Genomic DNA, 72,089 nt, shown 5'->3' on the forward strand with positions numbered 1-72,089 from the left:
CATTGCATAATTCCTCTCTTGAAAAGAAAACCCTTTTAAGGATCCACTCCAAGGTTCATTATTTGTCTTGTGACGTACCAAAATCTGCTCAGTAGAAGATAAATGTGAGTGTTCAAGAGGAGGCCTTTGCTGGTTCTAAAAAAACACTTTTGTCTTAGAATCGAAGTAAATCTATTCACTGTCTCAAAATAGCACACCAAAGAGAATAGTATTTTTGTTTTTTTTTTGTTTTTTTTTAATGAATGTAACTCTAACAATGCAGCTAATATGAGGTACTATTTTAACAAGGGGTTAGCAAAGAAAATAATAAAATTGAAAGAAAATAACATGAAATTGAAATCCTATACAAACATAAGCTATAGAAAACAACTCGCTATGAGTTAAACTTTTGAAGAAATTAGTAAGAAACCAATGAAAATAGGAGCAACGCTTCCTAGAATCCACTGATGCAATCATCTGTGAGAAAATTTAATAATCATATGATATTTCACCTCTCATAAAATCACAAGGCCACACAAAGTGTGCTCATGCGAGACAAAAGGCTATGTAGACACAATTTGATAATCTCTTCTCAAGCTTGTTACGTCAGCAGAATTTGTAAATATGTAGAAAACACCAGAAGTAAAAGATCGCACAACCAAAAATAACACAATAAACCTTTGGCTCAATCACAATCTCATGAATAAAATCCACAAAAATATGACACATTCAGGCAAGAATGACTAGACTCCAAATGTGAGCCCCAAAAGCATAATTTTATTGCATAATAATGGTGCCCCTTGTTACATTTTACAATGGGGTATTTATAAGAAATCATCTCCTCAATTTGTATTGAGAGTGAGAGATATCTTCATGCAATAAAATGCTTTTAAAACATTAAAACAAACTAAATATATACAGACTATTAACTAATCTAGTGCTTAGAGGGACTTCATCCATATTTTATTCATTAATTATATGCATGACCTCTTTAAATATCAAAAACAAAGAAGAAATGAGAGAGAAAGTAGGAAGAAGCCATCAGTCAAAGTGGAAGTGCATGGAGGTACCAAAAATAAAAGTTGGACCTTCACTAGGCATGTGTCGAAGTTAACTTGCCATCAAAATGCACTCCCGATGCATGGAAAGTGCTATTTTTGGAACTACCAGTCAACTATTGGCACACCTTTGAATTGTAGAGCTATAGACCTACAGACCTATGGAGCTACATGAAAATGTGGAGCTGTGGACCTTGAGTGGGTCAAAAACTCAAAATTTTACCAAGGTCAAAATTGAAATTTTGTCATCTAGGTTTTGTTCATCTTCATCCCAAAGCTATGTTTGGATGTTTGCCCTTGAATTTCTCTATTATCTCAGTAGTTTTAGTTGCATTGGGAAGATCTAAAGCCTCATATTTATCCTTTACCTTCTGTCTACAGTTATCCACCTCAATTTGAGCCTCTGTAAAATCTCTAAGTTTGGTGTCCAACTCTAACAGTGCTTCTTCCATCCTGAAGGCATGTATAATATCTTCATCACTGGATGCTTCCTATAATGTCTTCTTGAAATTCTCCACTACTACCTTGACTAGCAATAGCTTCTCTCATTCTTCATCTTCAAAGATGTCCAAGCATGCATCACTATAAAACTTTTCTACTTCCAAAATTCACCCCTGGGCTTGGTCCTTAAGCCAATGGATCTCCTCATGCAATGTTTTCATTACTTTATTACCATTCACTATCTTCTCTATCCAATCATCTATCATGTCTAGCTCTTCTCAAGTATATACATTGATCAAAATGCAGTACCTTTGCCCTTTTATGGCATGTAGAGTTTGCAAATCTTTGCTCCATGTCTGTACCTCATCCATGATACTGAAGTCTTACCTCAAAATTTCCACTATCTTATCAATGTTCTCTTGTGTATCATGTAGTAACTTCAAATTCCTGATGATTGTGGTGATACCTTTATCTTCAAGACTTTCACAACATTCTAACAAGCTTTCAAAAATGGGTTGAGTAGTACACCTTCCCCTTCTCTAAGAATGGTATTTAGAGTCTACTCGGAGCACTCAAGATCAAGAGGATCAACAACTTCAGCTAAACATCCCTTTAGGATCTCAACTTGCCTTTGAAGAGTTCAGAGTTCAACTTCATCTTGCTCCATGTACCTAAGAACCTCTTTGACTCCCATACTCATCATTTGTCAGCCTAAATCCACTATAGGCTTTCCCATAACATCCTTCACTTCATAATCTTCAAGGCTAATGGCTTCTACATCTTTACCTTTAGGAGGGAGGGTCACTTGTGCAAATAAATCCTAGTTCTATATGGTAGTGATAAATGCAAATGGCGTTGCATCATGTGAAGGAGACTTGTGTTTGTTCAAGATCTCTAAAATATCACAAATATCATCCTTTGAAGCATGAAACTAATGCTTAGCACTTCTCATTATCTCCTTTTGGAACCATCTTAGGATATGTTATCCTATGAATCTAGCTCTTGATGACAAAGGGGGGTGTTCATCTACCTCCTTCCCTTTATCGCTCTTGCTTGGAGTCATCTCCTATTGTGAAGACTCTCCTTCTATAGCCTCAATATCCATAGATCTTGTAGCTTTCTCCTCAGCATCCTAGGAAGGCTGTTGTGCATAATCTACAATCTATCCCTCTTTTGATGCTTCATCAATAGCCCTCAACTTTGGTTGCTTTTGTAGTGATGGTTCCTTTTTAACTTGTTCTTTTTCTGAACTTGGAGGTGGGGGAGTTACTAAAACGTTATCTACCATTGTAATCTGTGGTGGAGATGGAGGAGTGAGATCAAGAACCTGTATTTCTGGTGGCATTTGCATCTAATCTTCTTATTGGAGTTCACCTCTAGAGGTGTCTCTGATCTTATCTCCAATCAACTCTATGCCCATGGGCATGAAATCAAAATCCATCATGGAGAAAACATCCTCACCTCCTACCCTTTTCTCATTCACCCACTATTGCACTTCATATTCTAAAGAAGAGAGTTCTAATGATTCTACTTGGGTGGATGGTAGGGTACTAGTGGAACTCTTTCTTCTTTCCAACTCTACAACTTTTGCTAAGTAAGTTATTCTTTATAGGGGTATCTATTCCTCCTCCTCTTCTGAATCTATTTCTTCCTCATCTTCTTCCTCCTTAAGAATAATTTTAGTAATAGATGGATTAGGTACTAATCTTTTGCTGATTCTTTGCCTTTTCTTCATCTTGATCTTGATCCTCTTATGTTTCTTTGAGATACAAGGAGAATGGGGCTCTTCTTGTATAAGAGGAATGGAAGCTTCTAGAATCTCTCCCTCTTCTAGTTGGCTTAGCACAATAGGAGCCAACTCAACTTCATCCTAGATTTGAGAGGCTCTAATACCTTAAGAATCTTATGAGCTCTTTTCATGCTACTGGGAAGACACATTTTCTACAACCTGTTCTATCTAAATCCTCTGAGGAGAGGTTCTCTTCCTCTTTCCCTTCCTTTCAAGAGGGTGATAATATCCCATTGGGTGATCAAGCTGGTAAATTTATCTTTGGCCTAATAGGAGACTGGAGCACAAAGATCAAAACTATGACTTTCCTTCCCTTAACCCTTTTTGGGTGAGCATGTGCATGGAAGATTACAGTATCAGGAATTGGATCAAGTGGAAAAGGTTTCTTGATCCAATCCTTTGTCATTCTAATGACATGTCTTACTCCATATTGATGTCATCTCCTTCCTCTTTGTCAAAATCTGCATTCAAAATGGTTCTTTCATTGACCTTATATGTATTGAACAAGGGATCTAATAATTCTTTAGAGTCTTGTAGCCTTATCTCATTAGGGATAGTCAAATGGAGAGCCTTTTTTACTAGATACAAATCCATCCTGCAATGGTCCTTGATGCGAACATCATAGTTATTTGCGGCATTCATCGAATGATCTTTAATGGCATCTTCATGATGGAAGTCCTTTCCTACTAGGCTTTCTAATTTACCCAAATTTTCAAAGTATGGCCAAGGAGGAATGTATTCTTCAAGAGGATAGTTCTCCCATTGTCACTTGAAGGTCAAAATGTCCTATTTCTACTTCACCTGATACAGCCCAATGACCGATGGCCATTCCCAGTAGGGTCTCCATTATCTTTTCATCCTCTCATAAGCTGACTCAATCTACTAAGAGATATCCAATAGGACCATCTTTTCACTTGGATATCATGGGAGCTTCTTAGGATTTATAAATGCACTACCTACCTAAATATATGTGAATATTTTGAACTGGATGAAGTAGGCTATGAAAGCTGTGATCTATGCCTTGGCTTCATTGGACAACCTCTACCCATAATCTCCCTCAAAGAATCAAATGTTCACAAAGATGGATGCATCATCTACAATTCTATACTCCTTACTCTGTGCTAAGAGCTTCTTCTTCAGCAACTAAATGGTAAACTATGTATGGCCAGGAATTGGGATTCTGTATATTGCCATTCCTATACAACTTGAGATAATTCATTGCCCTTGTTGCAAGTAGGTACATCATATAAGAAGTCATGTAGAATTTATTCTTATCCTTTACCATTCTCAACTACTTACATAGGTTTTCACTTAGTGTGGTGGCCCAATCCAGTGGTATCTTTGCATGCCTAATGGTCTCAATAAAGTTCACCATGAATGGGGTGAGATGACCCGCTACAGGTAAGCCCATTACTCTGCTTAGGAGAATGATAGAGTATCTAATGTCATCCTTCATATATCCCTGAGTCATATTCACTTTGTTGATTGTCTTTCCTCGAGGTGGCTTCTCAATGAAGTATAAGGAATGTATGATATCGATGGCCTCTTGATGATGCTCCTTGTACCATCTATTAGCTACTTCATAGGAGAGTCAGATGAACTAATCAGCTCTGGGAAGATGGAAGACTCTCTCGATGTTATTAGGTTGCAAATCTAAGATGACTTCTCCAACAACACTCTTGACTACCCTTTCATTAGGAACGAAGTGTCGAGATAGGGTCATGACCAATTTAGCTGATTGCACTGACACAAGATGTGACACTGTACTCACTAATTCGGATTGGATCAATACAGACACCAAGGTTGACCTTTGTGTTAGATTATTGCAAACTTTTAGGAAATTTTCCAAGTCCATTTTTTCAAGGTCAGTATCTTTGATCTCAACATAATCATCATGTAACCTTGACATTGGGGGTATGCCTTGGAACTTGAAAATAATTGGTTTCACTACTGCTCCAGATGTGGATGCCATTTGATTAGATTACCTGCACATCATGAGAAAAGAAAATGTCATTAGTCACTAGATAGCATAAAAGTAAAACATAAGTAAAAAAATGTCCCCCCTTGGGGATTTATTTATTTGTTTGAAAAAAAATTATTCCTTTTTTTATTTTTTTATTTTTATTTTTCAAAATTTTATAATTTTTTTTTTCTATTTTTTTTTTTTTAAATTTAAACCCTTATGCAAAAAAAAAGAAATTTTAAAAAAATGCAATGCTTGGGGGCACCGTTCGAACGTCACGCATGCATTGAGGGCACCACTACAGTGCATAGACGTAATGCTTGCACCCATATAGGGTGCCGCATAGGTCCCCTTTTGTGGATGCACCGTGCAAGTGCCCCTTGAGGACATTCTTGCGAGGGCACTACACAATCGCCCACAAAAAGGGTGCTACATGCGGTGCCTCCACATGAACATGCCATAAGGATAGCATGCACTTTCCCAAAAGGGGCACTGTGTGTGCTTGCACCACAATATAGACACGCCAAGGAGCAATGCGTGCACACCCAAAAGGGGTGTTGCATGCAAAAAAAGAAAAGGGGGGGAAGCTTACCTTTTCTCCCTCCTCCAAACACTTGAAAAATAAAAAATAAAGAGGGAGGGAGGGTTTTATAGCCCCTCCCTCCTCGTGCATAAAACACAATGTGTGCCATGACTTGGCACGCATGTGTGAGGGTGAGAGGAGGGGAAATATTTTATATTATTTTATTTTTATTTTTTTCAAAATTTGCATTTCAAATTTTTCTATTTTCCAATATTTTTGTGTTTTTTGACTTTTCTATTTTTTGGTTTTTTCAAAAAAAAAATTTTGTTTTTCTATTTTTTATTTTTCTCTATTTTTTTTGACCCTACAACTCAAACACTTAACTAAATTTTCCTCTCTTGACTCTCGAACTGTGAGTCTGGGAGTCAAAAAAAGTAGGGGGTCCCCATTCCTAGAGAGGAATGGGGCATGTGTTGTGGACACGACAACAAATAGTCTCAAAAAAAGAAAGAAATGACCAAGGCATTTCTTCATCAGCAAACATTCCTCCAACGTGTGTCAAACATGAACCAAGATTTGGATATCTTGAGCGTCTTTCAAATGAATCTTCAATCAAAATCTCATAACTTGAAACCTTCAAACTCAATGTGTGCATTTGTGTATTCATTCCCTTTGAAGTATCAGGATACGATCAATCAAAGTTTTTTGACAAGTTGAAACAATCTTCCACTCCTCCCAGCTCATTCATTCAAAATCTCCATGAAGGCTTTTATCAATCAATTACTTGACCAAATGAGAGAATCAGTCCAAGGGCTCTTGGCAAGATGTCATGTTCTTTTAAATTTTTGGCTTTTGAAAAATCACTCCATGTCATTCAAAATGTTACTTTTGATGGAACAATACTTTGAATACAAGATACCTTGTTTTAAGAATGTATCTTTTGCCATTTTTAGATCTTTAGAATCCTTCAGGCTTAACACCATATTTTGGCTTTCTTTTCTTTCTTTTTTTCTTTTTTTTTCTTTTTTTTCATTTTTGTATCCTAACTACACCTAGACTGTGTAGGCAGAACATCAGTGTCATTTCTTGGATTCAATTTCTTATGAACATCCCTTGAGTTCCTCTTTTAGAACTTTTAGAAAACTCTCATGCCAAATCATTGATTTTAGTAACCTTTCGAGGAGACCCCTCCTGTTTGAACTAGTTGAAATTTGGATCGTCTCTTGCCATCTTTGACTTCAAATCAACAACACCTAAAACAATCAAATCTTTTAAATTTGCAAAGTGTTGAGAACTTGGTGGTCTAGGCCTCTGATTTTTGAACTGAAAACCCCCTATTTCCACAAGAAATATCCATTGCTTGGTTGGTATAAGACACACAATAATTTAAATATCTTGACAAAGAAATACCTTTTCCTAAAATCAAAACTAAAAGGTGGTTAGTTAAATATTAAGAGAAAATCTCAAGTACACCTTACACCCCAGGACTGACACAACTTTGAAAAGACATACATGACTAAAAGAAAACACGCAACATGAAAGCAAACACACTTGCACAAATAAACACACTTGTAGGAATGAAAATCTAAGCTAAATGTAGAAATGAAATCTAACTAATTTTTTTTTGTTTTTTGTCTTTTAGATTTCAAAATAATACTTTAGAAACTACTCATTTATAGGCAAGGGAATAAATTCCCCCTGTGAGGAACTGAGCCTAAAAGTGTTCTCTCCTAGAATTTTTGTGATTTGATAATGGCTTATCCACAAGCATTGAAACCTGGTATGACTACCCAGCTTTTCTTTTACCTTGTCCCAAAGTAGAACAAGGTCAGAAATCTTGAATGATTTGATCGTGGCCCTCTTGTCAAACTATCTTTTCACAATAGCTTGATGTTTAGCCATGTGTTTTGATGCAGTTGTTCATTTTTCATCCATCTATAAAATATTCATCAATTTGATTTGTACTTTGTCAACATCTTTAACATACCCACTCATGAATTTCAAAATGGGAATTTTGAGGTTAAGTGTGAACACTGGTTATTACCTATAAGCAAGAAAATATGGAGAATTCCTTAAGAAATTTTTAACTCCCACTCAATCTATCCATAGGGTGTATTTCAATTATGTATGCCAATCCCTAGGATTCTCCTTCAACAATCATTTTATTACTATGATCAAGTTCTTGTTTGTAGATTCTACTACCCAATTTCCTTGTGGGTAGTAGTTTGAAGAGAATTTGATAATAACTTTGTTTTCAAATGCCCATTGGTTCAAGAATGAAAATGCAAATGCAGACCCATTATCACACACAAGGGCAAAAGGCATTCTAAATCTGGTAACAATGTATTCTTCCAGAAAGTCAGTCACCACCTTAGCAATGCAATTTCTGAATGTCTTTACCTCCATTCATTGTGTACAATAATCTGTAGCTATAAGGATGAATGCATGTCCAATTGATGAAGATGGATTGACTAGACCTATGAAATCTAGTCCCCACTTTGTGAAGGGGCACACCTCATACATCGATTGTAGTGGCATTATTGGGTACCTTTCTTTGTTAGCACTAGTTTGACATATATGGCAAGAATGCACATGCTCAAAAGTATCCTTGAATATTGAGGTCCAAAAATAACCCAATCTTAAAATCATGTGAGTTGTTGCTTCTACTAAACCATGTCCTATACCATACTTGTCATGGAAATGTTCCAAGACATCCTTAGCTTCTTCATGTCCTAAGAATTTTAGATAGATCCCTTTGTAGTTCCTTTTATACAACTTGTTATCAAGTAACATGTAAGACTCACATTTCATCTTAAGTCCCCTACGTTGTGAACTATTCATCCATTTGGGGCATTGGTCTTGTAAGAGATAATAAACAATGTCTTGGTACCACACATCTATCACCACTCCTTGGTTAATATCAACTTGTGATACAACCATCTTCTTTTGATCATCTTCATCTGTCTCATCATCAAACTTGAATTCCTTTTCATTTCCATCTCGGTTATCAGCTATCATTTTTGACAACCCTTGAGCTCTGACTAATCTCATAGATTGAATTCTTGAAGTATGGTCATCCACTTTCCTCTCCTTTCACTAATTTCATTATGCATCAAGAGCATCTTTATTTTTGGATAAGGTACAATTGAATACACTTTACTTCTAAGTATGTAGTGATGGAACTTCTTTACTGCCGTGATCAGCACAAAGGACTATTTATCAAGGTTTGAATATTTCAACTCTGCATTCTTCAAAGGAAAACTCATAAGCCCAATAGGTCTCACATCTTCCTTGTCTCTTTTTTGTGTTAGGATCCCTACATAAGAGTGTTCAGAAGCAAAGGAATAGATCTTGAAGGGTAATTCATAATTTGGACTCACCAAAACTCGGGCTATTGAAATGGCAACCTTGATATCTTCAAATGAATTCTTTATCTCATGTACCCATTTTGTCTTAGCCCCTTTCTTGAGTAAGCCATTAAGGGGATGAACTATCTCTGCAAATCCACTTATGAATTTTCACACAAAGTTTATCTTTCCAAATAAAGGCTTCAATTCCTTATAACTATGTGGAGGTGCTAACTTCAAAATAGACTCAACTCTATCCAAATCAATGGAGATTCCAGCCTCAAAAATAACATGTCTTAGGAGCTTTCCTCTAGTAATGCCAAATGAACATTTCATGGGATTGAGAGATATGACATATTTATGACATCTATTGAATACCTGCCTTAGATCAGCAATATGGGTACTTTGATCTTTTGAAAAGATAGTGAATTCATCCATGTAGATAACTATACACATGTTAATCAATCCTTTGAAAGCTTCATCCATTGCACATTGAAATGTAGCTCCTGTGTTAATTAGTCCAAAGGGCATCCTTCTGTAGGAAAAAGTTCCCCACTTCATTGTGAAAGTTGTCTTTAGCCTATCTTCTTCATCAACCATCACCTAATTATATCTTGAGTAACCATCCAAGAATGACATCATTTTTGAACCATTAACAATTTGCAATACCTCATCTAGTGAGGGTAGAGGATAGTTATCCTTATAAGATGCTAGATTCAAGTTACAAAAGTCAACACAAAGACAAATCTCTCTTGTCTTCTTCTGCATGGGAAACAAACTAGCCACCCATGTGGAATGGTAGATATGAAATATGATATTAGCATCCAGTAACTTCTTTACTTCTTTCATGATTAATGGTTCAATGAGAGGATTTACCGATCTTTGTCTTTGTCAGAATGGTTTTGCATCGAGTTTTAGTGGGATGTCATGTGTGATAATCTTAGGATCATAAGTCTTCAACTCTTCATAGCTCCAAAAAATGACATCCTTATACTTATTGAGTAATTTGAGCATGTCATCTCTTTCTTGTGAGTTGCACACTTTTCCTATCTGTACCATTCTTGGTTCTTCATTAGTACCCAAATTGTACAAATCACATTCTTTAATTCCCTTTTCTTGAGTTTCCCTTCTATTGAGTGTTGATTCATCATGATCAAAGATGCATTCAAGTTCAACCATCCCTTTTAGAATAGTGTTAGTTTTTTAATTCAAAACCCCATCTTCAGCTTCAAGTCCATCATCTTCAGGTCTGTCATCTAGTGTATCGTCAATTTCTTGTCCCTTAAAATGATGACTACACATGATAAACTCAAGTATATGTTAATCATCTTGAAAGACCTAAAATTTTGTTATATTATCAAGGATGGATGGAATAGCGACCAATTCTATTGAAAATATTTTCAACTTGGTTCATTCAACTGGTTGTAATACACTAGCCGAGATGGCAAGAGCATCTGCTACCATGTTCTTTCTTCTTAGAATGGACTTGATGTTTAAGGCCTCAAAGTCATCCAATGTGTCCCATACACTTTTCCTATAAGAAAGTAATCTTTTTTCATTGCAAGAATATATGGATTTTACTTGTCATATGACCAATTGGGAATCCCCTTTGATTTTAAGAGCTATGACTCCTTTCTTGAGTGCAAAGAGCAGTCCTTAGATTAATGTCTCATATTCTACACCATTGTTATTACATCTAAATTGCAATTGATATACAGCATAGAAAGACCTACCTTTTTGGTTGATTAATTTGATACCTACATTGGCTCCCATCTTCCACCTAGAACCATCAAAGTGGAGTGTCCAAATTTCATTTTCCTTGGGTTCTCTAACTTTATGCTTATTCATCCTTAACTTCTCTTTCACTTGAGCCTTGAATGATTGTTTCTTAGAAACCCATTGTAACTTTCCTTGTGTAGGACTTGATGAGTCCCCTTCATAACCTATAGATAGAGAAAATGTGTGTTTTTCTTATTTATCTTGAATTTCCCCTAGCAGCTCTTTGATTTCCTCAACTTTAGGTTCAAGATGAATGACTACTGAAGTCCATCCTTTACCTTTCATTTATCATCTTCTTCTTTGGACTTTGATCATTCCTAGAGGAGGAGAAGACAAATCTCCACCATCTAAAGAGGTATCACTATATGACACATTTAGATTTTCACTTTCTTCTTCAATCTTTTCAACAAGGTGGGATGATTTCAAACAATTTTGACTTTCTATGAGTTCATCTATTGAGGTCTTTTTATCCTTGTTTTCCATCATGTGGGTCAATACCTTCGTAACTACTTCTTTACATGATGAAGATTCAAATTTAGAGTGACTAACTTTGTGTAATCGAGAAAATCTTAGAAGGAGGAGGATGTTGGGGTTAGCTTCTTCTCCTAAACATTGTAAATTAGTCACCATACTATCTATGAACTAAGTCACAGTTTCACTTTTGGGTATCGGCACCTTAGGTTATTCATTCCAATCTTGAGGTGTATTTTTTGGAACCATATCCAATACCATCACTTTGTATGAACCCAAATCTGATTATAAGAATTCTATTTCATTTAGGGAATTTTAATCTATGATCATTTTTTTCAATTTGGGCTCAGCATCTATCTTGATTTGATTGTTCAATCCTTTCCATGGCAACCATAATTGAGTGAAGTCGGTAGAGAACCATCCTCTTAGACATTTTATCCATTCTTTTCTTAGAAGTAATCCATATGTCTTTGGGATTTCAACCACATGTATATCAATAATATCTTGAATGCGGGGGTCAACTATTAACTCTATCTGCACATCTTTCAATACACCAATGAATTTTACCTTTGTTTTATCCAATTGTATCACCACTCGGTTAGAGGGTTGAGGATTAACTCCTAGCTTTTGGGCTATTGATAATGGCATTACAAAGCTCCTGAATCAATAAGACAATTGTGAAGATTCTTCCCATATATCCTTATGATCAATAAAAATGGGGGTACCTCAACTTTATCTTTGAACATAGTGGACATCGCTTCTGCAGCATTTACTTGTTGCAGCACTATCTTTTGAGGGATAGCATTTGTATTGTGGGAAACCTTTGGATTATCTAATGTCTTCATGAGCAATTCTCTTTTTTGTGGAAAATTTTGTAACATGTCAAACATGGACATATTGGCTTTAGTTTTCTTCAAATCCTCTACTACATTGTACTTTTCAATAGACCAAGCGAGATTCTTCAGTATTGTTGGTATTCTCACTTGATTTTAATACTGTTGTCCTCCTTGGACTAGTCTTACTAGTGGCAGATTGTTATTTGCTCTTGGATCAGGTGGAGTTGGTTGAAAACTTAGAGGAATCCCATCCATTAAGGGATCCTTTCTATTTCTAAGATTGTATGTATTCCAATTGTCATTTTGAAAGGCAAACATCTCATCATGTTGAAGGTCTAGTTCTTGGCTAAACGGGAATGAGAATTCCTCTTCTTCTTTTTTGTTCCACTTTTGTATTCTATGTAGAACCATAAACTTCCAATAGCATACCATTAATTTGAATAGGATGAGGATTGTTGTTTACTTGTGAGTTTTGATTCACCTCCTGATTATCATTGTAGTACAAACCATCATTGCTAGGCACATTTTGGCTATTAGCATATTGAACATTGTTGTTATTGTTATCAGTAGGAATGCTTCCATTATTCAATCAAGTGTTCCATTGTTGGTTTTTCCTTTAGAAGCCATTGTTTTGATCAGGAGGATTGAAGTTCTTTCCTTTGCCATTATTTTTTCCCACATTATTGTTGTTACTATTATTGTTGAAGTTCCTATTGTAATTCTAACCAAAATTGTTGTTTTAGGGGCTAGCATTATTTCTTTGGAAGTGGTTATTTTGTCCTTATGACAACCTAAGACTAGTTAGCTCATTGTTCATCTGTGACATATTCTTCTTCATTTGACCAACTTTTGAAAGAAGATTATTATTTTCTTCCATAGGAACCATTGCTTTTTGTTCAAAGAAAGTTGTTTTTGGAGGCTCATACCCTGGATATGTTATCACTTGAGTTCATGGAGCATGTTGGTGTTTGAAACTACTAAACAAAAAAATGTCCAATACCAAAATGATAACACTCATATAACCTAAGGATCAACCAATTCCTATTATCAATTACATAAGTAAACCATTTGGATCCAACTTCGACAAAACCATTGGTGGTTTCCTACTCTTTAGGCTCTGCAAAACCAAGGTGGGTGTACCTAGGGATGATTCTAATGCAAACTGCTATGTAAAGATTCTTTTAGTTTCATTCTAATTCTCATCTATTACCCACTAACACATGAGTAGTTTACTTCATTTCTTTTAATGTTCTCAAACTTGTATGCATCCCTTATCAGTAGATCTGGTTGTCATTCTCCTTGAATTTACAAATATTCCTGACAATAGCAGCTACCTAAGACTCAAAGAATAGATATAAACAAGTATTGACCAGCATTTATAACTTTGAACAAAATTGAATGAAAAATTATTTTGATTTTATAATTGGTTTGATATGCAGAAGCAGAATTTATCCTTGTTCACTTCTGACTTATATGACCAGTGCCTTATCCATTGGGAAAAAATTTGACTATTGGTAGGAGATCTAATTCAATTAACTTGTAAATGAATTAATCAATTGTAATCACCCATTTCCATTCTTATGAAGTATCCTTTCATAAACTCATAAACCCTATTGATTCATTGAAGCATTTCTATAATTCCTTGAATTAAAAGCAAAAGTGATATCAACATACAACCCATCCAGATTGCATTTAGCCAAGTTAAACCTTATTTAAAATGACTTCAAAGTAGACAAACCCATAAAAAGGAGACAGAAATTGATGACACAAATATAGTGTAAATACCCCTTTGTATTATCCTTTCAAATGACTAATACAATGACCAATAGAATTCAAAGGAAAGCCCATTGAGAGAATATAGTCGGTCCAATAGTGTGTAGCTATTCTAAGTTTATTTTCTAGTTGTAGTTTTTGATGATATATTGAAATGACTTAAAATTGTACAAAATTTAGACCCTCACGTTGCCTTGAAAACTCATTTATATAGACATGAGTTGCAATAAACAAAGGGCAGATGTGATTGACAGGTGTCCTTTAAAAAGTTTTACATACACCTATCACAACTAGACAAAACTATGAATAACAGAAAGACTGCTACATCAAACATTCCTTTGTGGGTTCGCTTCTATTATTCCCTTTGGAAATACAAAAATATTATGATCAGATTTCTTTAATTTTTTGGTTCTTTAGGATAGTTGGCCATCCAATGTGATAGTGATGAGTCATCTCCTGCTACCTAAGGATCCTCTTTCTCTTTATCATCAGTAGCAGAAGTGGCTTCCACTTTTGTACTCTCTTCTTTATCATCATCCTCCACCTCATCACCTTCTTCTATTTATTCTATAGACATAGACTCTTCCTTCCACTTATTGTAGGTAGTGTCCTTCGGCCAGTCAAAATTTAGAACTTCTCTTTGTACAGTGACTAAATAATTTGCATTTTCCTCTTTATCAACAAAATCTTTTTTGATGGAGTTATAGAATATCTATACTTTTCCCAACTCCTCATTTGTCATTGCCCATAATAAATGGCCTGTTTCATTTATAACCTTATGTATTCTCTCACAGAAGGCTTCATCTAGCTCCCTCTTCCATTCTTCCTTTTCCTTTATTTTATCAACTGTCTTTAGAGCACAAGGGAATAAATCAAATTTTTCCACAAAATACTTGGAAAAACAATTAGTTAATCTTCTATAGAAAGAATCTTGCTTATCATCAAAACCTTGCAACTTATTTAATAAATCAAAAATTCCTTCTATCTAATTATATGTTAGCTGAATAATAGATATACATATAGTAGTGATATCTGAACTTCTCTCTGTCCACTTCTATACAATGGGTCTAATTATAGCTTCATTTTGCTTCAATTCATCCCTGATTGTTGAGATCCTTGCTAATTGATCAAAAAATGTGGGCCATTCTATCTTATCTATTAAATACATGATACCTTGCCTCAATTTTTCCTCATATTGATTATTAAGTTCTACATGCATTGCATATAACTTATTCTTCTCCTCTTCAAAATTATCTTCAATATAGAACTGAGGTCTTTATGGAGTATTAGGTATCTCAATAATTGGTGTTGATTTAAAAGGCTCAATAGGTGACCTTGAGGGGTATGTAATCCTAGGTTTACTAGTCTCTCCTAATTTTCTTTTCCAAAGAATCTTTTCCATTTGAGTTACTTTATTTTCTAATGATTGTATTTGCATACCCCTCTCTTCATATGCTTTCAACACTTCTTCAAATCTAGCATTGAGTTGGGAAAATTTATCTTCCTCTTGGCCAGACACTATGCTACCAAATTTTAGCATCTCTGATGCCATTCCAATTATTTGTTTACTACCTACCTCACCAGCCCTAAACATTGTCAATGCACCGATATGCTTTGTAGTGGGAATCTCATGCATTTTGGTATTTTCCCTTTTTTCCATGGACCATATAACAAGGGCTTGGTGGTCATCACTAAATTTTACTCCTCTATGAGCATGTAGTATTTCATTAGCAATTATCAATTGAACATCCCTCTATTTTCTTACTGAATCAAAAATAATGGCATTTGTTATATCCCATTTTGGTAGAAGGAGGACTCCTGACTGTCTAACTATTTGCATCCTGCCATTAGGAGTAAACTAGGCAAAATCATTCGAAAATTTAGATTTCACCTCTTCCTTAATATCTAAATCAGGTTTGTCTAGTTGTTATGCTTTTGTCTTCTCACAGGTTTTCTCAAAATTGCCCATGTTTAATCTCCACAAAAACTAAGCAAAAGCCCTAGACTTTACAAAATTATCATCATTAATAAACCTTTCAAAAGCTTGGGCAACTATCGGATCAATTTCCTTACCTTGGTAATCAGCAATGGTTAGGTCCAAGGAAGGTGTAAGAGGTTCTTGTGGCTCTCCAACATCCAAATTTGTAGAAGTAACAATCACATCCCCTTCTCCACCCATTTTTCTAAGTGCTCCATTAAAGATGCTTCATCATTGATCCAAATTGGGGACTATCTTAGGGAGTATTGTTCTACCTAAGAAGAAGAAGAAGATCCCTATTCTAATTTCTATCTTTTTGGAGAGCTAGCTGCAAATGGACTCCCTAGTCTTGGCCTCTAATCAAGGGGTGCTTGTTGCACACTTTGAACCATTATATAACCTTCCCTTCTCTACAAGGTATATTGGCTAGGAGCCACCACATTTCTATTGATTATCCTTCTTTGTACCTCTGCAACCTTTTCTGGATGTGTCTCAACATATATGGCTTTCTTCTCATTCATGGTTTGGATTATTATAGCAAAATTATTCATTAATGCTTGCATTTAGCTCTCCAGTATTTCTTATCTTTCAATGGGTCATACTGGGGGTCAAAAGCATTAATGAATTCTAAAGTCTTACTGAATACTATCCACTTTTCTTTCCTCAATTCTTGTTCTTGCAAAGTGAAAACATTTTTTATTATATCCTCTAGATAATAAACTTGTTGTACCATGCAAAAAGATTTCACCCTCTCTCTTAAGAGGTCATAGAATCCTTCAAGATCAATAAATCTGGCATGAGATTATGCCATGTTATATCCATCTAAAAACAAATTCAAGTGCTTCCACCCCTTCCTAACAAAAACAAAATCATACACTACAATAACAATTGGAAAGAAGGTACCCTTCTTAGATAATTCCCTCTCATCTATAGTGCCTATCTACCATAGGAGCTAAGCTATCCCTATCTTCAAGGGCACATGGAAAGGTAGAACATGAGGTTTTCCCAAAAAACCATATACTCTTATTACTGTTGAGACATTGTAAGGGATTATATGCCCCCAGTTATGACTAACCAATAGCCCTTTTCCATGATCCTTGGGTCTAACCAATTCTAGCAATGCTTGTGGAATTCTAGGGCTATCCCCTTTCAAAAGAAACTTAAGCTTTGATGCAAAGTATCTATCAAATCTTACATAATTGGCATCTGTAGCTTCTGAAGTCATATCTACACTCCATAGCTGCACTAGATTCCTCTCTCCATCCCTAGTTGTTTCCAGCTCCATACCCTTGGAGAAAAAGGTGAGTGCCTTTTACAAGCATACATTCATTAGCAATGAATACCAATAGAATGGTTTGTCCACTTTTCCCCGTGCTATCCCTACTAGACCATTGTGAATTTATTTCACAAGAAAAGTAGCAAAATCTAGAATAGTGCTCATCCCAAATTGAAGAGTTTGAGCCATGATAAGGACAATAGAGTCTGGGATTTGATCAGCTTCATCCATCTCAAAAATCTTGCAAAGAGAAAAATATAATGCTTGAGCTCTAAGGTTGAAATACCTTCTTAGCAATGGCTCTAGGGTACTAGCTATATTCATAGGCAAGGTGCCAATTTTAACAGCATGCTCCTGCAATGGCCATTTTCTTAGGTAAATTCTTTGTGCCTCATACCTTGCTTGAAGGTCATCTATGTCAATAGTTTTATGTACAGCATGGTTAGCATTGAGGTTGAAAACCTCACTAATTAATTCAGGGAAAACCCTAAAAAGATTCACTCTAGCGTGGTTTTTTACCCACCTTGTAATTGGATCATATTTCTTTTCCAGATCCATCAATAAATCACTATCAAAGAAAACTGTGGGGACTATTAATTTACCAATATCTAACTCCCATACATTACTCATAAGAGTATCTAGTTTTCACTTTGAAAACCATTTCTTAAACAACTCCAGACCCCCCATGAAAACTTGGGCATCTCTTACCTAATTAGCTCTATCATAAAAACCTTCTGCTACAACTACTCTCAGATGTTTTGGAATGAGTTCCCTCCCCTTAGTTATTTCATGTACCGATAAGGGGAATTGTTCAAGAAAATCATCATGCATAGAACATTTCAAATAATCTGTTTGCTCGATGAATTCTTTTTAGGGAGGCATTTTGAATAAAACCCTAGAAATTTTATAATAACAGATACTCAAATTTTTTAAAAGGTCACAAAGTACTTACTCATTAGAATTTGCACTTCTACACTGTGTGATTTTTTCTAAAATTTTAATGGATCGCTTAGCTAAAAATTTTGTGCCCTGGCTCTGAGAATTTTGTATGCCCTGATGTACTTTCTGCACTTTGGTGATTCATTAATGGTGAGATTGTGGGTTCTTTTCATACATTTAAATCACATGCATGAAAGCTAAATCATCTTTACTCTTAGTAACTGTTACCTCCAAATTGCAACCAAGTTTGAATCCTATCCGTAGATTTTCACCAGATCAGACAGCTCTAATTTAAAAAATAGCAAGCTTTATGGCTTTAAAAAATAAGGCTACATATCACAATAGTGCTTTCTCGCATTTCTTAAATTTCTTGCAACTTAGAATTGTGGGGAAGCATTGCTCATTGATCAAGATAAGATTCAAGATAAGATCAACAATCAAATCAATTCATATTTGAAGAAAGTCCAGTCATTTATACTGACCAATAGGAAACCCTTTTGGAGATTTGGGCTTCTGACAACTTCCATGCTAGCAGGTCCCATATTTTCTTCTGAGCGAGTAGGTGCTCAACGTCATCCTTTCCACATGTCAAGCTAGTGCATTCCCACTTTTCTTATCTAACAAGCATCTTCAAATTGTGGGCTTGCGCTAGTCATCAATCTTCAAAAGATCAATGGTGGTAATGTTCAAAATATGCAAACCTTACAAGATGGGAAAAGTGACATTACCATGGACATGTAGTGGCATGGCGCATTCCCACTTTATTTAAACTTCACTCAAGTTCATTATGCAAGAAAGTGCCCTTCATTGATCAAGACAGGATCAATAGTGTGAAAAAAATCCTACATTTTATGCTTGCACCATCCACTTGGGCCAATGAAATGAATGTTTTCAATCCACGTGCTCTAATTCACCTAACTATTGCATTAATTTCTAAAACTTTCCATGCCCACATCATAAGTGTTTCCAGCTAAGCATGAGTGGTAGACCACATGGCATGACCTAGTATTATTCTATAGTTTGGCCCCACTATGACACGCATCACAAAGGTGCATACCCACATTCCTTAAATCTCTAGCATCTTCATAATGTAGGATTGCACTAACCCTCGATCTTTGAAAGATCTATGACTAATGAGGCTTCACTTCCATTTGGCAGACAAAATTCTTTAGTGGCACATCTGGCAGTACACGTCAGTGATCATTTTACAATGTGGCACACTGCAACATACAGTTAAAATTTCTTGACCCCACCTTGCCACACATCCAAAAACTGCTTGCCCGCATTATTTATCTCTTGTGTAGCTTCAAATTGTGGGCATGTGCTAGCCTTTGATCCTTGACAAATCAAAATTTATAAAATCATGCATTTCAAATACCACACTGGCTGAAGTGACAAATAAAATATCTCCATTCATTCCAACTCATCTGACACTTGCCAGGGAAGACATCTCAACATCATCCTTGAGAATGGCAGGCCCATCTTGTTAGACTGTGCCACTTGTCCAATTTTTGCTTCCTTGCATTATTTATCTAATGAGCATCTCCTTCTTGTGAGAAAGTGCTAGCCCTTGATTCAAATGAAATCAATGGTTGACCCTTTTTGGTGATAAAGGCATATCTCTATTGGTAACTCAACCAATGATATTGTAGGAAATCCAGAACGTGCATGAAAAGTACTGAAAAACCTGCAAAAGTTTTTGACAACCAATGACTCCTTTTACAGTTCACTAGAATTTTAGAAAGGCAAGGGCTACATGTCACCAAGTCGCATGCCCACATTATTTAAAAACCTTGCATCTTGAAATTGTGGGCATGTGATACCCGTTGATCTGAACAAGATCAATGATTATAAAAATGGTGTCATCAGAGGTATTTCCTAATAGAATGATTAAGCAATTTGCAAGCCAAGCATATCCACATAAGGTTTAAACAAAATTATAATGAATTCATGCTTGTGCAAGCCCTTCCTTAGGTGAAAAGATATACCATTAAAAAAAATTTATGAAAATATTTTGAGGTTTTTTAAAATGAGGGCAATCTAAGGATTTTGAAAAAAACAAGGAACAAAATCCTAATTTTCAAGATTTTAAGACTCAAACAATTTTTCACTAAATTTTTTCATAATTTTTGCATTGTAAAAAATCAAACCAATAGTGGCTCTGTCTAGGGATGATAGAATACCTGAGTCTATGCAAGAATTCAGAATCTTTGGGAGAGTAGACCACATACTTGGTACAGGGATGACAACTTTTTCAGAGAGCATAGAATAGAACAAATAGAACAAGGAACAAAAAATCAAACTATATAGAGAGACTATTTATAGGGATTTACAAAATATACAGAATATACAGGAAAACCAAGAACCCTAAAACTACTATTCATGGAAAATAGATACTTTTAAGAAAAGTACCTCTTCAATAATTGTCCATGAACTGGCAATTCAAGAATATCTCTAGTTAAATCTTTCAAAAAAATATGAATCTTCTCCATTTTTACAACAAACGTTATAGGGGCCAAGCTAGATTGGGTAGAATTTACCATGATTTCCTTTATCTTTCAGTCTAGAATTCCACATTAGTACCATATCTCCTATTTCAAACTTTCTCTCAATGGCCTTTTTATCAAATAAGTGCTTCATCTTTGATTGGGGCTTAGCATTCTAAATAGAGGAGTCTCTTCTTGTCTCTTCTAACTATTTAATGTCATCCATTCTGAGTTGCATCTCATCAATGATATCATCTTCATATAGTTGAATGAATTTATACATCTCCCTTAGATTATTTTGGGGAAGTCTAGCCTATATACCATAAACCAAGTCAAATAGGGCACAACCAATGGCCTTTTTCACAATAACTCGGTCAGCCCACAGGGGTAATGGCAATTTTGAATCCCATGCCTTCTTGTTTTCCCCTAGAATCCTTTTGATAATCTTTAGTATACTCTTATTGCTTGATTCTGCCTAGCCATTCCCTTGAGAATGATAAGGTGAGGATGTATACTATGTAATGCAAAATTTTCTGCAAAACTCTTTATATTCATCAAATCTGAAACACATGGGATTATCAATTATTATCTTCTATGGAAAACCAAATCTAGTTATAATATTGTTTAAGATGAAATTGATCACCACTTTTCTTGTAGCATTCTTGCTAAGGATGGCTTCAACCCATTTGGTGAAGTAATCAGTTGCCACCAGAATCCAAGAATGTTTAACACTAGATTTTTTTGAGATTTCAACTATGAAATCAATTCCCCACTATTGAAATGATGCTTTTACTTCTATAGGTCTTAATGGTAAATTCCTATAAAATTTTAACTTTCCACTAAATATTTGACAAGTATCACAGGTCTTAACCAATTCATGAGCGTCCTTGAAAAGTGTTGGCCATTAAAAACAAGATCTAAGGATTTTGTGGGCTATGGTTTTAGCGATGTAATGACCTCCACACACACCTTCATGCATATCTTTTAAAATTTTCAGTACCTCAGTTTCATCTACACATTTCAAAAGTACCCCTTCCATGTCCCTCCACCATAATTGTCCTTGCACTATAATATATCTTATAGCGTGCAGCTTCAAAGATCTTTTTTTATTATCTGTTAATTTTGGTGGGGACCTCATATTCTACAAATAATAAATCACATCCTTGTACCAATCAGAGGTGTCCATATCATAGAGGTCTTCTCTGCAATTATCATCCAATTGATTAATTTGGTTTTCCTCTAGGTTTTCTTCTACCATCAACTTAGCCAAACCTTGACCTCTGACCAATTTCGTAATCTAGACGTCAATGTTGAATTCTTGTATTCTATTGATCCACCTACACCTCCTACCAAATACCTCTCATTGTGAGAAAATGTCTTTCACAGCAATAGTAGGGACAAAAGAAATAATGGTAACTCCCATCAAGTAACACCTAAAAGCTTTCATCCCTTTTACTAGTGCATAGGCCTTTTTTTTATTGATTTCATACTTAAATTCTACTACTTGCAAGGACTTGTTGAAGAATGCAATTAGTTACTCATAGCCTTCTTCATTTTTCTGTAATAGTATTGTAGCAATAGTGTGAAATGAAGCAAAAGAGAATATGTGCATTGGCTTATCATATTTAGGAGCTCTGAGAACAGGGGCATCTTTAATAGCTTGCTTGATTTTCTAAAATGCAATACTAGGTTCACTATCCCATTTTATCTCAGATCCTTTCTTCAACATTTTTTATATTGGTCTACTAATCTCTACAAAATTAGTCACAAACCTTCTGAGAAAATTAATTTGTCCAAAAAATCATTGAATTCCCTTAACACTTTTAGGCTTCTAAATCTTGTCTATTGCTTCTACCCTTTTAGGATCAATCCTTACTCCATGCTTACCAACTAAATGTCCCAACAACTTTCCTTCAATTACACCAAATTGACACTTTCTAGGATTTAAAGAGACACCATACTTGAGGGCTCTGATAAATACCTTTTTTAGGTGCATGCAATGATCATTTTCATCCTTGGAATAAGCAGTTAAATCATCTTGATATACAGCGAAGAATTTATTTATGATATCAGCAAAAGCTACATCCATGGCCCTTTGAAAAGTAGCCCCAACATAGGTAAGCCCAAATGGTATTCTGACATAAACATAAGTACCCCATGGAGTAGTAAAAGCAGTCTTAAACTATTCTGATTCTTTAACAACAACCTAATTGTAACTTGAAAACCCATCCATCATTGACATAAGCTCTAAACTAGTGACCCTTTGCAACATGGCTTCCATGTTTGGCAAACCATAATCATCCTTTAATGAATACATGTTAAGATTTCTAAAATCAACACACAACCTTATATCTCCATTTTTCTTCCTAACAAGGACTAAATTGGATACCCAAGATGAATTTCTAAAAGGTTTTTTGATCCCTGCATCTCTTAGCTTGACCAATTCCTCTTGCATTTTAGGAGCCAAGGTTGGATTTATTGGTCTCTATTTTTTCCTAAAGGGTTTAGCATCTAGTTTTAATGGAATCTCATGCTGAAAAAGATCTTTTCTATAGGCCTTTAAGTCATCATATGACCATGCAAACACATGTCTATACTTTCTTAATAAACTTATCAAGCCCTATCTTATCTTAGGAGACAACTTCTTCCCAATATACACCTTCTTAGGGCTTTCTTCAGTTCCCAAATTTATCTCCTCTAGATCCTTAGCATTGTATTCACTAGTATCCATTTGAGATCTATCATGATTATCAAAAGTAGTTTCTAGAACAACCAAACCTTTTGGTATCTTGTTTGTTTTCAATTGCACAACTTCTTGTCCAAAAATAGTATCTTTTCCATCTATGTTTTCTACATATGCTACACAATCAATTTCTTGCCCTAATAACATATACTCACAATTCAAAAACCTTAAAATATCTTTATCATCCTCAAATACTTAACAATTTTTGATATTTTCAGGAATAGAGGGTCTAACTTGGATTTCCACTTTAGATATACTAGAAAATGTAATGTCATCAAGCTTTATTGCTACATTTTCTAACAAATCTACCATCTTTTTGTTAGTCCTATCCTTCCAAGCTATTCCAAATGCATCAAAATATTCAATCATATCCCATACTGCATTTCTGTATTGTTTTAATCTTTTTTTTTTTGATACATAAACATTTCTCACTTGGGATATAACCAATTCTGAATCTCCTATAACATGTAAACACTTTATCCCATGCTTGTGAGCTAATCAAAGTCCTAATAATAGAGCCTCATATTCTGCTATATTATTAGTACAAGGGAAACTCAATGTAAAAGAGAACTTATATGTTATTCCTACAGGAGAAATCAATAAGATACCTACACCAAATCCTTCTTTGCAGCAGGCACCATCGAAGAACATAGTCCATAAATCACCCTTATCTATTTTTGCATCAGCTTCTATTTCCATCTGTGATTTATGTTTATCTTTCCTTAAGGTTAGGACCTCAACTCAGAATACATTTACATCTGTGTCCACAAATATTTATCATATTATCTTCTACATCTTCCTCTATCATGTATATACTTTTAGGCTTCCTATTGACTTTTATCAAATTCCCCTCAATATTAAAAGTAGCAAATGACAAATCACACTGTAGACTTCCACCCATAGCAGCACTCCACTTTCTTGATAACAGCATGCCATATTGAGGTGGAATGTCAACAACCAATACACTCATAGTAAGTTCTTTGTTAGGGTAGGTTGTTAATCTATATGGCAAAGATTTTATAGTACCTATGACTATCACTTCTCTTTTATCTAGAGCACAACATCTTCCCTAAGCAGTATCAACCTTGAGACCCAATTCTTTCATTATTTCAAAAGGCATCACAGAATTAGAGGCACCAAAATCAATCATGTAATTTTTTAGGGTCTTACCATTCACTAAGATACTTAGGAAAAATGGTTCCACATTTCCTAAACATTCATTGACAAAACTATCCAAAAACATCTGAGGAATTTGAGACACAACTATTTCATCTTCTTTGTCTTTCATATCTTCCTTATTTCTTTCTTTGGGATGATGATTTTCATTGTAGTCATGTCTCACTTTTATATCAATGTCTTTCAACCATGCCATGGCTTTAGTTTGGTGTTCAGGGATTCTTAACAATTCAGACAATGGGGCTTTGACAGTGATTTGTGATAATACATTGGTCATGTCTATAAAAGAATCAGAAGAATCATCAATCATCATAGACTTTTTCTCAATTTGTTTATCCAAAATGTTCACAACCTCTTGATGATTCTTGACATTTTTAGTGGTCATTTTTGGTACCTTCTCATCTAACTTCTTGGGAACATTATTTGGAAATTCAACAATCTTGGGAGTGTTCATTTTCCTTGGTTCCCATTTCTTTGCTATAAATTTTAACCTTCACAGTGGGAATATCTCTAGGCTTCATGGCTTCTGCTTTTTTAAGATTAACACCTTTTATAAACACACTAGCCACCTTACCATTATCATCTTTATGAGTCATGTTTCTAGTCTACACTTGAGCTATCATGTTAGCAATAATTTGATCAATTTCTTCCCTAGAAGGATTCCTTAATGTCACCTCCTCTTTAGTACTCACCATGTTGTACACATTGTCTTCAACATCACTCTCATCAGAAAATACTTGTTGCTACATCTTATTTTGAAATTGCCTTTGCTCATTTACATCTCTATCATAATCTTCACAATCAAAATATTCACAATGTGAGTCAAGCATGTTGCATCCTAAATCATCATGGTTTTCTTCATGCTCGTGACATTCTTCTACTACAGTTTGATTCCTAGAAAATGACAGAGCTACTACACAATATTCAGGGGCAAGAGGTAGTTGACAAGCAAAACACCATGTAGGTTTAGCAATAAATTTAGGATCATCTACCAAATTTACAAAGCTTTTGGATAAAGGATCAGGGGTCACCTTTTTATTTGTGTTCTTGGGGGGAGGAACATTAGGCTGACCATCCTTCCAAGTAGTGTTATAAGGGAAATTTTGTAATCTATTTTGTTTACTAAAATTTGATTGGTAAGGGACCCTATTTTCAGTGGGGTTCCTATCATTCTTTACCTGAGGAAGATTCAAACCTTTTATAGCATTTAGAATTTGACTCATTTCACTAGGCTCTTGCTTTTTCCCTCCAGTAGCTTTATGTTCTTCCCTTCTATTTCGCTTATTCCCAAATAACCTAGGATCATCTCTTTTTCTTTCTAACCTCCCTAAAATCCTTAAGTTATTTTCTATATTAATAGCAATTCTGAAAGCATCTCTTAAGTCCTAGGCTCCTTATCCCTAAGTTGGTATGCTATTTTACCATCAAAATCATTTAGATAAGTAATCAAACATACCTTTTCATCAATTCACATGGCTTGCATTAGCTTGTACATCCTTTTCTGGAATCTAGTATTAAATTCAGTGACAGATTCATTAGACAACCTCTTAATATTATTGAATTCACTCAAAATATAACTCTAATTTTTCTTGTCATCATATTCCTCTTTAAAACAATATTTAATATCTTTCCAATCAACAATAGATAATTTAGGGAGTCTCCTGAATCATTCTCTAGCATCTTCAGTTAGTGACTAAACAAACAATTTCATAATGACATCTTCAGCTTCAACCTCATAATCACTCATCATATCAAGAAAACTCCTCAAATGGTCCTCACAAGAGATAGCATTATTTTTATCAAATTTAGGCAATATTTTCCTCATTTATTGTGGTATAGGATTAGGAAAACTAGGGATCCCATCAAAACATATTTTCCTATAACCTTCTAAGTGGACAAGTCTCCTTTGTACATCAATCTTAAGCTGATTAGCACTATCTTTCTTATTATTACTCATAGTGTTACTAGTGCTAGCATCACCAACAGATTTGTTGAGATCTACTTTCTATGAAGATGAAGACAAGAAAGAAAAAGGTACCTTATTAGTATTCTAATTTGCATCATTAGATCCATCATTATCTTTAGGTAGAGTTGCAGACTACTTCTTGGTATTTTTCAAGAATTTGATCTTATTGTTAATTTCAGCTATAGCAGCCTCATTTTCTGCAATCTCCAATCTCTTGGCTAAAGCATCCCTTTCTTTCCCTTTCTTTTCCAATTCAATATCAAAGAGTGACATAGAATCATGGATCTAAACTTTCTTTATGTGCTCATTGATCTTAACACCAATCTCCTTTTGTTTTCCTTTGTCCTTAGTCACTACAATAGGTTCCATATTCTTTATTCTATTGTTATCATCTTCTAGGGTAGTATAGTCCTTAACCTGCTATATTACAGATCCCTTTAGATTCATTTTTTGAGTTTCTAGCAAATTTTTCTCTTGCCTCCTAAGTTTTTCAACTTGTCCCACAATCTTAGGCTGCCATGCCTTAGCTGCTATCTCATTTTTCTTCTTTAGAGCAGCAATTCGCCTTAGTAATTCTTGTTTTTCTTCATAATTCTTTGTAATCACTTCTTCCCTTTCCTTTTGAAATCTCCTATTTATAGCTTCTTTCTCAGTAAGCTGTACTTTCAAAATTTCATTCTCATCAGGATCAGGGATAGTGAACTCAGACCTAGATTTTTTCTCATCATTAAAACTTTCAGGTTCTAAGTGTCTAGGTCTGACCTTTTCAGGGAAATAATCTAACAAGAAAGGGTTTGCTGGAAAAGGTTGTTATTAGTCCTATCCTCAAGACTAAATACATGTGGTTTCACAATCTTCTCCTGGCATATCATTTCAGGGGTATTATAGAAATTGTCATCAAACAAAATTGGATGAGATCTCGGACCTTTGGAGATAGGCACTTTTTCAACAGCATAATGGTGAGCATTATGTTTCCCTACTACTTGCTCCTATGAATAGCTTCCTTTCTATATATAGTTTCCCTTCATGGCCCAATTCTATCTTCCTCTAGGAGGGAGATCAGTTTGTAATTTGATTGTCAAGTTTTTTCTCACATTTGATCATGTATTTCTTTTATTCTCCATTATTTGGGACAACAATTTTCTAAATCTTGACACTGGTTAAAACCTTTTGAGTTGTCACCCACTCTATTAGAATGGGAAAAAGAATTGAACAAATGATAAATCCTTTAGTGAAAATCTTGGGCAAAATGTATACAAATTCCAACTCCACGAGAAACTTCAGCATAAAAAATCTGCAACTCTACCCAAGGGGACAGAGATCTCTAATAACTCACTAGTTATGACAACAATAAGTGTAATTCCCTAGTAGAGTCGCCATTTTGTTGGTGTTTGAAACTACTGAACAACAAAATGTTTAATACCAGAATGATAACACTCATATAACCTAAGGATCATCCAATTCATATTATCAATTACATAAGTAAACCATTTGGACCCAACTTCGACAAAACCATTAGTGGTTTCCTACTCTTTAGGCTTTGCAAAACCAAGGTGGGTATACCTAGGGATGATTATAATGTAAACGACTATGTAAAGATTCTTTTAGTTTCATTCTAATTCCCATCTATTACCCACTAACACATGAGCAGTTTACTTCATTTCTTTTAATGTTCTCAAACTTGTATGCATCCCTTATCAGCAGATCTAGTCGTCATTCTCCTTGAATTTACTTACCCACTAGAATTTGAACTTCTACACTATGTGATTTCTTCTACAATTTTAATGCATTGCTTAGCTAAAATAATTTTGCCCTGGCTCTAATAATTTTGTATGCCCTAATGTTCTTTCTACACTTTGGTGATTCATTAATGGTGAGATCGTGGGTTCTTTTCATACATTGAAATCACACGCATGAAATCTGAATCATATTTACTCTCAATAACTGTTACCTCTAAATTACAACCAAGTTTGAATCCTATCCATAGATTTTCACTAGATCAAATGGCTTTGATTTAAAAAGCAACAAGCTTTATGGCTTTAAAAAAAATGGCTATGTGTCACCAAGTTGCATGCCCACATTATTTAAAAACCTTGCATCTTGAAATTGTGGGCATGTGATACCTATTGATCTGAACAAGATCAATGATTATAAAAACTTTGTGTCATCAGAGGTATTTCCTAATAGAATGATTAAGCAATTTGCAAGCCAAGCACGGCCATGTAAGGTTTAAACAAAATTATAATGAATTCATGCTTGCGCAAGCCCTTCCTTAGATGAAAAGATATACCATTAAAACATTTTTCTGAAAATATTTTGAGGGTTTTAAAAATGAGGGCAATCTAAGGATTTTGAAAAAAACAACTAAAAAAATCCTAATTTGCAAGATTTTAAGACTCAAATAATTTTTCACTAAATTTTTCCATAATTTTTGCATTGTGAAAAATCAGACCAACAGAGCGGGTGCCTATTGTAATGGAATTGTGTTCATACATATGAACTGGCTAGGCAAGGTGGGTTATCCCATGAGGTATGTTGGCATTGTAGGGACTACTTATGCTAGAAGCATCATTCCTCCCCCATTAGGATTGGCTTGCTTCATGAACCTCATTGCTTTTGCAAAGACTTTGTCCAATGTGTTAATATTTGCTACAAGAAGTCTTCTCAGAAAGATCATAGTAAGAGGGTCCATAGCATTCAAATAAATCTGAATAGAAGCTTCAATAGGTATTGTGTATGGAATTTCCAACTTACAGTAAGCCATATCAAAGCGATGGTTGAAGCATGAAACTATCTCAGCTGGGTCCCTTTTGATTGATATGAATTGTTGATGTATCACAGCTGGATTGATGAATGTTTTGAATTATTCTAAAAATAATTTTTCAAATGTGTCCCAATCTCCAATGCATCTGGGTGCAAAATTCACGTACCAATTGAAGGCAATTTCCCCCAAAGAGTAGGGAAATAAACAAAGAACCATGTCCTCATTAGCAACTTGCTTTTGGTTGCAAATTTCTTTGAAAACTTTGACATGAGCTTTGGTAGTTTGTGTTTCACCATAGATGAATCTAGGGAAAAACTTCTTGGGATTCTTTGCAAGGTCATGGAGTGTACCTCTCAAGTTTATTGATGAGTCTACAGCATTTTTGAAAAAGGCCATTGGAGGGTTTGGTGGACCTAATGGTGGCCATTGGAGGGTTTGGTGGTCAAGTGGTTGGAGTGGAGGTGGAGTTGAAGAAGATGATGAAAGTTTGAATGGGAGTGGTTGAACTCAGGATGTTCCCTTGTTACTATGTGGTTTACAAAAGTGGGTAAGCTCAAGAAACTCGTGTGCACTTAGTGTAGACCTTAATGCTCACTAAAATGGAGATTTTGGGTCAATATCCTCCAGCTTGCATCAAATTTTTGAGAAAAGTGCACCTCTGAAGAAGTACACTTTCTCACCTCTCTGAATTTTGTGTACCACAGAGTTTTGTGAACCTGTGGACATGTGGATTTGTGGACCTATGTACCTAGAGATCTACAAACTTGTAGAGCTACGAATGAAAATTTTTGAAAATTTTAGAAGTATTTTTTGAACTTGTACAGAGTGCAGATTATAGCAAGGGTGCAAAATTCTAAAACTTTATCAAATTTTATTCTTTTCCAGGAGTATGTTCAGTTTGTGGTGCTCCTTCTAATGCCACTTCTATTGGGCATTCATTTTGCACAAGGTCAATAGATAGAATCCATATCATAATTCCTCTCTTGAAAACCAAACCCTTTTAAGGATCCACTCCAAGGTTCAATGTTTGTCTTGCGATGTACCAAAATTTGCTTAGTAGAAGATAAATGTGAGTGTTCACAAGGAGGCCTTTGCTGGTTCTAAAAAAACTCTTTTGTCTCAGAATTGAAGTAAATATGTTCACTATCTCAAAATAGCACACCAAAGAGAACAATATTTTTTTTTTTTTTGTTTTTTTTAATGAATGCAACTCTAAAAATGTAGCTAATATGAGGTCCTATTTTAACAAATGGTTAGCAAAGAAAATAATGAAATTAAAATATAAGCTATAGAAAAAAAGACACTGTGAGTTAAAATTTTGAAGAAATCGGTAAGAAACCAATGAAAACAAGAGCAGTGCTTCCTAGAATCCACTAATGCAATCATCGATAAAAAACTTTAATAATCATATGATATTTCATCTCTCATCTAATTGCAAGACCATGGAAAGTGCACTCATGCAAGACAAAATGCTATGCAGACACACTTTGATGATCTCTTCTCAAGCTCGTTATGTCAGCAAAATTCATAAATCTATAGCAAAAACCAAAACTAAAAGATCACACAACCAAAAATAATGCAATAAATCTTTGGCTCAATCACAATCTCATGAATAGAATCCACAAAAATATGACACATTCAGGCAAGAATGACTACACTCCAAATGTAAGCACCAAAAGCATAATTTTATTGCATAATAATGGCAGCTCTTGTTACATTTTACAATGGGGTATTTATAAGAAATCATCTCCTCAATTTGTGTTGAGAGTGAGAGATATCTTCATGCAATAAAATGCTTTTAAAACATTAAAATATACTAAATATATACAAACCATCAACTAATCTGGTGCTTAGAGGGACTCCATCCATATTTTATTCTTTAATTACATGCATGAGCCCTTTACATGTCAAAAATAAAGAAGAAATGAGAGAGAAAGTAAGAGGAAGTTATCAGTCCAAGTGGAAGTGCATGGAGGTGCCAAAAATAGAAGTTAGCCCTTCACTAGGTGTGTGTCAGATTTAACTTGCCATCAAAATGCACTCTTCATGCATGGAAAGTGCTATTTTCAGAACTGGTAGTCAACTATCAGTACACCTCTAAATTTTGGAGCTATGGAGCTGCATGAAAATGTGAAGTTGCAAAGCTGTGGACCTCGAGTGGGTCAAAAACTCAAAATTTTACGAAGTGTCAAAATTTAAATTCTAGCATCTGGGTTTTGTTAATCTTCATCCCAAAGCTATGTTTGGATGTTTTCCCTCTAATTTCTCTATTACCTCAATAATAATAGTTGCATCAAGAAGATCTGAAGCCTTATATTTATCCTTTACCATTGTTCCATGTGCCTGAGAACCTCTTTGACTCCCACAGTCATCATTTGTCAACTTGAAACCCATGTAGGCTTTCCCAACATAACATCCTTCACTTCATAATTCTCAAGGCTAACAGCTTCTACATCTATACCTTCAGGAGGGAGGGCCACTTGTGCAAATAAATCCTAGTTCTGTATGGTAGTGATAAATGAAAATGGTATTGCATCATGTAATGGAGACTCAAGTTTGTTCAAGATCTCTAAAATATCACAAATATCATCCTCTAAAGCATGGAACTGATGCTTGGCACTTCTCATTATCTCCTTTTAGAACCATCTTAGGATATTTTTTCCTATGGATCTGGCTCTTGATGATGAAGGGGTGTGTTTAACTACCTCCTTCCCTTTATCACTCTTGCTTGGAGTTGTCTCCTATTGTGAAGACTCTTCTTCTATAGCCTTAGTCTCTATAGATCCTATAGCTTTCTCCTCAACATCCTGGGAAGGTTGTTGTGCATATTCTACCATTTGTCCCTCTTTTGATGCTTCATCAATAGCCCTCAGCTCTAGTTTCTTTTGTGGTGATGGTTCCTTTTGAACTTGTTCTTCTTCTGAACTTGGAGGTGGGGGAGTTATTGAACCCTTATCTACCACTATAATGTGTGGTGGAGATGGAGGAGTGAGATTAGGAATCTATGTTTTTTGTGGCATCTATGTCTAGTCTTCCTATTGGAGTTCACCTGTAGAGATATCTCTGATCTTATCTCTAATCAACTGTATGCCCACAAGCATGAATTCAAAATCCATCATGGAGAAAACATCCTCGCCTCCTACATTTTTCTCATTCACCCACTACTACACTTCATCATCTAAAGAAGAGAGTTCTAATGGTTCTACTTGAGTGGATGGTGGGGTACTAGTGTCACTCTTTCTACTTTCCAACTCTATAGATTTTGCTAACCAAGGTTTTCTTTGTACAGATATCTATTCCTCCTCCTCTTCTGATTCTATTTCTTCCTCGTCTTCTTCTTCCTCCAGAATAGTTTCAAGAATAGATGGATTAGGTACTAATCTTCTATTGATCCTTTGCCTTTTCTTCATCTTAATCTTGATCCTCTTATGTTTCTTGGAGATAGAAGGAGAAGGGGGCTCTTCTTGTATAGGAGGAATGGAGGCTTCTAGAATCTCTCCCTCTTCTAGTTGGCTTGGCACAATAGGAGGCAACTGAGGTTCATCCTAGATTTGAGAGGCTCTAATACCTCAAGAATCTTGTGAGCTCTATTCATGCTACTAGGAAGACACATGTTCTGCAACCTATTCTATCTAAATCCTCTGAGGAGAGGTTCTCTTCCTCTTTCCCTTCCTTTTAGGAGGGTGATAATATCTCACTGGGTGATCAAGCTGGTAAACTATCTCTATCCTAATAGGAGACAAGAGGGCAAAGCTAGGAACTATGACTTTCCTTCCCTTACCCCTTTCTAGGGGAGCATGTGCATAGAAGCTTATAGTATCAGGAATAGGATCGAGTGTAAAAGGTTTCTTGATCCAATCCTTTTTCATTCTAATGACATGTATCGCTTGATGATTAATGTCATCTCCTTCCTCTCTCTCAACCTCTGCATTCAGAATGGTTCTTTCACTAACCTTATCTATATTGAATAAGGGATCCAATAATACTTTAGAGTCTTGTAGCCTTATCTCATCAGGGATAGTCAAATGGAGAGCCTTTTCTGTTGGATACAAAGCCATCCTGCAATAGTCCATGATGTGGACATTGTAGTCATTTGTGGAATTCATCCAATGATCTTTAATGGCATCTTCATGATAGACATCCTTTCCTCCTAGGCTTTCTACTTTACCCACATTGTCAAAGTATGGCCGAGGAGAGTTGTATTCTTTAAGAGGATAGTTCTCCCATTCTCACTCAAAGGTCAGAATGTCCTATTTCCACTTCACCTAATACAGCCCAATGACCAATGGCCATTCCCAGCAAGGTCTTTCTTGTCTTTTGATCCTCTCATAAGCTAACTCAATCTATCAGGAGATCTCCAATAGGACCAGCTTGTCACTTGGATATCTTGGAAGCTTCTTAGGATTGATAGATGAACCACCTACCTGAACATATGTGAATGTCTTGAACTGGATGACGTAGGCTCCAAGAGTTGTGATATTTTCCTTGGCTTCATTGGAAAACCTCTTCCCATAATCTTCCTTAATAAATCAAATGATTGCAAAGATGAATGCATCATTTATGATTCTATGCCCCTTATTCTATGATGGGAGTTTCTTCTTTACCAACTAAGGGTAAACTATGTATGGCCAGGCATTAGGATCCTGCATACTGCCCTTCCTATACAACCCAGGATAGTATGTTGCCCTTGCTACATGTATGTACACCATATAAGAAGTCATGTAGAACTTATTCTTATCCTTTACTTTACCATTCTCAGCTGCTCACATAGGTTTTCACTTAGTGTGGTTGCCCAATCTAGTGGTATCTTTGCATGCCTGATGGTCTCAATGAAGTTGACCATGAATTGGGTGAGATGACCCATGGTAGGTAAGCCCATTACTCTACTCGGGAGAATGATAGAGTATTTGATGTCATCCTTCATATATCCCTGAGTCATAGCCACTTTTCTAATTATTTTTCCCTGAGGTGGCTTCTCAATGAAGTATAAGGAATGTATGATATTGATGGACTCTTGATGATGCTCCTTGTACCATCTATAAACTACTTCATAGGAGAGTCAGATGAACTGATCGGCTTTGGGAAGATGGAAGACTCTCTTGATCTTATTAGGTCATAGATATAAGATGACCTCTCTAGCAACACTCTTGACTACCCTTTCATCAAGAATGAATTGCCAAGATAGGGTCATGACCAATTCAGCTGATTGCACCAACACAAGATGTGACACTGCACTCACTAATTCGGATTAGATTAATGCAGACACCAAGGTTGACCTTTGTGTCAGATTTTTGCAAACTTTCAGGAAATTTCCTAAGTCTGTGTGTTTGAGGTCAATATCTTTGATCTCAGCGTAATCATCATGTAACCTTGACTTTGGGGGTACACCTTGGAACTTGAAAACAACTAGTTTCATTGTTACTCTAGATGTGGATGCCATTTGATCATGTTACCTACACATCACGAGAAAAAAAATGCCATTAGTCACCAGATAGCATAAAAGTAAAACATAAGTAAAAAAAACATCCCCCCTTAGGGATTTTTTTTTTTTTTTAATTATTCATTTTTTTATTTTTTATTTTTTTTCAAAATTTTATAATTTTTTATTTTTATTTTTTAAAATTTTATTAAAATTTTTTATTTTTATTTTTTTAAATTTTATTATTATTATTTTTTAAAACCATTATGCAAAAGAAAAGCACAGACATGCCCTAAGGCCAGTGCATGGTGGCGGGTGCAACGCGCTTGCACCACTGTATAGATGCACTCAGGAGCAACGCGCATGTGCCCAAAAGGGGCCTAACGTGCAACAAAAGAAAAGGGGGGGAAGCTTACCCTTGCTCCCTCCTCCAAACACTTGAAAAATAAAAAAGAAAGAGAGGAGGAAAGGTTTTATGGCCCCTCCCTCCTCGTGTGCAAAACACAATGTGTGTCGTGCCTCGGCACGCACATGCGGGTGAGAGGAGGGGAAATTTTATTTTTTATTTTTTTATTTTTTTATTTTTTTCATAATTTGCATTTCAAATTTTTCTATTTTCAAATATTTTTGTGTTTTTTGACTTTTCTATTTTTTTGGTTTTTTCAAAAAAAAATTGTTTCTTTTTTTTTCTTTTTCTCTTTTTTTTTCTGACTCTACGACTCAAACACTTAACCAAATTCTCTTCTCCAGACTCTTGAATTGTGAGTTCGAGATTCAAAAAAAGTAGGGGGTCCCCATTCCTAGTGAGGAATGGGGCGTGTGTTGTGGACATGACAACAATAACTTGTATTGAATAGTAACTTAGCACATATCTCCCTCTTTGACAAACATGTCAAAGAGATCATCCGCTATACACATCATCCTCTTTATCAATTTGTACTGAATGATATTTTAATTATCTATATCTCTTTCATCTTTGTTTACCTTGACTATATCATTATGTAATTACTTTCAGCTTAATCAACTCATACAATTGTCCTTCTTTTTTACAGCTTAGGTAGCTCATAAAGTGTGACCTCTACATCAATCTATAAGATATTTTGATCATAACAATTGATGCAATGATGCATCTCTTCTTAGTTTTCTTTAGATAGGGGAATAATCCCTAACTTACCTCTTAGATACACAAATGAATCATTGGTAATGCCTTAGTGAATATATCATATATCTGCTCCTTTGTATTTAGATATTCTAGTCTTACTTCTTTGTCTTGCACTAATTCCCTCAAGTAATGATAATTAATTGAAATTTTTTTAGTCTTTGTGTGAATTATAGGATTCTTGGATATCTTTTTAACACTTGTGTTATCGTAATATATCACCACGTGTTTAGTAATCTCTTCCTTTATACCTTCCAATAACTACTTGATCCATACTATCTTTGAACCACTAACTATTGTAGAAACACACTCAACTTTTTTTGGGATTGGAAAATTAAAAATTTCTTCTTATTTTTCTATGAAATCAATTTATTACCTAAAAATAAAGTTCCTCCACTTGCACTCTTTCTCTCGTCACTGTTTCCATTTGAATCAGCGTCTGTGTAAACATTCAACTCAAACTTGTCTTTCTTGTTATACCATAAACCATAGTATTTTGTTCATTTCAAAAATCTCAATATCCTTTTCACATCTATCATGTTATTCTCCTTAGGATTAGCATAAAATATTGAAACAATACCAACAACTAATGCAATGCCAAGTCTTCTATGAACAACATAATGCAATTTTCTAATTATTAACCTATACAATGTATGATTTACTTAAGAAGAATCATTATTCTTCTAAATTTTATTTCTAGTAGCCATTGGTTCTAGCTGGTCTTAAATCTTCCATTCCAAATTTTTTCAATATCTCATTGATATACTTTGATTATGTAAGGTATTTGCCTCCTTTCATTTGATAGACTTGCAAACCAACAAAGAATTTAATCTCTCCAAACATTAACATCTCAAATTATTTCTTCATCTTATTATAAAGTGATTTTTTCAATACATCATGTCCTCCAAATATGATATCTGTTGGTGTTTTAAAAAGTACTAAAACTACTAAGAGAAAAAATGCTTAATACCAGAATGACAATAAATACACAATCTAAAGACTAGCCTATTCTTATTAACAATTGCATATGTAAGGTATTTGGACCCAACTTCAACAAAACCATAGATGGTTTTCTACTCTTTTGGCTCTGTAAAACCAGGGTGGGTGTACGCAGGGATGGTTCAAAACTGGAACAACTATATGAGGATTATTCTTAGTTTCATTCTGATTCTCATTTCAAGATCCTCAAACATATACATAATTTTCACTAACTTGGTAAACACATCCCATAAAATAGATATGGCCAAGAATTCTTCTATAGATCTGCAAATGTTTTTAACAACAATGGCTAACTGAAGCTAAAACATTCCTTGCAGACAAGTGCTGGCCAACTTTGAAGATCTACAAAAAATAAAAGTAAAATTTGATTTGATGATGCATTTGAATAACCATTTATAATATATTTCTCCTTCAGCTGAAATAACTTGATCAGTGCCTAATCCATTGGGGTTCAGAGTCTATAGCAAATTCTTAGATCTAATTTGTTGCTTTACAACAAATTCTATCAGCAATTCTTATCAGAACTTATCATTCAAAATCCTTTTCAATACTTAAGGAATCTCATCACATTCATCAAAGCCTTTATTTAATCCATTGAATTAACAGCAATGATAAATAGATATACAACCTAACTAGATTGCATTCAATTGCACAAGCTTTTACTCATACAACATCAAGGTAGCTAAATATTTAAAAGGAGACAAAATTCAGAAAGAACTGATATGGGGACAGTTCATAGTTTGTATTCATTTCCTCTAAAAATGGTATATCCTTTACAATAGACTCAGAATGGCCTTCAAAAAGAAACACAGCTCATTCTATATTCATGTATTCTCAGAGAATTGATAGAAAAATACATTACAAACTTGCTTTCAAAATTTGGACCAAAAACTAGACTAAGCATAATACTTAGAAGAAATAGAATTCAAACCATTCTTTAGCCTTGGGATCTCACTTAAATAGTGTGAGATGCAACAAGCTTCAGGCTAAAGAAAGTGACAAGAGTCCTTTTTTACAAAAATTTGGTAAATTACCCCTTTTCAAAAAAAAACCGAACAAACAAAACAAAACAAATAAAATAGAAGGCAGATGACAGTTGGAGCATAAAATCTTCAATTTTGTCCATTTCTCTAACTACTCCCTATTGGTAGTGCTTTGATTTCTACGATTGCTTCCCAGACAAATATTTCTCTTTTAGTGGGCCAATCACATTCCTTAACTATTGTTAATTCATCCACATTTTTCTACCACCTGGCATCAGTAATCACCCTTCCTTCTATGATAAACCTATTCACTTCAGTTTCAATTTTAAAAAGGGTATCAATTAGTTCATTGAAAAGACATTCATCAATACCATCTTGGAGAACAGATACCACTTGTGGCAAGTCTATAATGTGATCAAAAGAATTAGACCACTCATCAAAATCTTTTAACTTATCATTGGAATCAATAACAGAAGGAATCAAAAAATATAAACCATTTGTTAGTATTTTCAATTTGCTTTGAATTACCGCCAGCTTCCCTGTGAAGATTTGTAATAATTCTTTCATTTGTCCATACCCTCCTTCACAGTAATAACTTTATCTGGGAGATCTAGCTTCTTGGCTAACAAGGGTATCAACCTATCAAAAAATTGCATATATGGTCCCCACTATTGAAAAATAGGCTCAAGCCATCTAACTGCACCCATGCATACCTGTTCTGCAGATTGTAGACTGGTGAATTTATTATAAGTATCCTGAGATATTCTTTTCAGAATGCTGATTCTATGATTTAATACATTCGTCAAAGCATTTTTCTTGGTATTATTGTCAACCTGGGAAACTTCTATTTCCACACTAATCATAGGCACTAACACTGTTGTTCCCATAAGTATTCCTTCTATTTGGACCTCTTCTTTTACTACGTGCCTTCTTTCTTCCTCTTGCCTTTGTCCATGCTCTACCTCTATTGCTATCTTGAGCTGTTCTTTGAGGGATTTTATTTCTGTTTCCAAAATCTTAATTTTTTCCTCCAACTCCTCTATTCTTTGTTTCTGTACATGGCTCATTTTGAGCTCTTCTTCATATGTTCTCCTAATATCAAGGCATTCATTAAACATTGCAGCTAACTTATCCTCAATTTCATCAACCTTTTCCTCATTCATAAGAGCAAAATGTTTTACCAAACTGGAGATTTCCTTCCCAGTAGTTCTCTCCAATGTCCACACAATCATATTGCCCTGAGCAGTTTCTTCTATATCCATCATCTTAGGCTTCTTGGTGTCAGGGGCCACACTCCATACTGCTAGGGTTTTAGTGTCCACATTAAAACCTGACCCTCTTTTAAAGCCTTCATTGCTAGTGGCTTCATAATTGATGGCCTTATCTTTTCTTCTCATTTGGTCCAACACAAAGGCTTTCTCAATATTCCAATGTAGTATTAGAATCATTCCACTCCTATGTACTAATTCCCTAGCTTCTATAGCAATCATTGTTTCACTTTCAGGGTCATAAGCCAATAGTTTTTCAACTAAGTCTTTATTTTTCTCTGGATCTTCTCCTGGCATGAGACTCAATGTGAGTTCATTTTATTTTTTTTTATAGAGAAAACTTTTAAATTTTGATGATTTAATAAAATCGTCATCTTCCATGAATTTCTCAGATTGAATGAGCCTGTCATCCAACCTTGATGCTGCAATTTGCATGTCAGTAGAAGCTTTTCCTACTTCAGTAGCTCTTTGGTGAAAATAATTTTTCCTAATATCAGCAAAATACTCACTACTTCTAGACATGACTTGTATAGCTCTACTTACCACCTTTTTAGGGATGTGCATTGTCTTTTGTCTTGTATTTCCTTGTGGCACCCAGGCTAAAGTTGATGGCTACTCTTCTTCTAAATCAATTTCTAATTGTGTATCTGGTTCAGGGGATTCTCTATTTACAATGCCTTCTTCCCCCTCTGGCTCATGAGGCATTTGTAACATAATATGATCAAAATTCTCAATCATTTTCCTCAGATTATTAGGATATGGAACTTCTGTATAAAAACCCTTAAAATCAGGGTTGGTCCTCTTCAAAGCATTCTCCACTTTCCTTATTTCTTCGTACTTCCTTAATAACTCATCTGCCTCCCCTATTGCTACTATGTTGGCAATTAGGTCCTCTACAGGGATAGGCTTACTTGGAGGCAGAACAAAACCCCTAATGGTCTTAACCTCATTTGCAATATAACTGTCAGGATCATACATCCTATAGGGCCCAGTAGCAAATTTATACTGACCTAAATAGTCACTTAATTCCTCAAAAGCATTCTTGCCTATTTCAAATTCTCCTACCTTAAAGGTTCTACATACAAAAGTAGGCTTATGCAGAGAGGGAGGGATCATTTCTTTATTCATCAATAAGAATTGCCAAAAGAATTCAATAATGGCAATTCTAGGGGGTAGATATTTAGGCAATAGATGAGGAGGTTGTGGGCATGCAAAAACTCTGATTAAAGTATATTCTTCAAACAAAAATATGCTTCCCCAGTTATGATCTAATTTTGTTTTTTCATCTAAGAAAGAGGGCCTAAGCAGAGTCTCCAAAACATTGGGTGCCCTAAAGAAAGTATGATCTAGCTACCTCATAATAACAGAACTGAACAAGTTGAAAAAAATAGGGCATTTGAATAGAAGAAATCTTTATGCCAAATACAAGTCCAGAGTTGCACAGGTAACTCTGAAAATTCATCAGAAGTTTGATCAATGAAGTCTCCACTGATGTACCCAATGTTGCTATATAGGATAAGGTGCATCAATAATGAATAATGGTGGAACTTGAAGTCTTTCAGTTCTCCTTTCTTAGCGTCACAAATCCGCATGTGCATACTGTCAATGATAAAGGCCACATAATCATACTCCTTATGATGAAAAGGATCTTGTATGTCGCATGCCATCAGAAAAAGAGAACCATATACACAATCCTCTGCACCATCACTTCCCAATACTTTGTGCAACCCATACACTATGTTTTTGAAATAATTTTTGAACCTACTCAAAGGTAAAAAGTCTCCCACCTTTTTTGGAATTAACCCTGCCTTCTTAACTTTGTAAGGAATGTGTGGCAGCATGACATTGTTTACAAAATAGGTTTTATTCCTAGCGAATTTTCCTTGTAATTCTGCAATGTCAATAGGTACATCCATTTGTCCCATCAATCCAAAAGCCTCAATAAAAGAAGTTCTATCTAATGTACATAATACACTCCCATTATGCCTGTGGAAAGTCTTGGTTACTAGATTGTATGAATTTATTAGGGCCTTCAACAGGTCAACATCAACGAACACTTCTGGAAAAATTAATTTTGCCATATTTCTATTCCATGGGTTACATACTGGCACATTCTCTATTCTATTCTGATAAAAGTACATGAAAAGATCATAACTAGTAATTCTAGGGCATTTAGCATCTCGAACAAAAGCATAAGGGTCTCTGAATATATGATCATTTGCAAAATTTTCATTTGACGAGCCTGGAAGGAGTTTTAGCCAGTCTTCTACATGCTTGTTCGGTTTTCTGACTCTTGTCTTTTTTTCTGTTTTGATAGCAAATTTCTTCCTTTTTCCTTCTGGTGTGACTTCTACCACATCATCACCCTTGTCTTTGACTTCAAATTCTTCTGTGTGTACCTCTTCAACTTCTTGGTCGGCCATTTTTTTTTTTACTATAATTTGAATTCTTTTGCAATTTCACAGGATACACAGAGCTCTGTAGCTTTCAAAACTTCAGAACAGCACAGAAACAAGCTTCTTGAGGCTGGTAATTCAATTAAATCCTTGATGTTTTAATTATATATCTGCGAACCTTTTCAATAAATTTAGCATGCATGTGTTGGGTGATGCGACGCGCTCCCCTGCCCACAGGTGGTTAATTATGTGGTGTTCCATGTTCACTAATAGTCATGGCTTTTGGTGTGACGGCAAATGGGCCCTACAAGTGGTATCAGAGCTATGGTTTTATTATTGTAACCCTAGATTGAATCCATGGGAATGCATGAGAGGATAAAAGAAAAGGGCAAGATATATGAATGATTTATTGCAGATCTAAGGGTTTTGGATTTGCTGTTATGATGGGATGTTAAAATATTTTGGGCATGTGAAATTGTTGGACAAAAGAATTTTTTCGGATGTTTCATTTAAAATGAGGGGTTTTTTTGGGGGTAGCATGCATAAATGACCTCTTGGGTAAAAACAGACCTCACCATTGGATCCGGGTTGACATTTCCAAAAAATTTTATATATAATATGCCCTAGTTTGGCCATGTTCAAAGGAAATGAAAGAGTTTTTCAGTTTCAGCCCATGATGGCCGTCAAATTTAATCCCGTCGGAATTTTCGTCACTGAAAAAAATAAAAATGAAAAATTGTACTGAAAATGGTAAAAAGACTGTCTTAGTAAAACGGTCATAACTTTCTCTCAGAATATCAGATTTTAGAATTCTTATAGGCGTTGGAAAGATAATTCAGAGCACTACAAAATGTTGTAGGTTTGGTTCTGTGATTTTGAGATTTTGTCAGGTTTTAAGAGCCCTAAAATCAGATGTTATTTATTTTGAGCACGAATTGGGGCATAACTTGGGCATACGGAGTCGGATTTTGGACTTTGAGTAGTCAACGAAAAGCTCTTGGAGAGATCTACACATTGGTTTAGATTTGGTATAGGTTTGGCATAATTTATTTGTTGATATATTGATCTGAATAGTTTATAAGTATATTTTGACTATGGTAACATTGTGAGTTTATGGCATTGGAGATTTAAGATTTGATGTCATTGTATAATCAGTTCATATTTCAGATTGGTCTCATGATGATATGGTTATCAATGTTTGGATTTGGATATGCATGATGACTTATTGGGTCTACAAGTTGTGCAGTGTTGTAAGTGGTCTATACTTACAGGTTGCATTTATAGCTTGGTTATGGGTTGTCTTTGCCCATTGATCTTTCATTATTGATGCATATTCAGATTGGTGGCTTGGATTTGGGTTGTCTATGCCCTAAGTCACATGATTTACTATTTTCTTCATGTAGAAGGGATGAGATGTTGTTACTAGGTATAGTCATGGTGGAGGAATGTGATTGACTATTTTATGCTGATAGGTTGGACATATTGAGAACCAGATGCTCAGTTCATGGATGTGATCATGGTGTCATGGATTTTGGCATGACATGATTGGATATACAGGTACATCCTTGATGTTCATTAGCTTGGATTTCTGATTCAGTTATGGTGGTATATCTTCTTGGTTGAGGATCATAGTTATTTAGTTTTCTTTTGAGGAGCTCATGATGTGCACTTTGAGTTCTTTGATAGTTTGATACCTTGGTTGATTCTCATAGTTAGAGGATGGTTTTTCATCATGATGTCATGGATAGCTTGGATACATAGTTTAGTGGGAGCTTGTGACAGTGATGGGGTGACAGTGCAGGATTAGTTCCTGGTTTGGTTTATATCTTTTTGGTTTGGAGAAGATGGATTTTATGATGCCATAGGTGACTTGGTACCACAGTTGAGTGGGAGTTGTTGGCATTGATATATTTATTGAGTGTTTGCAGATGTTGGAGGTTTGTCTTAGATCCTGTTGCTGCAGAAGCATCTTTGATATTTGCATGGTGCACTTGTTATCTTCATGGTCTTTGAAGATGGTTAGATCTTGAGGACTCATGGAGTTTTTGGTTATCTTCATGGCATGTGGAGATGGTTCTTCTTGGTATGTGGAGATGGTTTTCTTCATGGTGTGTGGAGATGGTTGCATCTTGAGGACTCACAGGGTTCTTGGCAAAGGTGTGGTTTATGTTTTTATTTGGCATGTTATCCTTGGTATGAGGATGGTTTCATTATTATGTCATGGTATACTCTTGATACATGTTTAGAGTTGTGACATGTTATGGTGTGTTCATATGGAGCATGTTATCTCTTTAGTTGAGATGGTAAGATCATGTTGTCATGTTTATGTTCCTGAGGCCATGGTTGGAACTTTGACATTGATCTTGGCTTAGTTTCTTGGTATTGAGTACACTAATCATAAGCTGGATACTTCATGATATTGCTATGTTGCATTTGGAGTTGGCATGAATTGATTGGTTACAGGTGCTCATGGATACTTAGAGACAGTGGTGATGCTGATTTATCTTGGATTAGAGAAGTATTTGTTGGGACGGTTGATGGTTTCAGCAGGAAGTCCGAGGGGCAGTCACCTGATATGGACTTGAGAGGAGATTGTTCTTAGATGAGTCTTGGTTGGAGAGTTGGGTATCTTGACGAGCATTCTAATTCCCCACTCTTGGTCTACTCGGCGGTTTGCTACTTGAGAGGTATAGCCCATTATTTTCTCTCAGTTGCATTATATTTATGCTTGTCTTTCATGGATATGGATCTTGAGCTATGGTATATGAGTTAGTTCTGGAGGGTTCATTTGAGAGATGGTTTAGCATTAGTTATCTCCATGTACATATGTTGTTATGCTGGTTGAGTTTGGGAGATGGTTTTATATTGGGCATTTTCCTTGGATTAGGAATGGTTATTCCTTGGTTTAGGAATGGTTTTATGAGTTTGATCTTCTTGTGAGAGGCTTACATCCATGATATGTTATATGGTATGGTTTGGGTGTTGTTGAGGCTTCTTGTTGGGGTTTTATGGAGGAGATCATACTTGCACAGTTTACATCTAGAGGTGTGTGTAGAAGGACATGATACAGGTTATGATTTGCATGGTTTCTCTGGTCTTGGTTATCTTCCTAGATGTTCAGTTTTGCCTACATTGGATTTGAGATTGGTTAGAGATTGTGATCACTAGTTTGTGCTCATGTATGTCATGTGAGAGATGACATGGTTATTCCTTTATTTCTTTCCTCTGTTGGTTGTGGAGAACTTGGGAGAGCATTGGAGATTTGTTACGAGAGTTGTTCTTGCAGGATATTAGTTTATGTATTGTGGATGTCCTTGATACTACATGGATTCACTTCTTTGAGATGTTGTGAGTGGATTGGTTATAGATTTGACATTATCCTTTGCAGTGGGAGCTTCTTGGTATATATGTGGCAGGTATTTCTCTTGAGGCTTGTGATTGCAAGTTACAAATTGGATATGTCGGTGATATGAGATTCACTTGTTATACCTTTGAGGTATGGATAGTTGGATGGGTTTGGCACTTTGTTGTGGGTGCTATTTCAGCTATGGATATTTTGACAACTACGGATACATGTGATTACCTTTGGATTAGGTTTTTGTGCTTGGCATTTCAGTTGGTACAGGATTTTATGATCTTCTAATGCAACAGGTTGGGTGGTTTTCTCTTTGGATGGCTTCTATGTATGTCCAATGGGAGTGGCATAATAGGAGGTGAGATCATTCATGTTTGAGATGCTGGATACTTTGATTTTGTTGCGGGTACCAGGATGGAGCACTTGGTGTATTTTGATCCATGATGGTGGATGTGCTAGGAGGGATTGTTCCCTTGTTCTTTTATGTGGCTACGGATTGACCCTATGCAATGTATACAACAAGTGGGAGATTGTTGAGATAATGGGTGTTGCACACATTGCATAATATTGTTATTTTATTATTTTATTTTTTATTATGTAATGTTGTACCTAGATGGACGTGCAACATGTAAAGATTCCCATGGAATATTCTTGATGAGTTGTATTGTAACATTGTGATAATGTTTCATGTAATTATTTAATATTGGAGAAAAGAATTAAATGCCCAATATTAAATGTGGGGTCAGTGGGTTAGGTAGCACATGGTTTTAGCACACAGTTTATGTAATACGACTTGGTGATTTTGTGGGACTTGCTACTATATAAGTAGCCACAAGGGTAGTTGTTGTAGAGAGAGTAAGAGTTTCCCAGGGTATATCTTGTGTCACAATTTTGTGGGTATGTTGTTTATTCTCTTGCATGTGGATTTTAATTTCGTGTTTATTTTAGATCTATTATGGGTTATGTGGAAACGGTTATATTCTTTGTTGCCAAGTTTCCTTTCAAGTGGTATCAGAGCCTGGTTTTGGCTTGGTCATGGGTTCAAATTTCCCCGGTGCCTTCCCGACCCGTGTAAGCACCTGGTATGCACGTCGAGGGGGAGATTGTTGGGTGATGCGACGTGCTCCCCTACCCACAGGTGGTTAATTATGTGGTGTTCCATGTTCACTAATAGTCATGGCTTTTGGTGCGACGGCAAATGGGCCCTACAGCATGAGCTTTAAAACTTATGATCGCAGGTCGCCATCAGGGTATATCAGCCGCAAAATTGGATTTTGATTGTACTTTTCAAATCCTTATTTTTCTTGGCTACAGTAATTTTGTCCTTTTTTGCTTATCTATCGTGACACATCAAAGGTTCTTTCTTATATGACTATCTTCCATTCTTATGCTAAGTCAAACCTTCAATCTTCGTGATGCCAGAAATGCTCTCGATGGATCTCTACGCTCACTCAAAGAAGCTTCAAAATGCCCTAATCGTAGGAACATAATGATGCTTTTACACTATTTTGCAAATCCCTTTTACGTTCCTACGAAACCTTTTACCCCGTAGAATCTCAAGCCCTTTTACTGTGTGTTTTCACTTTTACGATTTAAGCTTCTTCCATATAAGCGTAAAGATCCTTAACTCTGTCTTATTACCTTTTACGCTTATACATAAAAATTTACACCGGAACATCGAAAACCTTTTACTAACATCTCCGTTTTTACGATTCAACATTCCTCGTGTGAGCGTAAAACCCTCACTCAAGCCATCCTTCTATCCTTTACGCTCCTACATGCACGTATCTGCGGAGACCTTGGAAATTCTCTCTACGTTGTTCTGCTTAATTCATTTCTCGGGATACTGTAAGGCTTCAAAACTTATCTTCCACTCTTACGAATTAGCTTTATTCGTATCACCGGAGAGCCCTCTTAATTGCTATTGCGGTCTCACATTTTCCTTTTATCGTATGAGCGTAAACCCCTTTTACTGATCTTCCTTTTCACCTCTTTATGCTTACACGCTGAGAGTGGACCCATATCCATAGAAAAAGGAAAAAAAAACTCTTCATTCATACGCTTAACTTACAAGCGTAAGGGCGTAAAATCAAAAACTTAAGTCATGTGCCACAAGGGATGGGCCCATCTGACATAAATATCGTGCCTCCATCTGATTTGTTGCAACTGGGCCCTTCTGACACTACAACAGGTCCCACATGCTTCCTTTACCGCTAAAACAAAGCTTTACGATCATCCGCAAACCCAAGAATCGTAGACACGTAAACACCATGGAACCTTGCCTCCGTCCTTATGAAAAATCCTTTACTCGTAACATTGTAATACCCTCGCGCGCCCTTCAGATCACACTTTACGCCTTTATGCTACCCATTGAAAATGTATAAGTGTAGATCACACTGTAGGCTTCCCCTGTCCTTCGCTCAAGGTGTTTACTCGTAAGCCCGTAACAAGAGCTTTTCAAAGCACAATAAATCCTTTATGCCTCCTCATTTTATCAGAAAGCGTGGCCACGAAAACTAAAAGAAAAAGGTATTCTGTTGTTATGTGAAACCTCACACTGTAAGAACGTAAAGGACTAATCTTTAAAAAAATTACAACTCCTTCTGAGAAATTCAAAAGGGATGCCATCAATTTCAGACCTGGGACAATTTCATGGCTATTTTAGGAGATCAATTGGGAGAAAACAATAGACTCTGATAACACATGAAATAGAGCAAGACTAGGGCAATCCTAAAAACTCAAATGATTTCTCACCATAATTTTCAAAAAAAAATTTGCAAGTGTGAAAAATTAGACCAACAATATCATCATTAAATATTTTAGGTAGCAATATCTTATTCTCATATTCACTTTTCAAATATAGATCGTTATTATCATTAGTTCTTGAAAAAAAAATATCACCAAATATGCATACAACCTTTCATTCCATGCCCTAGGACCTTGTTTCAAACCATATAATATTTTTTACAACTCGCATACCATGTTCTTCTTGCTAGGTTCAACAAATCTTTTAGGTTTTTCAATGTAAACTTCTTCTTTCAAGATTCTATTCAAAAATATATATTTTAGATCCATTTGATATACCTTGAATCCTTTGTAAGTAGCATATGCAAGTAATCTTCTTACTCTATCTAACCTAGAAACTAGGGAAAATGTCTCTCCATGGTCAATTCTTTCCTCTTGTGCATATCCCTTGCAAACCAATCTTTATTTGTTCCTTATGACTTTACCTTTCTCATTCAACTTTTTTTTCAATACCCATTTGATTTTAATCACATTCTTATCCTTTGGCCTTGGTACCAATGTCCATGTTTTTTTCTTCTCTATTTGCTCAATATTCACATTCATTGCTCTAATTCAATCTTCATTCTCTAATGCATCTTTAACTATTCTTGGATCAAACTCACATAATAAAAATGTATCATTCTTTAACTTGTTTCTTGTCATGACTCCTAAATATTTGTCTACAATGATTTGAATAGTTATATGGTTTCTTCTCACATATTTTCCTAAGACAGGTTTAGATTTTGTTTCTCCTTATGGTAGTTTACTTGTTCCAAATTGCTTATCTTCTCTAGGTATCTTTTGCTATAACTCATCTTCTTGTGTTTGGTGTTTGGTATCCTCTCTCTATGACTCAGCTCCTACATCTTGATGCTTGGCAACTTGTTGAGGCTTGGTAGAGCTTCTTTGTTGTAACTTGGCAATGCCAATCTCTTGGTGTTTGATAGTTTCTTTCTTTGGTTCAGGTAAAGTACTTGGTTCTCCTTCATAGATGTATATAAAGGTTTTTAATCTTCAGGTTCCTTCTTTCATTCTTCTTCATTATTTTCTACAAATTCATCAACTCTAAATTTTCACTTTAAATTATTTTGTTAGTGTTAGTATTCAAAAACTTGTATGACTTTCTTTTATTAGAATATCCTAGGAATATACCTTTATTACTCTTTGCATCAATTTTCCCTTTTCTTGCATCTTTCAATTTATAACACTTTCTTCCAAATACTTTGAAATATTTGACATTAGGTGCACAACCATACCATAGTTCAAAGGGAGCTTTATTTGTACCTTTCATAACTTGAACTTGGTTAAGTGTATAAATAGTAGTACTTACAACTTCTCTCCAATACTTTTCTAAAAGATTCTTTTCCATCATCTTTGTTCTTGCACAGTCTATGATTGATTTGTTTCTTCTTTTAGTTATCCCATTTTGTGGTGGAGTACTTGGTGTTAGCATTTTTCTTTTTATTCATTTGTCATTGTAGAATGTATTGAGGTCCTTTGATATGAATTCACCTCCATTATCTGATCTCAAGCATTTAATACTTTTACATGGTTCCTTTACAACTCTATCCAAATACCACTTAAACATTTGAAAAGCATCAAATTTTTCTTTTGAAAACATCACAGTCATCATTCTAGAGAAATCACCAATAAATAGGATAAATTACTTGTCACCATAATAAATATGCACTCTATTGGCTCTTGATTTGACAAATTTTAAAATAACCAAGAAACCAAACCAATACATCTAAGGCTAGCAAATTTGTATGATGGATGCACTTGACTGCAATCTTGGGCCAACTATAAGGCTAGACTCTTCTTCTACTTCAAGATCTACAAAACCTAAGTGGGTATACCTTGAGGTTCTAATATATAGTACCAGTGAAAATAAACATAAATCTAAACCTATTAATAGCAAATGAAACACTTATAATCTTCTGATACTGATGCAATAACATAGGAATTAAATAGCTACAAATCATAATCTATGGTGTAGTGCCTGCCCCAGTTTGCATTTTTTTTATCATTGCCAAACTCTTTTAGGCTAGTTTTATGTTTGATGATTAGTAGTGTTGTTTTGAGATTATCAGGTATTGTTTCAGATTCAGTTCATTATATGATGAGATTACTTGGTACTCTATATTTCATGTATGCATAATGATTATTCAGTGATTTAAGTTATTGATGATGATTAGCTAGATGGATTATTATATGTTTTCTTATGAATACTTACCCCATACTGCATGTGTATGGTGTACATGTTTTTTTTCTTTACGTATGGCATTTTTGATGTGGTTAAGGAAAGGAGTCGTAGTCACCTACCAATCAAGATCTACACGATGCACCACTTCTTGCCATTGCTTGTTCAGCTTAGAATATTGTGTTTGTACATGTGGATTTTATGTAGGTTGTAGGTACTAGGTATTGACTTCCTTGAATTGCCAGGATGAGCGTACCCTATCACATTATCTCAATGGTAAGAGAGGGGAGATAAATTCTTAAGTCCAAATCCTAAACCTTTAGGCCATTTGTCCTAATTGAAAATTGGGACAAGTATCTGAGTTGACTACCTTCTGAAAGTGTTGAATGACATTAATTCATGATTATAACCCTTTAGTCTGATTTTGTATGTGATGGGTTTTCATATTTTCTTTTATGAGTCTTTGGAAAATTTTCTATTAATTAAGTCTAATTAAAAGATTAAATTAATGATTTAATTTAATGTAAAATTATTATGATATTTTTAATATCTAATTATATTTAATTAATTGAGAAATTAATTAAATAAAAAGAATTAAATTTTAAGATAAACGTTATAAGAATAGAATTAAAACATGATAATATTTATTTTATTTAATAATAATATATTTAGAGTTCATTTTAAATAAATGCTAAATATTATTATTTAAGTTAATAAATATTTTATCAATTAAGTTTCAAAAATGAATTTAAAAGTGAAAATATATTAATTTATTAAAAGTTTTAAGTTCGCATGATGCGTGCATGAGATTAAAATATAAGAAATTAATTTAAAAGATAAAACAAATGAATTTAATAAAGATATTTTAATTGCATAAAGTGCGCATGAGATTAAAATTTAATAAATCAATTTAAAAAGAAGTCAAGTGAAAATTGAATAAAGTTATTTAATAATTTAATAAACGTGAATGGAAAAGATAAAGAAAAGTTAATTTAGAGTTGAAGTCAGGTGAGTAGAGAGTTCTCTCAGGTGAACGCACAATTAGTGCCCCGATTTAAGGAGAGAACTCCTTATCACAATTTTGGGGGTTTATTTTCGAGGACACAAATTTTGACAGTGAATTTTGGAGAAAAAAAGAAATTTTTGGAAAGGAGAAGGTTCTGACAAGAGGAATTTCTCTATAATTTTATTGGGCGTAGCAATTAGCATCAGTGTCTAGGTAGACGCTTGTGATTTTTGCATATTTTAATTACGCTCTTTTCTTCCAATCTTCGTCATGTCTATTGAATGGTTGCTTGGATAATTCTTGTGATGAATGTTATATATTGTGAAATTTTGGTATGCATGTTGATTCTTTCTATGTGCAAAGAGATCAAGGAAAAACTCAATTAGAAACCCTCATTCCGTTGATGAGAGAAATTAGAATTTAATTTGGGAAAGGTTTGATTTTAAAAATTGAAATTCTAGTTTGGGAATTTGAATGGTTAATGATATTTTCTCTATTAGACTATATTTGTAAATGTTATTAAAAAAAAATTCAAATAAAATAAAAATCATTTATATTTACATTCTAAAATTATTAGTGAAGGGGGAAATTGGTTGGAAGCATAAATTTATTAAAAATAAAATTTAAAATAAAATAATATATACATTTGAGGGGGGATTGTTTTAAAAGTTTTTATTAAAAATATAAATATATGTATATATAATTTTTGGGTGTGCAGGGGCCACCACCCCCCCACCCCCCTTTTCTCCTCCCTTCACTGCTTAATAGCAGAGTACCTTGATGATCGTAGGGTACTGCGACAGTAGTGGTACGAACCACTACAATCATAGGCACCTTATGATAGCAGGTGGTCACCTTTTTAAAAGGTCGACGACTATTTAAAACAGTGCCTTTTTAAAAATCGTAGGGTTTATATTTGTATTAAATTTTATTTTATTTTTTTAAAAAAATTATAGATGTTATTTTAATATTGATTTTAAATATTATTTAATAAATAAAATTTTATTAATTATTTTTAAATTTTAATAATTAATTTAAAATATAATTATTTTATTTATATTTATAGTTATTAATTGATTTAAAATATAACTATTTTATATATTTATAATTATTAATTAATTTAACTTAATTTAATTAATTATTTAATAATAGAAATTATTTAACTTAAAAAATAAATTTATTTAATTTTTAATAATTTCTTATTTTTAATAAAAATGTAAATTGTTTTATTTTAAATCCATGGAGTTATGCTAATAATTTAAATAAATAAATAATTACCCTTTTTATTATTTTTAGGAAATTGACTTTAAATATATGGGGGTAATTTTATATCTTATTCAAATAAATGAATGGGTTAACTTGTAGGGTTAATTGAGAACCTCTTCTACTTGAAACTTACATTGAACAAAAACTAGAACCTCACATTTAAATCAACTACATGTTTTCAAATCAAACCAAACTATGAGACTATTATGTCTTTTATGTGTTGTCTATGTTTGGGGTTTGGGGTTGACTAGATTGTTGACTAGTTATAGGACATCTACCAAAGGCTCAGGGGGTTTTGTGAGTGTGGTATCATGCTGATTCGATCTTGATTACTTTTACTTAACCATGGTATGTGATGGTATGCTTTGTGTTGAGTGTGTTTTTATTGCTGATTACTATTTTTAGTGCATTGTGGGATGGCGAGGTTTATGTTATGAGATATCTGAATTAACCATTTTTGAGTCCTTGATTAGTTATAATTGAGTTTCTTTCTAGTTGCTTTGATAGGACTGAAGTGTTTGCTATGTTCTTGATGATGTCATGTTGTGACATGTTTGATTTAGCCATTTTGAGTCATTGATTAGTATTATTGAGATACTTTTCGATTGCTCATTGAAAATCGATGGATATTGTAATTTATCTTTGATGCTTTCCAATTGCTCACAGAGAATTGATGTGATTATTATGATTATCTTTATGATGTTTTGTAGTTGCTTGTATAGGGCTGAGGTGAACTCATATGATTCTTGATTTATACTTTTATGAGCCTAGGGTAGGTTATCTACATGTAGTGTCAGGAAGTGGCTTGCAATGGGGATTGGGGCCCTAAGTGGTTCCCAAGGTAACTCATTATAAGTTGTTTAATAATTGAAAACATTACACTAAATGGAATTAAAATGAAGCTAATAAGAGTCTTTGTATGTTCTCGCCCATGCCTCGAGTGCTAGTACAAACTAGGATGGGAGTAGAGAGAATGCTTGGTTGTGACCTTGCATTCATAGATGCCTTTTCAGTATGAGAGGATACTAGTGGCCACATAGGGATAACTAGGCACCCAGGGTCCTAAGAGACTACTAGGGTAACTCTAGTGTGATTTGTACGATGACACTTGCCCACTTACATAGTAGGTTTCCTATGTGTCTTGTGTGCCTCTAGGTCTAGATGTTGATCTATGTTGGAACCCTTGAGTTAGAATGCATTTAGGGATTCCTAGACTTAGAGAGTACTTGTGTTATGTGATTTGATATCCTATTTGGGACTTGAGACAATCTCCTCAGTGTGGTGGAAGTGGACCATTTAGGTTCCACGTGGTTAGGTGATAGTGATATTTTTACTCTTACCATTGAGATCCATCTGTAATCACCATGGCTAGAGCATTCTTTGTCTGATTTACTTTCATTCTATCTATGTATCCTTTTAATGGAAGGTTATACTTTATGATGGATGTTTATATCTTTTATGATGGATGAATGTATCATATATGGTGGATGGTTTCATTTATTTTTATTGTACTTTGTATCATGGATCCGAGGAGGAGGGTGTATTTCCATTTCTACATATGTATATTCTTTTAAGCCTTTCATACCCTGTAACATGTACAGTGGATGATTGATCATTCCAAATTTAATTTGTCAAGAGGCATTTAGAACAAATGTATATTATTTAAATGGACATTTGACTTTTCATTATTCTTCCATATGGATGTGGTGTTGATGGACTTAGTTTTAATTAAATTTATATGTGATTCAATGTCATGGGATCCTTAAGGAATGTAACCTATTATGTATGCTTTTAGTTGATTGTATGTTATTGCTTCCACTACTATGTGTTTGATGTGTATGTTATTCTTCTTGTTCAAAAAAAAAATGCTACCAAACTTAGTAAAACTTTAAGTTAATTCTTTTGTATCCCTTGGTGGGGCATTACATCTAGTATCAGAGCCTGAGTTTCTACATTAGGAGCTCTCGGTATATTGGAATGCCACTAGTGTTGACTAGTTAAATGAAAATTTTAAATTGTTATGTGTACCTATATCAAACTGAAACTTGAACTAGCTGAACTAAAACTTAAACTTAAACTTTTAGTTGTATATTTTTCATACTTCAACACTTAGACTTCAAAACTAAAATTATGCTTAAACCTAAATATAGACAAAACTGAAAATTGAAACTTATTCTATTTTCAAAACATGTATCTTGTATCTATGCTTTAAGGTAGTATGCACTTGATTGTCTTTGCGAGCATTATGTTGTTCTTGTTTAGAGTATTTAGGGGATCTATTTAAATATTTGTTAAAAGGATGAATGTTGGATCAATGTGATTTTTAGTTTACTATTAAACCATAATCATACTGCTCTAAGTGACTGAAAGTAGTATGTTATATGGTTATCATAGTACCTTGTTATCTCAGATATTATTGTTGTAGTGGTCTCAATGGAGTCATGTTCTCCTACAAGGGGAAAGGGTCTAATGGGACCTGCATAGTGAGCTCTTTAGTTTTACCATTCTTGTAGGCTTCTAGGAGTAAGCCTAAGTCTGGGGGGTGGATGTAGTGCCTGCCCTAGTTTGCTTTTTTGCTATCATTGCCAAACTCTTTTAGGCCAGTTCTATGTTTGATGATTAGTAGTATTGTTTTGAAATTATCAGGTATTGTTTCAAATTTAGTTTATTATATGATGAGATTACTTGGTACTCTATATTTCATGTATGCATAATGATTATTCAGTGATTTCAGGTATTGATGATGATTAGTTAGATGGATTATTATGTGCCTCCTAATGGATACTTACCCCATACTAGATGTGTATGGTGTATGTGTTCATTTTCTTTATGTATGGCATTTCTGATGTGGTTAAGGAAGGGAGTCATTGTCACCTGCTAGTCATGATCTACACGATGTACCACTTCCTACCATTGCCTATTTAACTTAGAATATTGTGTTTGTACATGTGTGGATTTTATGTAGGTTACAGATACTGGGTATCGACTTCCCTGAATTGCCAGGATCAGCATATCCTATTGCATTATCTCAATGGTAAGAGAAGGGGAGATAAATTCTTAAGGCCAAATCCTAAACCTTTAAGCCATTTGTCCTAATTGAAAATTAGCACAAGTATCTAAGTTGACTACCCTCTAAATGCGTCGAATGACGTTAATTCGTGATTATAACCCTTTAGTCTGGTTTTGTATGTGATGGGTTTTCGTAATTTATTTTATGGGTCTTTGGTAAATTTTCTGTTAGTTAAGTCTAATTAAAAGATTAAATTAATGATTTAATTTAATGAAAAATTATTATGATATTTTAATATTTAATTATATTTAATTAATTGAGAAATTAATTAAATAAAAACAATTAAATTTTAAGATAAAAGTTATAAGAATAAATTTAGAATGTGATAATATTTATTTAATTTAATAATAATATATTTAGAGTTCATTTTTAAATAAATGCTAAATATTATTATTATTTAAGTTAATAAATATTTTATCAATTAAGTTTCAAAAATGAATTAATAAGTGAAAATATATTAGTTTATTAAAAGTTTTAAGTTCACATGATGTGTGCATGAGATTAAAATATAAGAAATTAATTTAAAAGATAAAACAAGTGAATTTAATAAAGATATTTTAATTACATAAGTGCACATGGGATTAAAATTTAATAAATCAATTAAAAGAGAAGTCAATTGAAAATTGAATAAAGTTATTTAATAATTGAATAAAGTTATTTAATAATTTAATAAATATGCATGGAAAAGATAAAGAAAAGATAAAGAAAAGTTAATTTAGAGTTGAATTCGGGTGAGTAGAGAGTTCTCTTGGGTGAACACACAATTAATGCCCCGATTTAAGGAGAGAACTCCTTATCACAATTTTGGGGGTTCATTTTCGAGGACGCAAATTTTGACAACAAATTTTGGAGAAGGAAGAAATTTTTGGAAAGGAGAAGGTTGTGAGAGGAGGAATTTCTCTACAATTTTATTGGGCGTAGCGATTAGCATCAGTGTCCAGGTAGACGCTTGTGATTTTTGCATATTTTAATTAAGTTATTTTCTTCCTATCTTCGTCGTATTTTTTAAATGATTGCTTGGATAATTCTTGTGATGAATGTTTTATATTGTGAAATTTTGGTATGCATGTTGATTCTTTCTATGTGCGAAGAGATCAAGGAAAAACTCAGTTAGAAACCCTCATTCCGTTGAAGAGAGAAATTAGAATTTAATTTGGGAAGGGTTTGATTTTAAAAATAGAAATTTGAGATTGGAAATTTTAATGGTTAATGATATTTTCTCTATCGGACTATATTTATAAATGTTAATTAAAAAAAACAAATTAAAAAAAAAAATTATTTATATTTATATTCTAAAATTAATAGTGAAGGGGGAAAAAATTGGTTGGAAGGATAAATTCATTAAAAATAAAATTTATAATAAAATAATATATACATTTTGGGGGGGGGGGGGGGGTTTGTTTTAAATGTTTTTATTAAAATATATATATATATATATATTTTTGGGTGGCCCACACCCCCCCTTTTCTCCTCCCTTCATCGCTTAATAACGAAGTACCTTGTTGATTGCAGGGTACTATGATAGTAGTGGTACAAACCACTGTGATCACAGGCACCCTGCAACAGCAGGTGATTGAGTTTTTAAAAGGTTGTCGAGTGTTTATAACAGCACCTTTTTAAAAATCGTAAGGTTTATATTTGTATTAAATTTTATTTTATTTAAAAAGTTTTCTTTTTATATATGTTATTTTAATATTGATTTTAAATATTATTTAATAAATAAAATTTTATTAATTATTTTTAAATTCTAATAATTAATTTAAAATATAATTATTTTGTTTATATTTATAGATATTAATTTAATTAAAATATAATTATTTTATAAATTTATAATTATTAATTAATTTAATTTAATTTAATTAATTATTTAATAATGGTAATTGTTTAATTTTAAAAAAATAGATTTATTTAATTATTAATAATTTCTTATTTTTAATAAAATTGAAAATTGTTTTATTTTAAATCCATAGAGTTATGTTAATAATTTAAATAAATAAATAATTACCCTTTTTATTATTTTTAGGAAATTGACTTTAAATTTATCAGGGTAATTTTATATCTTATTCAAATAAATGAATGGGTTAACTTGTAGGGTTAATTGACAACCTCTCCTACTTGAAACTTACATTGAACGAAAACTGGAACCTCCCATTTAAATCAACTGTCATTTTCAAATCAAACCAAACTGTGAGACTATTATGTCTTCTATGTGTTGTCTATGTTTGGGGTTTGGGGTTGACTAGATTGTTGACCCATTATAGGACATCTACCAGAGGCTCAGGGGGTTTTGTGAGTGTGGCATCATGCTGACTCAATCTTGATTACTTTTACTTAACCATGGTATGTGATGGTATGCTCTGTGTTGAGTGTGTTTTTATTGCTGATTACTATTTTCAGTGCCTTGTGGGATGGCAAGATTTATGCTATGAGATATCTGACTTAACATTTTTTGAGTCATTGATCAGTTATAATTGAGTTGATTTCCAGTCGCTTTGATAGGACTGAAGTGTTTGCTATGTTCTTGATGATGTCATGTTGTGACATGTTTGACTTAACCATTTTGAGTCATTGATTAGTATTATTGGGATACTTTATGATTGCTCGTTGAGAACCAATGGATATTGTGATTTATCTTTGATGCTTTCTAGTTACTCGCGAAGAACTGATGTGATTATTATGATTATCTTTATGATGCTTTCCAGTCACTTGTATAGGTTTGAGGTGAACTTATATGATTCTTGATTTGTACTTTTATGAGCCTAGGGTAGGTTATCTAAATGTAGTATCAAGAAGTGGCTTGCAATGGGGGTCGGGGCCCTAAGTGGTTCTTAGGGTAACTTATTGTAAGTTGTTTAATAAGTGAGAACATTACACTAAATGGGATTAAAATGAACCCAATAGGAGTCTTTGTGTGTTCTTTCCCATGCCTTGAGTGCTAGTACAAACTAGGATGGGAGTAGAGAGAATGCTTGATTGCGCCTTGCATCTGTAGTATGCCTTGTCAGTACAAGAGGATACTAGTGGCCGCATAGGGATCACTGGGGACCCAGGGTCCTAAGATACTACTAGGGTAACTCCAACATGCTTCATGTGATGACATGTTCCTGCTTACATAGTAGGTTTCCTACGTGTCTTGTGTGCCTCTAGGTCTAGATGTCAATCTATGTTGGAACCCTTGAGTTAGAATGCTAGCTTTTAGGGATTCTCATACTTAGAGAGTACTTGTGTTATGTGATTTGATATCTTTTTTGGGATTTGAGACTATCTCCTCAGTGTGGTGGTAGTGGACTAGTTAGGTTCCATGTGGTTAGGTGGTAGTTCTTTTTTTACTCTTACCATTGAGATTTGTCCATAGTCACTGTGGCTGGAGCATTCTTTGTCTGCATTTACTTTCATTCTGTCTATGTATCATTTTGATGGATGGTTATACTTTATGATGGATGTTTATATCTTTTATGATGGATTGATGTATCATATATGGTGGATGGTTTTATTTATTTTTATTGTACTTTGTATCATGGATCCAAGGAGGATGATGTATTTCCATTTCTACATATGTATATTCTCTTAAGCCTTTCATACCCTCTGACATGTATAGTGGATGATTGAGCATTCTAAATTTAATTTGCCAAGAGGCATTTAGAACAAATGTATATCATTTAAATGGACCTGGGACTTTTCATTATTCTTTCATATGGATGTGGTGTTGATGGACTTAGTTTTAATCAAATTTATATGTGATTCAACATCATGGGATCCTTAAGGAATGTAACCTGTTATGTATCCTTTTAGTTGATTATATGTTATTGCTTCTGCTACTATGTACTTGATGTGTATGTCATTCTTCTTGTTCAAACAAAAAAATGCTACCAAACTTAGTAAAACTTTAGGTTAGTTCTTTTGGATCCCTTGGCGGGGTGTTACAATGAACCCATAAGCTAAGTGAGGCTTAATTCCTTTTAGCGCACTATAAAACATGGAAAATTGAACTAATTTGATTAAAATAATTTGTGCAAATGACCTTCATCTCAGCTTGCATTTGATTTAGTGATCGGTGCCTTATCCATTGCAACATAGAGTTGTTACCAGCAGGATGACCTAACTTGATTGTCGTACAATTAAGTTTATCAACTGAAATCCCCAAACACCATTCTTACTAGCCCTCCATACACCCAGAAACCCTATCAAATAATTGAAGCATTTACTTAACTTCTTGAATTAAAAGAAACAATAGATCTGACACACAACTCATCCAAGTTGTCTTAAATTGAATAAACCTTATTCATTCAATCACAAAGTTAATAGCATATGAAGAAATAGGAGATAGAATAAGAGAACATAGATAATTTATTGTAAATTGCCTTTTGTATTCATCCTTGGAAAGACATAATACATTAACTAGTAACACTAAATGAAACTCAAGATACATTACATGATCTATCATCAATTCTCATTATCTCAGTGAAACAATACATGAAATGAAACTAGAAACCTACACAAGAATGGATGTGTGGCCTTCACTACTAGAGTTGTTCTCAATAGATAGGAATCAAAACCAACCAAGAACCTTACAAAATGAGAAAGAAAGAGAATGATATAGAAGAGAATGAATTCACTAATCTGTTATGTGTCTGACATGTGTCCACTTGGAAAACTTCTCCTAAAAGTTACAAACATCTCTCTAATCTCTCCCAACAACTAGTAAATCAAATCCTCACTTATTTTTCCTCCAAAAAGCATAAAACATCTCAAATATTTGATGGAACAATAACTAATCGCAAAATGCAAAAATAAATAAAAAGTTCTATCAAAAATCATGCAAATTGTGAAATACTAGAGGCAAAATAGATCATTATGTATCAAATTTTGAACATGTTGAGCCAACCAAGCATATCAAGTGTGTCTTAACTAAATTCTATAACTACATTGATGAAATCATTTCCTACAATTGAGCATCTCACTAAAAATACAAAACCCCTTGTAACAGCTATCCCTTAAGACCTGCATAAAAACTAGCTTCAAAAATGGATAGCTTGTCTCTTGCCAATTCCAATGGTATATTGGAGTCCATATTTTGGTTCGATCTCACCCCTCTGGCAGCCATTTGAAAAGTTGGCCTAGGGATATAAAATGGACAATTTAAATGAATAAAATTGAAAAATTTTGAAAATTCCTATAGTCTAAACTATAGAAAAATCATTATTTATAACAATTTTTTATCTATGGAGATTAAAGCCCAAAATTGGAAATAAAAAAATCATTATTAAAATACATCTCCTTATACCTCCCTTTATCACACAAATGATGCCATGTGTCAAAACATGATTGGTCATCTTGATCACTGCCAGGTCCCAAAACTTCTACCAATTTTTATGTTTTTTGGGAGGTCTCCATGTCTCCACTAGTGAAACCCTCTTGTTTTCTGGTGGTGACATGGCAACCACCAGAATTTGGAACTTTTCCAGCAAGCTCCTCTATCCAATCAAAATCATTGACTCTACTTCCACATGGCCATGACGGGCCCCTCCTCATAACCTACCTTCAAAAGGTGGTGTCTTTTAGACACTAAGCCTATTGAGTGTTTCTTCATTTAAACACCACAATACCACCATATCCACTCAATGTGGGATTTTTTTTTTCATTGTTTTTTCTTTTCTCTTACACCTACTTCCAGTCTTTTCTTCCTCTTCAACATGGGGCTCTATCCATAATGGTGTCTCCTGCTCCTCCTCTTATGTTGTGACAACAGACATATGTTTCCTTGGAACTAGGTGGAGCATACTTCTACTTAATGCTCTTCATACTTTGCCCCACATGATTCCCCTATTGCTCAATCCAATCATTGCCGCTAGATTTGTTTCCCCTATCCTCCTTCACATGTCCTTTTCAACATATCATCCTCCTCAAAAATATGCCTCCCTTGTTGCTTTTTAGATTTTTTCCTTCTAAGGCTGGCTTTGGTCCTTGAATGGTGCCGCTTCGTTCATGTAGCAACTGAACATCTAAAGTGGATGCTCTATTTTCTGCTTCAAAAAGAACCCATTCTCCTTCATTTTCATATGTCAACCTCTTCCTTTCTATGTTGGCTATTGTAACTTATTCCAACAACAAAGCTCTAGGATGTGGCTTTCATTTGAATGATGTCATTGTAGATACTTGGAAATTGTTTGCTATCAATGAAGATGTGGGTTTTGCCTTCAAACGTGGATTATGGCTAGGAAGGTGTTGACGATGGCTACCTTCATGGGTGACTTCTCTCCATTTGATTATTGTGGTTCTTCTATTTCATGAAACTCAAACAAATATAAATTCCTCCTTTTAAAAACAATCCTATGAAATCATAAAACATTTTTGCACATGTAAAACATCTTTGCATGAAATCACAGCATGCACCCTTCTTTGTAAAATGGATGTAGGTAAAATTCCACACATTAATATCTTAGGGGAACATGCAAATAGTGAAAGCTCCCTTGTATACTAATTTCATGTCATGCCCCTCAATGCATTTGAAAACTTTTCAGCCAAATTAGTAACTTTTTTGTTTGGACCTACCTATAGATTGGAAAAAATGTGGGCTATAAGGAGGTTCTTTGCAATAACACCCTCAAATTTGAAACATTTTGGTCATCTATGTGGTTCATTTTTTGCATATGTCACTGATGGCAAGAAGGAAATGAACCATTTACCCATTCACTTAGTTGTGACACCTGATGAAGATTTCAACATATCTCTATGCCTTTAGAGTATACTCGCTTCAACACTTGCATGTTAATTCCCCACTACATTCTCTTTTTATCCTTGTATCATGGAGCAATCACCATAAAAATGTTTCATGCATCCATGCTTGCAGGCCCATTTTGCATTCAAAATCCAATTGGAAATATCAAAGCACTATTTTTCCCATGTTGCTCTGATACGAAATTCTTTATAATCATAGAAATAGTTAGTGGTTCATCCTTTACATGTAGAACTGGAGCTATAGTTGTGTGTTTCAATTGAAAATGAATGACTTTTCCTCATATGTTAGAATACTAAAGAACTTTTCCCATACAATGGTGCAAATGCAAAGTGCCTCTAAAAGCCTAAATGATGTAGAAGTCAAATGCATATTTTATTTCATTATTTATATCTCCTGGCATGTAACTTAAAACATCATTTGATCACTACCAAGATGATACACGTATAATGAAACTTAGGATGATCATATCTATTGTAATCCCAAGTTTAAAATATTTTAACTTTCACAGAGTTCTATCAATCTAATAAAATCATTCAGACCCCAAAGTGGGTCTGGCTAAAAAAAAAAATTGTTTTCAAACAACTGATATCTCAAATTGACCTATTGAACATTTGACTCTGACAAAAATCAATAATTCAACCTTTAATCACCCACTTTCATCTCTTTCTACAAATTGTGAACTTTGTGCCAAGAGGTCCTTTGACTAGTTTTTAAAAAAATTGATCCTAACACCTGACTAAGCTCTAAAGTCAAACATATTGTTTCTTTATTTTGTATACTCTTACCCTGTCAAATCTTGTTTCATGATGAATTCTCAGTCAAAATATATTGATTTTCAAAGTTTCCCTCTTAGAATTACCTACAAGAAAATGTTTGAAAACCACAAGACTCATTCTATTTTGGCTTCAAAAACTGGGTAAATGGATACTTGGAGGCATAAAAATTGGGGCATTGGTTCATTGTCATGAGGAAAATGTGAAACTATGATTAGGGCTAATGATAAATAATTGGACAAATTTGGTGAGCAGTCAAAGTGGCTACTCAAAATTTGTAGACTAGAAACATTAGCAGAAAGGTAATTTTTGCGAACGGAATGGACCTAAGAAAGTATGCAGATGGATTTGTCAAGATTTGCAAACTGGCACATGTAAAGAATTTTTTAGATTAGAATACAATGGTGCAATCCATTTGATCTCACCTATCTCAAATTCAGAGTTATGACATCATGAACAAGGGTACCGACCAATCTACACTTTTTTGACACCAATAAAAAGTTATAAATTGCATTCAGAATTGTGTTTGAAAACTAATCAAATGGATTCCTCATAAGCTTGAATTAGAAACATAACAAGTATCTAACCTCTAGAACACAATGCAAAATTAATTTTATCATTTTGGTCAACTGGGTCAAATTTATAACAAGTCAAATAGGGCCTCCCAAAATTTTGAACAATTTGCATCTGTATGACAACAATAAATGACCAACTTTGAGGGATTCAAAACCTAGTCAAAAAATATTGAAATGACTCAAAATCTAAAACATAGGCTCTCTGGGATGGACACTAAACACTCCCAAAGTGATAAGTCATGAAATGAAACTGGGTGCAAGATATTCAAAAGCAAACAAGGCCTTATGTCATTGTTTGACAGGCAAAAATGCAGATTTGGACATTGCTCAAAATAGGACTTCACGGAATGACTTGGAATGGCAATTTATCTTTATGGAACACATAGATGTATTGAATGTGAGGTGTTAGAAACATTAAACACTTGTTAGACCTCAAAAGGACAACTAGGTACACATTCATCAAAAGCATTTATAGGGCTTGATTCATTGAATGGTACTCAAAATTAGGGCTTCAATTTTGAGTCCCAACACACCCCAATAGGACAAAATAATTAGTATCAACTAACTCCAAAATATCATCAGAAGAATAGATCTTACTCTTGAAACTAGACGTTGTCATTTTTCATTTGACATTGTTTGCACATTACCTTATCAACTTTTTTGAATCTTGGTAATCCTCTTACTCTTTCCATCTTACTAATACTTTACAATTATCAAAAAAGTTCACATGACATAGCCTCTTATGTCATAACCAAACATATTTAAATCAAGAAAATAAACATGTAAGATTATATAGGTCTAGATAGAACAAGTTACCTCTTGTTTACTCACCACTTTTAATCAGCTCACCAATTGCATCATATATTTTTGCCTTCTTGCTTTTTTTTTTTTTTGAAAGAGGGGTAAACACTTTGACCTCGATCTATAAACCAGTGAGGCCACAAACAGGGGACCTCATCCCCATGAGATTTGAACCTTGATGGCAAGGATAACAACATAACAACTTAACCATCACAACATGCCACTATTGGAAAAAAATTTAACGTGACCGGTAGCGCTGGTGCGACATGCCCACCGGTACCATGGGGATGGGGGAGAGTAGAATCCATGACCAACCCCCTGCAACAAGAAAGATTTAACCAATCGAGCTAGGGCCCTCACCCACATCGCCTTCTTGCTTTGAAATTCAACTCGATATACTAAAATATTTAGTTGTGTCACACTCAATAAATTATATTTTAGTCCATCAATCCAATATGCATTATCACATCTAATCTCATCATTCAATATAATAGATCCTTTACCTTTCATATAACATACTGCATCATTTCCAAACATAACAAAAACTTCTATTATAGTGCTCTAGCTTCTCAAACTTACTTGTATCACCAGTCATATGATGTGAGAAGCCACTAACAATTATCCATTTATCATTCTTACTCACATGTAAAATAAGAGAAATTTTCTCAAGCTTTTCATCTTCATCGAATTCATCTTTCATTGCAACATAAACAACTTCTTCATCATGTTCATCAAAATCACTTTTAGAACCATCTTCTTTAGCAATGTAACAAGATTTCTTACCTTTTACTTTGTAGTCTTTATTACCCCATTTGTCTCTATCATCTCTCCTTTCTTGGTATTTTTAGTCTTTCCTTTCCTCCTCATATTTTTTAGAACACCTTACAGCAATATGACCAACTTTATTACATGTAAAATAGATTATAGGAAGTTTACCTTTATATTATCTTTTTCCTCTTAGAAGCCTTCTTTCCAATAAAACTTCTAGATCATCAAGGTCATCATCTAATTCACTATCACTATCCATAGGATTAATTTTTGAACTTTCTCTTCTTGTAGTTCCATCAAGGGTTAGTTGAGACTTTAAAGAACATTCAACACTAGAAGGTGTATAATTATCAAAATTTGACAATTCAAATTTTGTGAGTTCACTAATTAAACTATCCAGGGTAAAATCATTACCATTTGTACATCTTAGTTCTTATTTTGCAAATACTCTAATTGCATAGATAAGAAGTCACTCAACACCTTTCTTATCACACTTTCTTTGGGTATGTCTGCTCCAACACCTCTAGTTGCATTAACTACCTCTTTTATTTAGGCACAATACTAAGCAGCAATTTCTCCTTCTTTCATTCTCATGTCATCAAACTTTCCTCTCAAACTTTAAGCTTTATCCCTTAACACATTTTTGTCTCCTCCATGAATTTGTGCCAACTTATCCCACATTTTCTTTGCAATAGTGCAATCCTTCACATCATAAAACTCACATAACTTAGGGAAGATTCCAAATCTATTATCATTTGATTGTGCTCCTACTTCTATTTTATTTGCTCAATTGTCATGGGTTTAGGAACTTTAATGTATTCATTATCCAAGTAGTATAGTCTAGAATATCCAACTCCACATAGATGCAATCTCATTAGATGTTGCCATGTTGGGAAGTTCTCTTTGTTCATCTCGGGTACCTCTCTCTTGTACATCTTGATCTTTGTCTTAAGTCCCTTCAAACTTTCCTTGTAAGTATCGATGCTTTGATACCAATTGTTAGAATGATTAGAATAACTAAGAGGGGGGTAAATCAGTTATCCTCAAGTCCATATATACCAATTCAACTTTTAACAACTTAAAACAACTAATTCAAACTCATAAATCCACTTGGCCAATATAGTGATACATCAGTAATCCACCTCATCCATATCATCACTTAGCTCTATGTTTAGCATATGTTGAATAACAAAAATGTATAAAATTAAATAGCATGAAACATGAAAATAAAATTTACACAGGTATGACACAAGGATTTAACATGGAAATATAATTTGTAAAAAGCCACCAAGTAACATGCTACCATTTATCACTCTTCTAAAGTAAGATCAATTAAGATCCAACCCTATTAAAGGTTACAAAACACACTATTAGGTGTGACCCTATTAAAAGATTTAATCACCCTCTTAGGAGTGGCCTTTTTAGAGGTCTTTAAAATGTCCCATTAGAATTTCACTTTGATTAAAGAATTTACAATATGATTGTTAAGCCAACCTTGATTAAAGTATTTTACTACCACAATGGTTATAAAGTAAGAGCTAGGTTGATTTGATAAAATACAACTCACTTTAGAAATTTAGATCTCACTCCAGCTCATTCCTGGTCCATTGACTAGACTTCATCACATTCTCTTTCTATGATCTACTTGGAAACTCTTCAAGAAAACTCACTCTCACCAACTTCTCACTTTTCCTCTACAACTCTATTTTTTACTTTTTCTCCACAAATCACAAATTTTCTAGTCCAACAACCAACTATAAATCATCTCTTGTGCCTCCTTAAATAGATGGGTTTAATCTTGAACAACTTAAACATAACCATAGATATTAGGGTTTCATCAAATTCTTTGAATATGTCCATCATTTTTCCCTTCTTATTTCTCAAACCTTTTGGATACTTCTTATTGAATCCTCACCTTATATTTCTTAACAAACTCAGTTCATGCATTAAATAGGTCAGCTCATCAATCCTTATCATTTATTCATTTTGACTATTATGTTGGTCTCAAATCTTGACTATTTCACAAACTATTAATTTTATGACACTCGATCATCACTAGGTTGCTCAACCTCTATTGATCTATCTCACTCGACTTACACTAGCTCTTTTAGCAATCATTGCACTTGGTCACCATTGCAGTTTCTCTTCATCTTGCCCAACCTCTACCATCACTTAGCTAATACTATTTTTCTTTCCCATTACTTAATTTTCTTAATCTTATACTTCAACTTCTTAATTGACCTAGTAACCTATCACTTCATCAAGCTTAGTATTTTACTAAACTTCTTGACTTATATCAATCATCTCTTCTATACTTCAACTCGTCTTGATTCTTCACTTACTGCAATGATCAAAAAACACATTATCTTGTCAAATATTAATTGATTGAGTGCTCATTGTGATTCCATCCTAATTATTCTTATTTTCTCAACCACTTTACTAATTCACCTTGTCAATTTTCAAATCCTTGTCATTGGTCAACTGATATGGCACTCTACACATTTAGTAAATGTCTTACCAATAAGGTCTCACATTAATGAAAACATAATAATAGTTCCAATTTTAGTTTCCAACATTATGTATGGTCATGTATAGTGTTCCTAGAAGTATTTTTTATGACTTATCTAAGATTGCACAAGTTCATTTCAAGTTTAATACATGTTACAATATGATTAGTATTTGATAAGAAAACTAGCTTAGCAATGTAGAAGCAAAGAATATGATTTGATCAATATGGTTTATTATTTGGGACACCAATGTTTTTTTCAAATGTTTGGAATCTTAATGATGTTAGTTTCTTGATATTATAATCATGCATTATGAGGAGATAGAAAATAAAGAAATTGGATTCTGGTGTTTGGTAGAGGAAGCAATGAAGCATAGTGGAGAATAATCAATTAGATTTTTATTCGGTTATTTTTGGTTTTCTCATGGAATTGATCGGTACTAATTGGTGGCATGATTAAATATCCATGATAATATAGAAATTTGTACACATTATGTATTGGTTGAGTTGGTCAGATATTCATGAAGGAATGCTTGTACCTAGAGAAGTGTAGTATGTTTTGACTTTCTTGTCAAGCCATTGTGTGATTTGATTTTTATGTTCATGTTGGTTGAAGAATGATTAAAAAAAAATTGGAAAACTTATAAGAAAGGAATTTTAATTTTGGATTCAAATTTAAGGTGGTGATAAAACTCTAATTTATGCAATGAATAAATATCATTTTGTGTTTGAAAAAAATGTGTATGGAGAGAAGAGATCATGTGTGTGGTGATTCTAGAGTGTGAATCAAGTGTAAGGATATTATATGTGATGAAATTGGTTTTTACTAGCAAGGAGTAGTGTTATTCACCATATTATCTCACTAGTTCCCTAGAAGTTGCAGTAAGATAATCTCATCATTCAATATAATAGATCCTTTACCTTTCATATAACATACTGCATCATTTCCAAACATAAAAAAACTTCCATTATAATGCTCTAGATTCTCAAACTTACTTGTATCACCAGTCATATGATGTAAGAAGCCACTATAAATTATCAATTTATCATTCTTATTCACATGTAATATAATTGCAATTTTCTCAAGCTTTTCATCTTCATCAAATTTATCTTTCATTGCAACATAAACAACTTCTTCATCATGTTCATCAAAATCACTTTCAGAACCATATTCTTTAGCAATGTAACAAGATTTCTTACCTTTTTCATTTTACTCTTTGTTATCTTGGTTGTCTTTGTCATCTCTCCTTCCTTAGTATTTTATCTCCTTTCCTCCTCATATTTTTTAGGTTGTACCTTATAGCAATATGACCAACTTTATTACATGCAAAATAGATTAGAGGAATTTTAACTTTATATTATCTTTTTCCTCTTAGTAGCCTTCTTGCCAATAAAACTTCTAGATCATCAAGGTAATCATCTAATTCACTATCATTTTCCATAGGATTACTTTTTAAACTTTCTCTTCTTGTAGTTCCATCAAGGGTTAGTTGAGACTTTAAAGAACATTCAACACTAGAATGTGTATAATTATCAAAATTTGACAATTCAAATGTTGTGAGTCTACCAATTAAACTATCTAGGGTTGGATCATTACCTTTTGTACATCTTAGTTCTTATTTTCTAGATACTCTAATTGCATATATAGGAAGTAAGATACTCAATAATGAGATCACAAATAATTGATAATAGTAATGTGTTAGGATATTTTGCAATCAGTGAGATCATATTTTTTTAATGCTATGCAGTCATATATTTGTAATATCTATTGTATGAGATTTTTATCTAAAGTTTTGAAGATTTGAGAAGAGATTGGTGCAGTTGAGGTACAATGACCTTACAAGGAACTATATTTAGCAAGACAAGTTTCTAGTTGGATATTTGTTGTTTCACATTGTATTATTTGAAAGGAATAGTATAGAGGCTATTTGGACAATGGGTTCAATGGTCTTCCTTTCAACTCCTAACAAGGTTGGCACAACTCCTAACAAGGTTGGAATATCCTTAAAGGAATCCAAAGTCTCCTAATAAGGAAGCATAAGTATGGATTATATTTTATTCACTCCTAATAGGGTTTATCCTCTAACAAGGAACGATTATATTAGTACATCATTTTGTGGGTACTATCTCCACTAGGTTTTTCCCTCTGATCAAGGGTTTCCCTAGTTAATATATATGGCATTATTGTGCATGGCTATGTTTCTATGGTTGTTGCATCTACTATTTACATGTTTCAAAATTAATAAAGATATTGAGAGTTATTTTAAGTGCATAATTGATTCACCCCCCCACCCCACCCCCCCCCCACCCCCCCCTCAGTTATCTTAGTGGACTTTAATTTCTAACAATTGGTATCAAAGCATCGAGTTCTTGAAGAGAAAGCTTAACATCTTGAGGAAATCTATGGCATATTCTGAATTTTGATGTAAATAATTATGATAGTTGGAAAGATGAAAATGAAGGTCTGAAAAAAAAATTGTTGGACTTGCGAATAATTTGATCATTTTTCATTTAGTTGTCCTAAAAGAGAGAAAAAGATAAAGTCTAGAAATCATTATAAGTCAAAGTTTATAAAAGATTTCTTATATGTTAATGAGGATGGTGAATTTGATTCCAAAATGGTAGACTTATTAATTAGTAGTGATGATGATGATGATGATGATGAAGTAGAAGAGATAGCCTTAGTGACTAATGTTGAGAGTGTTAATGTGAGAGTTGATGAAGAGTTTAGAATTAAACAAAGGATACTTGATTATAATACTGATGAGGAAACTAATAAAATAAATAACAAGCAAAAGGTTGAGAAGGAATTATTTCATGAAATTGACACTAATTTGCACATTGAACTACAAACAGAAAAACCTAGCATTGAAATTAGAATCGAACAAGTGACACCTAACAAGAATGTGGCAAAGAATCATAGATCGTTGGAAGTAAGGACAAAGGTGTTATGAAAAGGAACAAGGTACGTGAAAACTTGTGTTTAATTTCTCAAGTTGAACCTAAGAATGCCTATAAGGCTTATAAAGATGATTATTGGTAAAATCTATGAAAAAAGAATTAGATCATGTTGAAAAGAACAAGACTTGTCAATTGATTACTAGCATAATCATCCAAAATTGGTCATCTAGACTATGAACCCCCCCCCCCCACCCTACCTCTCCCTCATCCCCGTTCTAGAATATTTTCATAATTCATCCATTGATTATTCTTGATCAAATCATCATTTTTCTATTTATTCAATTTTAACCTATGGCTTGATCACTGTATCCTAAGTCTTTTATTTAATTGAAAGAACTTGATCCTTTTTAATTAAATAAAATCCCGAAATCTCTCTTATCCTAAGTGTGCACATTAAAAGCATTATTCATGTTTTTAAAATAAAATAAAAGGAATTTTTATCTCACATGGGAGGCACACTTTTCTATGTTAGAGGAATCTTTAATTTCAAAATAGCTTTAATTCTCATCCATACATGTTTTCCCTCTTAAAGTTAACCGTTGATCTTTCTTCGGTGATATTCTTGTGCGCATGGATCACTCAAGGCTCATTCTCCACCCTTGACTATGCCTCTTAATCTATACCATCCATTTTTCTTTAACAAGAGGCTCTCTCTTCACTCTATTATCCCTTGTTCACTTATTTTATTGTTTTAGATTAAAGTAAAAGTAGGTTTTGAAGAGACCCGAAACCCTTAACAAAAAAGAAAAAGATATTAAAGTAAGCACAACTAGGTTTTACATGCACTTGAAACCTGTAGTATAAAAGTTACAAAACTAGGTTTTACAAGGACCTAAAACCACAAAATAAGACCAATAAATGAAACCAAGTTTTACAAGCACCTAGAACCTAGAGTTTGAACAAAAGGAACAAAAATTAATTAAGAAACCTAGACCAGAGACCAATTACAAGAACCACCACCAGTAGCTATTGTAGCTCTTGATCATTTTCACCACCTCCTTGCCTACCTCTATAGTGTTTTGGATAGTGTTAGCAATAGATCCCCCAGTTGCCATAGTTGCCTTCTTCCTTGAACTTTGTCTTGTTCTTTTGCTTGGCCCACTAGGAGACATGATTTCCTTAGTATTTCTCTTCTCTAAGCTAGCAACTGCTACACAGATGCTTGGAGTGACCTATTTCATCTTGTTGTCACTCTCTTTGATCAAGAGATAGAGCTTATGTTCATATTCCTCTAGTTTCTCTAGGATATTGCCAACTTGAACTTCTAGCTGAATGATCTTAGCTTGGTTAGCTTCCTGGTCTTACTGCATCTTTCCCATTCTTCTTTTCAGATTCATTAACTCATTGTACACCCAAGAATCACCTTGGAGAGAGGATTTTGCCTTGACCTTGGTAGTGTGAAGGAAAGAAAGCATTGCATCCTTACCAGTAGAGTCATCCTTCTCCTTCCCTGTATCTTCCTCCACATTCATAGCACCCTTATCAGTAAGGCCATCCTTCTCCTTCCCCATTTCTTCCTCCAAATTTTCCTCCCTAGCTTTTTGGGGTTGCTCACTCTAGTTTTTATCTTCTTCTCCAACATTTTCTGACCCCATATTTTTTTCATAACTTTCTTTGGCCTCATCCTTTCTAGTCTCACCTTTCCTGCCAGGGTAATCCTTCATATTCAAACTAAAGTCTCCCATATCTATATTCTCCTCATTCTCCATATTATTTCATTATTTTTGTCTAAATTCTCAGACTTAGTAATTTCCTTTGCATTTTCCTAAGACGT

Source organism: Cupressus sempervirens, chromosome 11 (assembly GCF_028749045.1).
Source record: "Cupressus sempervirens isolate cs-2001-9-10 chromosome 11, ASM2874904v1, whole genome shotgun sequence".
NCBI classification, from domain to species: Eukaryota; Viridiplantae; Streptophyta; class Pinopsida; order Cupressales; family Cupressaceae; genus Cupressus; species Cupressus sempervirens.